Source organism: Elephas maximus, chromosome 4 (genome assembly GCF_024166365.1).
Source record: "Elephas maximus indicus isolate mEleMax1 chromosome 4, mEleMax1 primary haplotype, whole genome shotgun sequence".
Classification (NCBI taxonomy): domain Eukaryota; kingdom Metazoa; phylum Chordata; class Mammalia; order Proboscidea; family Elephantidae; genus Elephas; species Elephas maximus.
This window is the reverse complement of record NC_064822.1, coordinates 103,902,651-103,974,739: the sequence shown is the minus strand read 5'-3', so window position 1 is coordinate 103,974,739 and position 72,089 is coordinate 103,902,651. Positions and strand designations below refer to the sequence as shown.

The window sequence follows — 72,089 nt, the reverse complement described above, 5'->3', positions numbered from 1 at the left end:
ATGTGTGTCAACTTGGCTAGGCTGTGATTCCCAGTATTGTGTGATTGTCCATGATTTTGTCATCTGATGTTATTTTCCTATATGTTGTAAATCCTACCTCTATGATGTTAATGAGTTGGGATTAATGGCAGTTATGTTAATGAGGCAGGACTCAATCTACAAGATTAGGTTGTGTCTTAAATCAATCTTTTTGAGATGTAAAAGAAAGAAGTGAGCAGAGAGACATGGGGACCTCATACCAACAAGAAACTAGAGCTGGGAGAATAGTGTGTCCTTTGGACCCAGGAGCCCTGTGCTGAGAAACTCTTTGGGGAGGATTGATAACAAGGACCATCCCCCAGAGCTGATAGAGGGAGGGAGCCTTTCCCTGGAGCTGGCACCCTGAATTTAGACTTCTAGCCTTCTAGACTGTGAGATAATAAATTTCTCTTTATTAAGCTGTCCACTTGTGGTATTTCTGTTACAGTAGCACTAGATAACTAAGACAGTAGCCCACACAGAATCACCTTGGATCAAGGGACTCACTTCATAGCAAATGAAGTGTGGCAATGGGCCCATGCTCATGGAATTCACTGGTCTTACCATGTTCTCCATCATCCTGAAGCAGCTACCTTGATAGAATGGTGGAATGGCCTTCTAAAGACACAATTATGGCACCAGCTAGGAGGCAATACCTTGCAGGGTTGGGGAAATGTTCTCCAGGAGGCTGTATATGCTCTAAACCAGTGTCCAATATATGGTGCTCTTTCTCCCATAGCTAGGGTTCATAGGTCCAGGAATCAAGGGGTGGAAATGGGAGTGGCACCACTCACTATTACCCCTAGTGACACACTTGCAAATTTTTGCTTCCTGTCCCCATAACCTTATTCTCTGCAGGTCTAGAGGTCTTGGTTCCAAAGGGAGGAATGCTGCCACCTGGAGACACATCACTGATTCCATTGAACTGGAAGTTAAGAATGCCACCTGGCCACTTTGGGCTCCTTATGCCTCTGGATCATTGGGAAAGAAAGGAGTTACCACACTGGCTGGTGTTATTGATCCTGACTACCCAAGAGGAAACTGGATTGATATTACATAATGGAAGTAAAGAAAAATATGTCTGGAACGCAGGAGATCCCTTAGGGCATCTCTTAGTACTACCATGCCCTATGATTAAAGTGAATGGAAAACTAGAGCAACCTAATTTTGACATGACTACTAATGGCCCAGACCCTTCCAGAATGAAGTTTTGGGACACCCCACCTGTCGTGGATTGAATTGTGTCCACCCAAAATATGTGTCAACTTGGTTAGGCCAGGATTCCCAGTATTGTGTGGTTGTTCTCCATTTTGTGATTTTCCTACGGGTTATAAATCATAATTTCTGCCTGTGGTTAAGAGATTTAGGGTGGGACATAACACCCTTGCTCAGGTCACATCCCTGAACCAATGTAAAAGGAGTTTCCCTGGGGTGTGATCTGCACCACCTTTTATCTTATAAGAGATGAAAGGGAAGCAAGCAGAGAGTCTGGGACCTCATACCACCAAAAAAGAAGCACCAGGAGCAGAGACTGTCTTTTGTTCCCAGGGTTCCTGGATGGAAAAGCTCCTAGTCCAGGGGAAGATTAACAAGAAGGACCTTCCTCCAGAGCTGACAGAGAGAGATAGACTTCCCTGGAGGTGATGGCCTGAATTTGGACTTGTAGCCTACTAGACTGTGAGGGAATAAATTTCTCTCTGTTAAAGCCATTCACTTGTGGTACTTCTGTTATAGCAGCAGTAGATGACTAAGACACCACCAGGCAAAGAACCATGACTAGTTGAGGTGCTTGCTGAGGGCAAAGGGAATATGGAATGGGCAGTGGAAGAAGGTAGCTCTAAATACCAGTTACGGCCATATGACCAGTTGCAGAAATGAGGACTGTAATTGTTCTGAGTATTTTTGTCTTGTATGTGTGCATCAAATGTTTTGTTTTCTTCACTTATAAAATATAAGATGTAAAAGGGGCTTGTGCATATTCGGTTGTATGTGTGTTCCTTGTGTCATGTTAGGTGCAAGTATGTGTTTATAATTGTCTTTATTCAGAGATTATGTATGGTTTAAGGAGAAGCATGCAGTTGTCAAGTTGACAAGGGGTGGACTGTGATGGTTAAGGTTGTGTTTCAACTTGGCTGAGCCTTGACTCTCAGTGGTTTGGCAGTAATGATGCTGCTTGGCAGTTATGATGTGATCACTTCCATGATAAGATTTGATAGAATGTGATCACCTTCATGATGAGGTCTGCTGTGAGTAGCCAATCAGTTGAAAGGGAGTTATCCTGGGGTGTGGACTACCTCAAATATAAGTGGACTTTCTGGCAAGGCTCATGGGCTTTTGCTCACGCTGGATTCTAGCTGGCTCCTGTTCATATGACCCCCAGTTCTTGGGACTTGAGCTGGCAGCTTTCTTGCCATCTTGCCAGCTGATTTTGGGATTTGTCAGTCTTCGCAACCTGTGAGGCAGAGCCCTGCTGTCTAACTTGCCAGTCTTGAGTTTGCCAGCCCTTGCAGCTAAGTGAATCAGGAGAAATCTCCAGCCTGAGGAACGTTCCAGCCTCTACACCTGAATGAGTCATTTCCTTAATATAAATCTCTCTCTCCATATATATTTATAGCTTTAGTGGTTTTTCTTCTCTAGAGAACCCAGGTTAAGACAGATGGCTATGATCAGAGAAACAGAAAACAAGTTTTCATGAAGATATGGAAAAATTGGAACCCTCATCCATGGCTGGTCGAATTGTAAAATAGTGCAGCCACTGTGGAATACAGATTGTTCCTCAAGAAATTAAACACAAAATTCCCAGAAGACCTAGCAATTCTACTACTAAAATAGAAAGCAATGATGCAAACAGATACTGTCTTGGTTATCTAGTGTTGCTATAACAGAAATACCACAAATGGATGGCTTCAACAAACAGAAGTTCATTCTCTCACAGTCTAGTAGGCTAGAAGCCCAAATTCAGGGTGTCAGCTCCAGGGGAAGGCTTTCTCTGTTGCCTCTGGAGGAAGGTCCTTGTAATCAATCTTCCCCTGGACTAGGACCTTCTCCGCACAGGAAAACTGGGCCCAAGGGACAAGATCTGCTCCCAGTGCTCCTTTCTTGGTGGTATGAGGTCCCTATGTCTCTCTGCTTGCTTCTTTTATACCTCAAAAGAGATTGGCTTAAGACACTATCTAATCCTGTAGATCTCATCAGCATAACTGCCACTAATCCATCTCATTACATCATAGTGATAGGATTTACAACACATAGGGGCATCACATCAGATGACAAAATGGCAGATAATTACACAACACCTGGAATCATGACCTAGCTAAGTTGACATACATTTTTGGGATACACAATTCAATCCATGCCAGATTATTTTATATCAATGATTACTGCAGCACCATTTGCTATAGCTAAAATGTGGAAACAGCCTAAATGTCCATCAACAGATGAATGAATAAAAAAATGTGGTATACATACACATGGACTGAGTCATAAAAGGAAATGAAGTCCTGATACATGGTACAACATGGATAAGCCTTAAAAACATTAAAAGCAAAAATAACATGAGAGATTGACTTGATTTGCAAACTTTCACTAAAAAAAAAACTAAAGAAGTAAAGCACGATAAAAATTAAAACAAAACAAAACAAACCAAACCCATTGCCGCTGAGCCAATTCTGACTCAGAGCAACCTTATAGTTCAGAGTAGAACTGCCCCATAGCGTTTTGAAGGAGCAGCTAGTGGGTTTGAAACTGCTGGCTCTTTGATTAGCAGCCATAGCACTTACCGACTGTGCCACCAGGGCTCCAACTTGAAAACATTATGCTAAGTGAAACAGGTCAGTCACAAAAGAATAGATATTGTATGATCCCACGTATATGAAATATCTGGGATTGGAAAATACACAGCAACCAAAGTTTATTAATGGTAACCAGGGGTCGGGGTAGGGGAGGAAAGAGGGATTCACTGCTGAGGGGACACTGAGTTTCTGTTAAGGGCGATGGGAAAAATTTGGAAACATAGTGGTGATGGTTGAACAAAATGACGAAAGTAATTGTTATTAAATTGTATATGTAACAAATATTGAAATGACTAAGGTTTCATTATATATATTCGTACAAAAAAAAAAAAAGAATGGATGCTGGCACCCATTGAGAGTGAGCTGAATGCGGTGGGCAATGAGCCATGAACAGGACCTAGAGAATGCCAACATTTAAAGCAGTGATAGCAAAGACCAGTTGTAATCATGCCAGTCAAATACAGCTGGGAGATTTGGAAAGATAAATGCTGAAAAGATGTACAAGGTTTGGCACTTGGGAGATCAATGGTGGTAGAACAGTTTTAGAACTGAGGGTCAGGTTGGTGGCCTGTTAGGTGCATTAGCTTTTAATTGTGGAAAAAAACCTCCAAATCACAATGTATTGATTTCTTGCTCATGAATTTGGAGTTGTCATGACTTGTCCCTATCTCTGTAGCCAGAGATAGTGCTAGAAATGAGGGCCAGGTTCTAATTATGACAGCAGCTGAATTATAAACGGGGCTGAATTCACAGCTCAGAAGATACCCTATGTTAAATTCAGGGACCTGATAGGAAAGGAGTGGGGCAGTGAGAGTGGGATGGGGACATCTGGATGGATGTGCCTGAGAACCCTGAGTCCCTCGAGCCATCCTAGACCCTACAGAAGTGGCCCACAAACTCTGGCTGGGGGATAGCAGCCGTCTCTTGTTTGGAGACCATGCAGAAGCTTCACCTGAGGCAGATGCCTTGTAAGATGTTACTTGCCCTTTGCCACCTCTTCCCATGGCTTCTAGACCAATAGCTGGAGTCAAGTCTCAGCATGGGTTGACTTGGGAAGCACTGCCTTGCTATCTCATAGTCACTCATAGTGACCCTATAGGACAGAGTAGAACTGCCCCACAGAGTTTGCAAGCAGTGCCTTGCGGATTCGAAATGCTGACCCTTTAGTTAGGGTCACTATGAGTCGGAATCGACTTGATGGCATTGGGTTTTTTGTGGGCCCTGATATGGAAAGAAGAGAGTTATTTACTAAAACAGCTCTAGGACATGGCTAATATGTATCAAGAAGAACTTGGAGAACATGCCTGTGAATTGATTTTTTATTTTAGTTTTCTTATTTATTGAGGTATAAAACACACAAATAAATGAGTAAAGGGCCCTGATATTAAAAGTACAGGGTGGAGAGGCGGGGCCAAGATGGCTGACTAGGTAGAAGCTACCTCGGATCCCTCTAGCAACAAAGACTTGGAAAAACAAGTGAATCGATCACATACATGACAATCTATGAACCCTGACCATCAAACACAGATCTAAAGAGTTGACCTGAGTGACAGAGACTGAGAATGAACAACCACGGGGAAGCAGCGACTGTTTTTGGAGCCTGGAGCCAGGGTCCCAGTCAGAAAACCTTGGCGCAAGGCTTTGGACTGGGGGCAGGGGAGCTGAGTAGGGCATCCTGTGATGGCGCAAACACGGGGCGCAGCCCTAGCCCCCTAAACTGACCTCGGGGGAAGCCCAACCAGTGCATGCAGGCAGCACAGCTACGCAGCTGACAGGAGAAGTCACCAGGAGGCAGCGACTGGTTTTGGAGCTGGGAGTTCAGCGTCCCAGCCGGGGAACCTTGGCGCTGGCCTTTGGACTGGGAGCAGAGGAACTAACCGTGGCTTCTGAGACAGCACAAGCACAGGACACAGGCCTGACCCTCTGGGGCAATCTCTACCCAGCCAGCGCACACAGTCGACGCGCCCCTCTGGAATCTCAGATAAAAGTCATACCAAGCAAGATAAGTAACTTTGTCTATATTCCAGGGTGCTACTTTCTCCTATTTATCTGAACCCTCCCGTCCCCTTCCCAGGCGGCTTCATTAACATTGGAATTTCCTGAGCCAGAGAGTAAACCGCTCTGCGGTTTTTCTTTCTTTCTTTTTTTTTTTTTTTGTCTTTTCCTAACCCATTCTCCTGGCCTGAGAGAAGCAGCTACAAAAAACGCAGGGACCAAAAACCCTTCCCTAATTGGACTAAAAACACAGAACCAGCACCAGCCAAGCATATGTGATCCACAGCCTTGGGCTTTCATCCCTACAGGGAACAAGGTGGCCATTATAATGCAAAGGCATTTCTGATAGGGATCTGACTGTAATTGATTTAGCGGATTACTGGAAAGACAAGTTTCCCAGGTCTGATACCCCTGTGTATTCAACAGAGCTCTCACCGACCCACAACAGGGAACTGAGGGCTGAAGCTCCCCCCAGACCACCTAGCCTCCTGCCTTAGGGGTCTAAGGAGGGTGACACCTACCAATCTGTAGAGGTACTTGCATTGGAGGCCTAAGGTACAGCTGCAGAACCCACCCACCGAAGTGCTTTAGGAATAGAGACACACCTACCTCACTGGCACTTGGGGGAAGCCTGTCAGCATCCTGCCCCCCCCTAGAGTGTGAACTCCTGCTGCTACTAGAATCTGGTGCACACAACTATCACCACTACTTCTCTAGGTGGATAGGTGACAGTCTGCACCACACACTTGGTAACCCAAAATCAGATTCTACTCAAGAATAGTGAACGGACTCTTAGGCTTATATATCCGGTAACAGCCCAAACCAGCTGGTAATAGGACATAAGTGAGTCAAGGGCAACAACAATCAAGACAGGGCAATCTATTAGCCCATCTAAGTATACTGAAAGAAAACAAAACAAGATAAGACTCAGTGAGCAAATATAGAATAAATCACTACAATATCTTAGTGATGGCTCGGAGACAGCAGTTGATATCAAACCACATAAAGAAGCAGACTATGATTGCTTCTACAACTCCCCAAACTAAAGAATCAAAATCCTTCCCAAATGACGATACAATCCTGGAATTGCCAGATGCAGAATATACAAAACTAATTTACAGAATGCTTCAAGACATCAGGGATGACCTCAGAAATGAAATAAGGCAATCTACAGAAAAAGCCAAGGAACACACTGATAAAGCAGTTGAAGAACTCAAAAAGATTATTCAAGAACATAGTGGAAAAATTAATAAGTTGCAAGGATCCATAGAGAGACAGCATTCAAAAATGCAAAAGATTAACAATAAAATTACAGAATTAGACAACTAAATAGGAAGTTAGAGGAGCAGACTCGAGCAATTGGAATGCAGAGTGGGAGATCTGGAGGACCAGGGAATCGACACCAATATAGCTGAAAAAAATCAGATAAAAGAATAAAAAAAAAATGAAGAAACCCTAAGAATCATGTAGGACTCTACCAAGAAGAATAACTTGCATGTGATTGGAGTCCCAGAACAGGGAGGAATAACAGAAAACACAGAGAGAATAGTTGAAGATCTGTTGGCAGAAAACTTCCCTGACATCATGAAAGACGAAAGAATATCTATCCAAGATGCTCATTGAACCCCATTTAAGATTGATCCAAAAAGAAAAACACCAAGACATATTATCATCAAACTTGCCAAAACCAAAGACAAACAGAAAATTTTAAAAGCAGTCATGAATAAAAGAAAGGTCTCCTACAAAGGAGAATCAATAAGAATAAGTTCAGACTACTCAGCAGAAGAAACCATGTAGTCAAGAAGGCAATGGGATGACATATACAGAGCACTGAAGGAGAATAACTGCCAGCCAAGGATCATATATCCAGCAAAACTCTCTTTAAAATATGAAGGCAAAATTAAAATATTTACAGATAAACACAAGCTTAGAGAATTTGCAAAAGCCAAACCAAAGCTACAAGAAATACTAAAGGAAATTGGCCAGAAAACTAATAACATCAGATACCAGCACAACACAAGGTCACAGAACAGAACATCCCTTATCAACTCAAATAGGGAAATCACAAAAACAAATTAAGATTAATTTTAAAAAGAAAAAAAATGCTCAAAACAGGGAATCATTGAAGTCAATATGTAAAAGATCACAATAATAAAAAAGAGGGACTAAGTACAGGTGGCATAGAACTGCCATATGGAGAGAGACACAAGGCGATATAGGGCAATACAAATTAGGTTTTTACTTAGAAAAATAGGGGTAAATATTAAGGTAACGAGAAAGAGGTATAACAACTCCATAACTCCAAATAAAAACCAAGAAAAACATAACGACTCAGCAAACATAAAGTCAAATACTATGAAAATGAGGAACACACAATTTCCAAAGAAAAACATCTCAGCACAAAAAAGTAAGTGGAAAAATGAAATTGTCAACAACACACATAAAAAGGCATCAAAATGACAGCACTAAACACATATCTATAATTACACTGAATGTAAATGGACTAAATGCACCAATAAAGAGACAGACAGTCTCAGACTGGATAAAGAAACATGATCCGTCTATATGCTGCCTACAAGAGACACACCTTAGACTTAGAGACACAAACTAAAACTCAAAGGATGGAAAAAATATATCAAGCAAACAATAAGCAAAAAAGAGCAGGAGCAGCCATATTAATTTCTGACAAAATAGACTTTAAAGTTAAATCCACCACAAAGGATAAAGAAGGACACTACATAATGATTAAAGGGACAATTGACCAGGAAGATATAACCATATTAAATATTTATGCACCCAATGACAGGGCTGCAAGATACACAAAACAAACTTTAACAGAACTGAAAAGTGAGATAGACACCTCCACAATTATAGTAGGAGATTTCAACACACCACTTTCGGAGAAGGACAGGACATCCAGTAAGAAGCTCAATAGAGACAAGGAAGACCTAATTGCTATAATCAACCAACTTGACCTCATTGACTTATACAGAACACTCCACCCAACTGCTGCAAAGTATACTTTTTTTTCTAGCGCACATGGAACATTCTCCAGAATAGACCACATATTAGGTCATAAAACAAACCTTTGCAGAACCCAAAACATCGAAATATTACAAAGCATCTTCTCAGACCACAAGGCAATAAAAGTGGAAATCAATAACAGAAAAATTAGGGAAAAGAAATCAAATACTTGGAAACTGAACAATACCCTCCTGAAAAAAGACTGGGTTATAGAAGACATCAAGGAGGGAATAAAGAAATTCATAGAATGCAACGAGAATGAAAACACTTCCTATTAAAACCTCTGGGACACAGCAAAAGCAGTGCTCAGAGGTCAATTTATATCAATAAATGCACACATACAAAAAGAAGAAAGAGCCAAAATCAGAGAACTGTCCCTACAACTTCAACGAATAGAAAGCGAGCAACAAAAGAATCCATCAGGCACCAGAAGAAAACAAATAGTAAAAATTAGAGCTGAACTAAATGAATTAGAGAACAGAAAAACAATTGAAAGAATTAACAAAGCCAAAAGCTCGTTCTTTGAAAAAATTAACAAAATTGATAAACCATTGGCCAGACTGACTAAAGAAATACAAGAAAGGAAACAAATAACCCGAATAAGAAACTAGATGGGCCACATCACAACAGACCCAAATGAAATTAAAAGAATCATATCAGATTATTACAAAAAATTGTACTCTTACAAATTTGCAAGCCTTGAAGAAATGGATGAATTCCTAGAAAAACACTACCTACCTAAACTAACACAATCAGAAGTAGAACAACTAAATAGACCCATAACAAAAAAAGAGATTGAAAAGGTAATCAAAAAACTCCTAACAAAAAAAAGCCCTGGCCCGGACGGCTTTACTGCAGAGTTCTACCAAACTTTCAGAGAACAGTTAACACTACTACTACTAAAGGTATTTCAAAGCATAGAAAATGACGGAATACTACCTAACTCATTCTATGAAGCCACCATATCCCTGATACCAAAACCAGGTAAAGACATCACAAAAAAAGAAAATTATAGACCTATATCCCTCCTGAACATCGATGGAAAAATCCTCAACAAAATTCTAACCAATAGAATTCAACAACATATCAAAAAAATAATCCACCACGACCAAGTGGGATTTATACCAGGTATGCAAGCCTGGTTTAATATTAGAAAAACCATTAATGTAATCCACCATATAAATAAAACAGAAGACAAAAACCACATGATCTTATCAATTGATGCAGAAAAGGCATTTGACAAAGTCCAACACTCATTTATGATAAAAACTCTCACCAAAATAGGAATTGAAGGAAAATTCCTCAACATAATAAAGGGCATCTATACAAAGCCAACAGCCAACATCACCCTAAATGGAGAGAGCCTGAAAGCATTTCCCTTGAGAACGGGGACCAGACAAGGATGCCCTTTATCACCGCTCTTATTCAGCATTGTGCTAGAGGTCCTAGCCAGAGAAATTAGACTAGACAAAGAAATAAAGGGCACCCGGATTGGCAAGGAGGAAGTAAAATTATCTCTATTTGCAGATGACATGATCTTATACACAGAAACCCTAAGGAATCCTCCAGAAAACTACTGAAACTAATAGAAGAGTTTGGCAGAGTCTCAGGTTATAAGATAAACATCCAAAAATCACTTGGATTCCTCTACATCAACAAAAAGAACATCGAAGAGGAAATCACCAAATCCATACCATTCACAGTAGCCCCCAAGAAGATAAAATACTTAGGAATAAATCTTACCAAAGATGTAAAAGACCTATACAAAGAAAACTACAAAGTACTAGTGCAAGAAACTAAAAAGGACCTACTTAAGTGGAAAAACATACCTTGCTCATGAATAGGAAGACTTAACACAGTAAAAATGTCTATTCTACCCAAAGCCATCTATACATACAATGCATTTCCGATCCAAATTCCAATGAGATTTTTTAACGTGATGGAGAAACAAATCACCAACTTATATGGAAGGGAAAGAAGCCTCAGATAAGTAAAGCATCACTGAAAAAGAGGAAGAAAGTGGGAGGCCTCACTCTACCTGATTTTAGAACCTATTATACAGTCACAGTAGTCAAAACAGCCTGGTACTGGTACAACAACAGACACATAGACCAATGGAACAGAATTGAGAACCCAGATATAAATCCATCCACATATGAGCAGCTGATATTTGACCAAGGCCCAGTGTCAGTTAATTGGGGAAAAGATAGTCTTTTTAACAAATGGCGCTGGCATAACGGGACATCCATTTGCAAAAAAATGAAACAGGACCCATACCTCACACCATGCACAAAAACTAACTCCAAGTGGATCAAAGACCTAAACATAAAGACTAAAATGATAAAGATCATGGAAGAAAAAATAGGGACAACGTTAGGAGCCCTAATACAAGGCATAAATAGAATACAAAATATTATCAAAAATGATGAAGAGAAACCAGACAACTGGGAGCTCCTAAAAATCAAACACCTATGCTCATCTAAAGACTTCACCAAAAGAGTAAAAAGACCACCTACAGACTGGGAAAGAATTTTCAGCTATGACCTCTCCGACCAGCACCTGATCTCTAAAATCTATATGATTCTGTTAAAACTCAACCACAAAAAGACAAACAACCCAATCAAGAAGTGGGCAAGGGATATGAACACACACTTCACTAAAGAAGATATTCAGGCAGCTAACAGATACATGAGAAAATGCTCTCGATCATTAGCCATTAGAGAAATGCAAATTAAAACTACGATGAGATTGCATCTCACTCCAACAAGGCTGGCATTAATCCAAAAAACACAAAATAATAAATGTTGGAGAGGCTGCGGAGAGATTGGAACTCTTATACACTGCTGGTGGGAATGTAAAATGGTACAACCACTTTGGAAATCTATCTGGCGTTTTCTTAAAAAGTTAGAAATAGAAGTACCATACAACCCAGAAATCCCACTCCTCGGAATATACCCTAGAGAAATAAGAGCCTTCACACGAACAGATATATGCACACCCATGTTTATTGCAGCTCTGTTTACAATAGCAAAAAGCTGGACGCAACCAAGGTGTCCATCAACAGAAGAATGGTTAAATAAATTATGGTATATTCACAGAATGGAATACTATGCATTGATAAAGAACAGTGACGAATCTGTGAAACATTTCATAACATGGAGGAACCTGAAAGGCATTATGCTGAGTGAAATTAGTCAGAGGCAAAAGGACAAATATTGTATAAGACCACTATTATAAGATCTTGAGAAATAGTATAAACTGAGAAGAACACATACTTTTGTGGTTACGAGGTGGGGAGGGAGGGAGGGTGGCAGAGGGTTATTTACTGATTAGTTAGTAGATAAGAACTACTTTAGGTGAAGGGAAGGTCAATACTCAATACACAGAAGGTCAGCTCAACTGGATTGGACCAAAAGCAAAGAAGTTTCTGGGATAAACTGAATGCTTTAGAGGTCAGCAGAACAAGGGCGGGGGTTTGGGGACTATGGCTTAAGGGGACTTCTAAGTCAATTGGCAAAATAATTCTATTATGAAAACATTCTGCATCCCACTTTGAACTGTGGCATCTGGGGTCTTAAATGCTAACAAGCGGCCATCTAAGATGCATCCATTGATCTCAACCCACCTGGATCAAAGGAGAATGAAGAACACCAAGGTCAAACGATCACTATGAGCCCAAGAGACAGAAAGGGCCACATGAACCAGAGACTTACATCATCCTGAGACCAGAAGAACTAGATGGTGCCCGGCCACAACCGATGACTGCCCTGACAGGGAGCACAACAGAGAACCCCTCAGGAAGCAGGAGAATAGCGGGATGCAGACCCCAAATTCTCATGAAAAGACCAGACTTAATGATCTGACTGAGACTAGAGGAACCCTGGCGGTCATGGTCCCCAAACCTTCTGTTGGCCCAGGACAGGAACCATTCCCGAAAAGAACTCATCGGACATGGAAAGGACTGGACAGTGGGTTGGAGAGAGATGCTGATGAAGAGTTAGCTACTTGTATCAGGTGGACACTTGAGACTGTGTTGGAATCTCTTGTCTGGAGGGGAGATAGGAAGGTAGAGAGGGTTAGAAACTGGCAAAATTGTCACGAAAGTATAGACTGGAAGGGCTGACTCATTAAGGGGAGAGTAAGTGGGAGTATGGAGTAAGGGTATATAAGCTTATATGTGACAGACTGACTTGATTTTTAAATGTTCACTTAAAGCTCAATAAAAATTATTAAAAAAAAAAGTTTTATTCCTTCCTTCCTGAACTGGAAAAAAAAAAAAAAGTACAGGGTGATAAATTTTTATATATGTACACTGTGTAACTACCAGAAGGGACAAGATAGAGAACGTTTCATCAGCTTAGAAAGTTCTCTCACACCATTCAATCCATTCCGCATAGGTAATCCCTATACTGATTTAGCTCATCAATTATTGTTGTTTTTAGTTGCTTTTGAGTTAACTCATAGTGACTCTGTGTAACAGAAAGAAACGTTGCCTGATCCTGTGCTATCCTCACAATCGGTGGTATGTTGGTGCAAACGGTTTGTTCTTGGCTACTAATCAGAAGATTGGTGGTTTTAATCTACCCAGCGGCACTGGAGGAGGAAGTCCTGTCCTAGCCATCCACTTCCCTAAATACAACCACTGAAAACCCTGTGCAGAGCAGTTCTACTTTGAAGCACACTGGGTCATCATGAGTTGGAATCAAATTGACAGCAGTTGGTCATCAATGATTACTTTCCCTATTTTCAATCAATGAAATCAGATAATATATCATCTCTGTGATCCTGGCTTTTGTCATATAATGTCTATGAGATTAATCTGTGCTTTATCCATAATTTTTTTTAATTGCTGTGCAATATTCCTTTCTATGAATATATTAGAATTCACATATCCATTCTCCAGATGGTGGAAATTTGGGCTATTTACAGTTTTTGGTTGTAATAAAAAACTCGTGAAAATTTTAGTAATGTTTTTCATGGGTAAATAATTTCTCTTTGGTATACACATAGGAGTGGGAGTTTTTGGCCTTAGAGTAGACATGTAATTTATCTTTAGTAGATACCGCCAGTTTATACTCCCACCAGCAATGTATGTAAGTCCGATAGCTCCACTTCCTCATCGAGTTGAATATTTTCAATGTATTTAATCTTATCATTTAGAATGATTCAACCTACATAAAGTTCAATGACAGGCTAAACCTAATACTGCCCTTCCTTTAGCTTTGTTTGGTGTTTTATTAGATCACGGTGCCAAGAGTTGCAGCATCAGGGACAAGCCTGAAGATGAAATCCAGTATAGAGAGGATGGCATAGCAGATGATCCGCCCTGGAGACGGACATCATGCTTGATAAAGTCAGTAACAAAGAGGAAGACCCTCAATGAGATGGATAGACACAGTGGCTGCAACATTTGCGAGGATGACCCAGGGCCAGGCAGTGTTTCTTTGTGTTGTTTATAGGGTCGTTATGAGTCGGAACTGACTCAAGGGCACCTAACAATAACAACAAGAGATGGCAAGAGCCTAAATCATTGATGATTTTATTGTTCTACTGAAACAACTCTGGACCCATCTCTCTTGAGACCTCTTGTTAAGTCTCTCATCAATGATAAATATTCTTATGGTTTATGTTACTGTTAATTACATATTCTGTTACTTGAGGGTGAAAGCATGCTTAATGAAACATCTATGTCATTTTGTTCTTTTTGATTGTTTTGTTCATATGGGTTCTAAGTACCTACTGTTGAGTTTAATTCTGAGGATTTTATATTGATCTTGCTATAGTGAATCGACTCTTCCCTTCATGATACATATTTTTGTTTAATGGTTTTTGTTGGGGTATAGTAAAACTACTGATTATATGAATGCTTTTAAATTTTGCCTTAGCAAACTCTCTTGGAATACTAATAATTTTTCATTTCTAACATAGTTTTCTTAGATTTTACAGGTACATAATCATATCACATCCAAATACTGGTAGATCACTCCCTCCCAATTTTAAATCTCATATCTTATTCTCACCTATATGCACTGGTGAGAAATTACAGAATCTTGTTAGATAATGTGGATGGTAGGTAGTAAGCATTCTTTTCTTGTTGTTTACTTTAAGTATAAGTCCTCCAATGTGACATTTTATCATGAAGCATGTGGTTGAATATTGTTTAAAGTTAAATACATATATATATATGCATGTTTATATTTATCAAACAGGCAATCATTTGAATCTTTCTTTATTAAACATTTCAAGTAGAAATGGTTTGAATCTTATTTTATGCCTTTTGAGGGTCTATCAGGGTGAACATATGATTGTTCTCATTTAACCTACTGGTTTGAGGAATCAAATCAATAGTACGGTTTATTTGGTCATGAGCTATTATTCTTTCAACACACTTTTGGATTCAATGGATCAATATTTTACTAGAATTATTGCCTGTATATTCTTTTGAGGATGATTGGGTTTGAATAAGAGTTATTTTAGCTTTGTAAATGCATTGACAAATTTCCATATTATTCTGTTCTCTAGAAAAATACATATCATAGGACTGTTTTGAATGTTAAAGTTTGGAACATGTCGACTAAAAGATTCATCGGTGCCTGTGGGTCTTTTGAAGATAATTCTTTGATAATATTTTTGTTTTACATATCTAATGGCTCATTTTCCTTGAAAATCAAACACAATCCTGCTATGCAAAATTGTTGCCATAAACTCTTAGCATTTCCTTGCAATTTTTCTCCTTGCTATCAATGGTGCCTTTAGTAATTTGTTTTCTTTTTTTCTTGAGCAAATTCTATAGAGTCATGTCAAATTTTATATGTCTTTTTAAATAACTGGAGCCTGGATTTACTTCTTGATTTGGCTTTTTTGTTTTCTAATTCATTAATTTGTGCTTCTATTTAAATAATTCATTTATCCTTCTTTTCTTATATTACATTTTGTTATCTAATTCTTGGATTTGAGTACTCAGAAACTTAAACATTTTCTTGTTTACTAATGAATACATATAAGGATAGGACTTTTATCCTGACTATTGCATTGGCAATATTTTGTATTTTAGTATGTCGTCTTCCCATTTTATATAATATTCTACATGTAATTTTGCCTATTTTGTTGACATAGAATTTTTTTGACCACAGTTTTACTTTTTAAAGTTATAAGTAGATGGGATTTTTATAAAGTTAACTTAAACCTGTTGCTGTAGAGTTGATTCTGACTCTACACCTACAGCAACCTCTAGGACAGAGTAGAATGTCCCCATAGGGTTTTCTAAGCGGTAGTCTTTATGGGAGGAGATTGTCAGGTCTTTTCTCCTGTGGAGCAGCCAGTGGAGTTTGAACCGGTGACCTTTTGGTTAGCAGCTGAGCACTTTAACCATTGTACCTTATCTATAATAAATTCCTCCCTTGTTTTTCAGTTCTTTCTTTTAGAGTTAGATACTCAGAGTTTCCTCAGAGTTAGATACTGAACTTCATGAAATGATCATCATATTTCTTACTCTAATTATTTTGTTGTCATATTGCTCTTCTTTGTGGAAGATTGTCTTCATGTTCTCTTCTAATCAGCAGAGCACAGACTCTTCAAAGAGAGGGCCAAAATCAAGAGCTCCTACCTTGGAATAACAAGACTCATGTTCAGGCAAGCTCTGGGATCTTAACATTCACCTTATCTCATCCTATGTAGTGAGAGAAGGTAGAGACAAAATAGAAAATGCAAAAAATACAATCTTTTCAATTTTGTGGAGTAATTTTCTTTGTTCACTATCCCAAAATTATAGAAATTTCCCCAATGTCTTTTTCACAGCTGCCTTCACCTCCTTGTTTTTTAGGCTGTAGATAAGTGGATTCATCAGGGGTGTGATCACACTGTACTGCAAGGATAAAAGCAAATCCATGGAGGAACCAGATGGAGGCATGAGATAGCAAAGAAAACCTGAACCAAAGAACAGGACCACCGCAATAAGGTGAGAGGAGCAGGTGGAGAAGGCCTTGCTTCTGCCTGTGGTGGAGCTGATGCTCAAGATGGTGGAGATAATACGTGCATAGGATAAGAAGATCGGGACGAAGGTTCCAAGCCCATGCAGTAAGCTGGCGCTGAGTAGGATATTGATATTGGTGGAGATATCAGAGCAAGACAAGGGGAAGAGAGCGGGTAGCTCACAGGTGAAGTGGTGTATAGTCTGGGCTTCACAGAAGTCCATATTTATAGCCAAGAGCAAAATCACAACTGCATTGAGAGAAGCCAGGCCCCATGAAGCCAACACCAGTTTCACACAGCGCTGGTTGCTCATCACCTGGCCATAAAGCAGCGGGTGACAGATGGCAGCATAGCGGTCATAAGCCATCACTGAGAGCAGACAGGCTTCAGTTCCTGAAGTGAAAAACACAAAGAAGACTTGAGCCAGGCAGCCCTCTACTGAGATGGTTTTCTTCTCAGACAGGAGGTCCTCCAGTAGCTTGGGTAGAGTGACAGAAGAGAAACAAAGGTCCAGGAATGACAGATTACTTAAGAAGAAGTACATGGGTGTGTGGAGGTGGGAATCTACCCTAATCATCAGCAGCATCAACAAGTTCCCCATCATGGTCAGAAGATAAATCACCAGGAAGAGTACAAACAGCAGAGCCTCAGTGTGAGGGTCAGCGGACAGTCCAATGAGAATAAACTCCGTGATGGTGCTATGGTTCCTCGAGGCCATTTATAGAGGCTATTTCCCTGGAGTAAAATAGGAAGAGGAGTGAGATCTCCACTGATTGTTTTCTTTCCTTCAGGGCATCACCCCGTTTTCTTATATATCCCTCCCTGCTCTGCCTGGACTCTGTGCTTAAACATCTCAGGACTGCTCCACTATATCTCAGTAGAGTTTTTATCCTTCTTTGTTAATTACTCATCTTAGCTCACAGTATTTACATAATTGGGATAATACTGTTCTTATTCTACAAGGATTTATTGAATAAATAATATCACTGGCTCACATGTACATTCATGGGAATTTAGTTTTTACAACATTCTTCCTATAGTTTAGAAATTCTTCTGGTCTTCATGTCTTAAAACCATTGTAGCACATATATGCCTCGATTGCTTCAAACCTTTTCATCTTCTCATTTTCTAATCATTATTTTCCTGTTCAAAATACTTCTTAGACATCACAATAAATTTTAATAGGAATTTTGATAGACATAGCACCTTTTCAATCACTATCCCAACTGGTCCTCCAGCAAGCCTGGGAAATATTTTAGGCAGGGATTCTTGTCCCCATTTTACTTGTGTAAACCTTGATATTCAGAGAGGCTTTGTAATGCCACGTTGACAATAAGTAGAAGAACCAGATAATGAATTCCATTTTTTTTTTGTTTTCTAATTCTTGTTATCTAAACTTGGTCCACGGGAATAAAGAGCCGCTTTTTATTACTTTGACTTTCAGGGTTTTTCCTCATCTGCCCTTAACCTACCTCTCAGCCACTTTAGCTGCTTCTGATACCAGACAGGTCTATTTGTTTCTGTGCCTTTGCTCTCATTGTTCTTCACTTCTAATCTTCTTTGTTCCATTGGTCCAAACTCTCATGGGTTTTACAGTCCGATCTCAAATCCAGCTATTTCCTCATCAAGAGAAGCTTAAATTCTGATGCAATTAATAAACCTAAGCATAAGCTCTTCTTGGACCGAAGTCTAGGTTACCTGTGAACCTGAAAAACAGGCAAGTGTTCACCTTTGTGTGCCTGTAGGACTTCAACTTAAATTCAGTGATGGTGAAGAATAACTGACTGAAGAATTTACTTTTGAGGATTCTGTAAAGATAAAATTTTAAATACTGTTGAAAGCAAACATATTACCTAGAATCTACAAAATAAAGTGAAATGAAACATTGGATCCATTCTCTTCAATGATTTGGATATTTTCAAGTGTTTGTGGATATGATTTTCCTGCAAACTGTATGCATTCTTCTACGTTCACTCGCTAGGGGTAGCTGACCACAGCATCTTAGTGGCTTTTGGTCTCTCCATAAGGACAGAGGAGCATTTCTGGACAATGTTTTTCTCTGGTTCTCTAAATCCAAATTTTGAGTGGATGATGGCAGAAGCTCTTTGTAAGATGGGAGTATCACAAATAAGGGAACTCATTGTCCTTCTCTATCCTAAATAGCAGTTCAAATTAATGCCACAGATTTCTTTATGACTAAGGAAAATGAATTTTAACTCAGTTCTGGATCAATTAACCAGGAAAATAAGTTTAAGTCCTCTTTCACTACTTAGAAGGGAAGACATTGCCTTTGTTCATAGTGATGTGTGAGATACTGTCTAATTTACATATGGTTGAGGACCATAGAAGACTAAAGTGAAAGAGGAGGTAGTTGATGAAGGTAATGGATAAAAGATATGAAGAGAACATTTCAGAAGTAATCTAGACTAGTCTTAGTCACATGCTTGCTTCAAGATTTTCTGGAATAAATAAATAAGTGAATGGTGTGTGTGGAAGGTCAGCCTAGAGAAGGTGGCTTGAGGGATCCTGGGGGCTGAGTGGAAACATTCAGACCCTAGGTGCACAGGGAAGGAATCTGAACTGGACAGAAGGATAGCCATGCTGGAAGCAGTAGAGGACCTAAGGTCAACTTCATCCACATCACATTATTCTCAGAGCTGTCCTCCCTGTGCACCCTCAAACTATTCACACTATCTCAGCAGTGACTAGACTTGAGGGTGGTTGAGCAAGAGAAAATCTTCACTGCAGTTCCCCGAACTGGGGTTCTGTGCAAGTAGGGATAGAAATAGCTAAAGTCCGAAGTCCGGTGTCTGTCTCTGGTCTCTTCATTTCATTCCAGGTCTTAGCTTTCTGCAATTGTTTGGGATCGAGAAGCATGGGAGGATTTTTGGCTGGACTGTAAGATGTTCCTATACCCAGCGCTATGCAGGGAGGGATTAGAAGCCTTTTTGAAAAGCTGTTTAAGGCAGCTGGGACAAGAGAGCTGGGGGAACAGAATACAACAGGGTCTTATCTGTGGGGGAAGAGATGGAGGACAAAGGAGCAGGAATTTTCCATCTCCAGCTCAAGGATGAGGAAGGGTGGAGAAGGAGCCTCATCTCTAGCACGAATTGAATGGATGAAGTGGCAGAGGGTACTGGTGGGGGAGGAATAGGTGTGGATGGGACAGCACAATAATGTCACTGAATTGTACATGTGAAGAATATGTCAATGGCAAATGTTTTGTTACATACATATTTACCAAAATAAAAAAAGAGAGAGAGAGGGAGAACAAAAATACTGGACTAGATGATCAGTCTCTGGGTCAACATTCTGGTCTGAGATAGGGTTATTAGGCAGGGGCAATACACACACACATATACACACACATAGAAATTTCTCAGAAGAAAATTTGGGGACTATCAGAGATAATGAAGATATTACCATGCTTTTTGCTTTTCTTCGAGGAGTCAGAACCCACATGTTCTAGTTTTTCCATGATGGGTGGATACATCTTAAGTAAAATTTCCTCATAAGATAACTTTTGTCACAGAAGTCTGACTCTCGTCATAGCAGATGGCTTTTTCTTCTTTCTGTCAATGATTGCTAGGAATTAGAATAGTTCAAGCTCTAGAAGCACTTGAAATGCCACAGAATCAGGGTTATTCTCGCCAATACCTTAAACTAGAGTGGTAGTATTCTGCAATGGAATGAAAAGAAAGGGACAATTTCTCTAAAGAAGCTCATATTTTGAACAACTGACAGACAGTTCATTGAAAATTTCTTATACGACTCAGGTCCAGTACCTGCTATTTTTTCATTTATTTCCTTTGTGAATCTGAATACTATCCTAAGAACATCTTATACAAAGAGTGTTGTAAAGGAACCAATCAGAAGACTATCTGTGCTTAGTCTGCCATGGGCTGGTACCCAGGGGGGAGCTGGGCCAATGCCCTGTATTCCCTCAAGTCTCAGCCTGAAGCCAAACTCTGGACTCACTAATTACACAGTTGCCAGTTAACATGAATGGTAATCATTAAGGGCACCAGGGAGTATACAAAGTTTTTGAGTTAAAGTAATTAGTTAAAACCTTGATGAGAACTCTTATTGGGCTGATGGGGCCTGAAAAGGGGAGAAAAAGAAAGAGATTAAAAAAAGAACATTTTCTTCCTGGCTTTGTGGGGCTGAAAATGCTTTTTAGGAATTCTCAAGGGAGCTGAGCTGTGCCTTATTACTGAGGTCCAGGTCATTTTCCTCTGTATGTGTGATTTTGTCTAATATTCACAAAAAATTGTCCAAAATAATGATCAAATGAGACCAGATGCCCCCACTATGGAAAGTAATTGGGAACTTGATTTTCTATATTCCAAACATAAAATGAATTATTACAGAGTTTTCTGACCTAAAGTCTGTATTTTTTATTCCTGATCTGATATGAGTGCTTTTCATCAACAGTTTTATGGAATTTACACATAGACAGCAAACACAGAGTACACAGGTCCACTGGCACAAACTGCACCTCAGAAGAGGTGAATTTCTTATGTTAAGAGATATAGACTAGTAAGGGATTTCTTACCCCTCTCTTCCCTGTCAAATATGGATGTACTAGACAGTCTTCCTTCTCAGGGCCAGTGCACTTTTTTTTCCCTCTTTGAGGATTTGTTCCCCTAGTGTTTGCATGGCTCATGCCTTTACTTTATTCAGGTGTTTATTCTACTCAGATATCACCTTGTTGGCCAGGCCATCCTCGATCACCCTATTTTAAATTTTAACCTCCATCTACTATTTTCCTTCCTTGCTTTATTCTTTACCACAGCACACATTACCATATACATATATTTTTATGTTTTTACCTGATTTCTCCATTAGAATAGAAGCATGTAAACTCTTTGAGGGCAGGAATTTTTCTGTTTTCATTTTAACATATCCTTAGCTTGGTACACACAAAGAAATCAATACATACTTATCCAATAAAGGAATGAGTGAAAGTGAGATTTATATAACTTCTCTTGAACATGAACTACTCTTTTCATCTATTCCTGAGAGAAAGAAATTCATTTCATGGCTGTGTTAGGATGTCTTAGTCTGTAGTGGATTGAATGGTGGTCCCCAAAAGATATGTCCTTTATTCCACAAGTATGTCTTAATCCCTGGAACCTCTGAATGTCACCTGATTTGGAAAAAGGGTCTTTGCAAATGTAATTAAGTTAAGGATCTTGAAGTAAGAAAATCATCAGCCCTAAATCCAATGACAAGTGTCCTTATAAGAGACAGAAGAGAAGACACAGATACAGAGAGACACACAGCGAAGAAAGCCATGTGGCAATGCAGCAGAGATTGGAGTGATGTGGCCATATACCAAGGAAACCAAAGAATACCAATAGCCACCAGTTACTGAAAGAAGCAAGGAAGGATTCTACCTTAGAGCCTCCACAAGGAGTATGGCCCTGTCGACACATTGATTTTTAACTTCTGGCCTTCAGATCTGTGAGATAATACATATCTATTGTTTTAAGCCACTAAGGTTGTGGTAAATTGTTACAGCAGCCAAAGAAAACTAATAGATCTAAATCCCCAAAGCAGCTTGAAAGTTATTTTTAAAAAAATTTATTCCTAATTAACTTGCTATCAGATTCATCCTAAACCTTCACCATTCTTCTCAATAATCCTGTTCCATTCTCATTGCAGTTAATACCTGTTCCCTATTTATTGCTCATATTTCCTTGAAAACACTTCTTTTTCCTTCATTCCTCACCCTGACAAGTCCATGACCTAGGTTCAGACAATGATAAAACCCAAGTCCACTGTTCATAGTGATTAGTCTAGGAGAGGACATTTGACTTAAGCAGTCTAATCTGAAGACCTTCCTGAAACAGTTTTTCTATGTGAAGCTGTTTATTCTCTGTCTTTGGAGAGCCTGGTGGCACAGTGGTTAAGAGCTATGGCTCCTAACCAAAGGGTTGGCAGTTTGAATTCAACAGGTGCTCCTTGGAAACCTATCCTACAGGGTCGCTATGAGTTGGAATCGACTCGACCGCACAGGTATTCTCTATCTTTAATGTCTCCCACTCCACTGACTTTGCTCTCTTCCCACAAACATGATCAAGTCTTTTTCTTATTAAAAAAAATTAATTCTTCTACCTTGACCACTTCTTGTTACATTCCACCTCCATTCTCTTCAATGCTAAACTCCTTGCGTGTGTGGTCTGAGTTAATTGCCTTATTTAATATCTTCCCATTTACTCAAAACCCCAGAGTCTGGCTTCTACCCCACCACTACTGCCACTGATATTGCTTTTACAAACTTATGGAAGAAAGAATATCTCTGAGCATGAGGAACCAGTCACTGGGTACAGACTTCCCAGGTTTAAATTGGCCAAAAGCAATTCTCAAGATGTGTCATTGAAGAACCAGCTTATATAAATGTGCATTTGTCTAAAATTTCTACTACCAAATTTAGATTTCACACAAAGAGGGATGGTTTCAATTCCTCTGCTGACTTAATCAATTTTCAATGATGTTTTTATAATTTTCTACTTTTAAGCATTTTCAGGATTAAAAAATTCACCTCCTTTAAAGCCACGCCTCCTTTAAGATCACACAAATAGACAATTGTAAGCTGGAAATGTGAAGGCAAAGACATCTAGAGAACATTTCCTTGCAGCTGCCAAACAAACAAAAAAATCCAAACCCAGTGCCATTGAGTCGATTCTGACTCATAGCAACCCTGTAGCAACCCTATAGGACAGACTAGAACTGCCCCATAGAGTTTTCAAGGACTGTCTGGTGGGTTTGAACTGCCGACCCTTTGGTTAGCAGCTGTAGCACTTCACCACCATGCCACCGTTACAGCATCATTAACTTTTTCTTTATCTCAACACAATGAGTGTAAAAAAGCAACAGACAACAGAAGGGAGATTGAAGTGTACCCTAGGGTCCTCTCTCTCTAATCCAAAGGCAAATAAGATGAGCATGTTGTAGTCAGGGTCTCTGGTTGCAAGGGACAACTCTAGCTCAAGTAATGGAAAGTTTATGACAACAATACACGTGAATGGGACCTAAGGAAAATCTAACACCAATCCCAGGAAGAGCAGAAGGTGTTGCAAGCCAGGACACAAAAACAGCAGAGCCTGTAATAGAGCTAGACCACATCATCTTCATTCTAGGCACTCCCCCATGACAGTGACTCACTGTATGAGAGTTTCCAAGTAGAGCATTATTTCAGGGCTTCCAGTTTAAACTCTAAAGAGGGGCAATATGACTGGCCAGTTATTGTTAGCTGCTGTTGAGTGGGTATAACAGAAAGAAATAGTGCCTGGTCCTGCACTATCCTCATAATATTTGGCATGTTTCAGTCCATTGTTGCAAACATTATGTCAGTCCATTTCATGGAGGATTCATTCATTTTCTCTGACCCTCCACTTATTCAATCATGATGTCCTTTTCTAGTGATTGGTCTTTCCTGATGAGGAGTCCAAAGTAAGCAAGGTGAAATCTTGCCATCCTTGCTTCTAAGGAGCATTCTGGCTGTACTTTCTCTAAAATGGATTTGTTCATTCTTCTGTCAGTCCATGGTATATTCAATAGTCTTCAGCAACACTACAATTTAAATTATCCTTTGGTATTTCTTTTACACTGTCCAGTTTTCACATGCGTGTGAAGCAATTGAAAAGACCATGGCTTTGGTCAGGCATACCTTAGTCATTAAAGTGATATAAAAACAAACAAACAGAAAGCTGTTAATGTCAATTCTGATTCATAGTGACCCTATAGGACTGAGTAGAACTGCCCCATAGGGTTTCCAAGGCTATAATCTTTATGGAAGCAGACTGCCACATCTTTCTCCCATGGAACGACTGGTGGGCTCACACTAACAACCTTTTGGTTAGCAGCTGAATGCTTTAACCACTGTGCCACGAGGGCTACTTAAGTGACATAAAATGGGCATATTCCCTTGTGTCTGTCAGTTTGTCATACTGTGGTGGCTTGTGTGTTTTTGTGATGCTGGAAGCTATGCCACCAGTATTTCAAATACCAGCAGGGTCACCCATGGTGGACAGGTTTCAGCTGAGCTTCCAGACTAAGACAGACTAGGAAGAAGGACCTGGTGGTCTACTTCTGGAAAGCATTAGCCAGTGAAAACCTTCTGAAGCAGTGGAACATTTTCTGCTATACTGCTGGAATATGAGCCTCTCAGGTTGTAAGGCACCCAAAATATGACTGGGGAAGAGTTGCCTCCTCAAAGTAAAGTTGACCTTAATTAAGTGAATGGAGTAAAACTTTTGGGACCCTCATCTGCTGATGTGGCACGAAACAGCTGTAAACATCCATTAATAGTAGGAACATGGAACGTATGAAGTATGAATCTAGGAAAATTGGAAATTGTCAAAAATGAAATGGAATGCATAAACATTGATATCCTAGGCGTTAATGACCTGAAATGGGCTGGTATTGGCCATTTTGAATTGGGCAATCATATGGTCTACTATGCTGGGAATGCAAATTGAAGAAGAGTGGCATTGTGCTTATTGTCAAAAAGAATATTCCAAGATTCTATTCTGAAGCACAAAACTGTTAGTGATTAGGGTAATATCCATATACTTACAAGGATGACCAGTTAAAATGACTAGTATTCAAATTTACACACCAACCACTAATGCCAAAGATGAAGAAATTGAAGATTTTTTTTAGCTTCTGCAGTCTGAAATTTATCAAACGTTCAATCAAGATACATTGATAATTACTGGCAAATGGAATGCAAAAGTTGGAAACAAAGAAGAAGGAACAGTAGCTGGAAACTATGGCATTGGTGATGGAAATGATGCTGGAGATTGAATGGTAGAATTTTGCAAGACCAATGATTTCTTCATTGCAAATTTCTTTTTTCAACAATATAAATGGCGACCATACACGTGGGCCTAGCTGGATGGAGTACACAGGGATCAAATTGACTAAATCGGTGGAAAGAGATGTTGGAAAAGCTCAATATCACAATCAGAGCAAGCTCAGGGGCTGACTGTGGAACAGACCATCAATTGCTCTTAAGCAAGTTCAAGTTAATGATAGGAAAATTAAAATAAGTCCACGAGAGCCTAAGTACCACCTTGAGTGTATGCTACCTGAGTTTCAAGAATAGATTTGACTACTGAACACTAATGACTGAAGACAAGATGAGTTGTGGAATGACATCAAGGAGATCATCCATGAAGAAAGGAAGAGGTCATTGGAACGACACTAAAGAAAGAAAATACCAAAATGGATGGCAGAAGAGACTCAAACTTGGTTTTGAATATCGAGTAGCTAAAGTGAAAGGAAGAAATGATGAAGTAAAACAGCTGAACAGAAGATTTCAAAAGTCAGCTTGAGAAGACAAAGTAAAGTATATAATGACAGTGCAAAGACCTGGAGTTAGAAAACCAAAAGTGAAGAAGATGGTTGGCACTTATTAAGCTGAAAGAACCGAAAGAAAAAATTCAAGCCTCGAATTGCAATATTGAAGGATTCCATAGGGAAAATACTTAACAACGTGGGAAACATCAAAAGAGATGGAAGGACTAGACAGTCACTGTGCCAAGAAGAATTGGCTGACCTTCAACCATTTCAGGAGGTAGTGTATGACCAAGAACTGACGGTACCAAAGGAAGAAGTCCAAGACGCATTGGCAACAAACAAGGCTCCAGGAATTGACGAAATACTAATTGAGATATTTCAACAAAGGGAAACAATGCTGGAAGTGCTCACTCGTTTATGCCAAGAAATTTGAAAGACAGCTACCTGGCCAACTGACTGAAAGAGATTCATATTTGTACCCATTCAACAGACAGGTTATCCAACAGAATGTGGAAATTAGTGAACAACGTTGTTAACATCACACACAAGTTAAATTTTGCTGAAGATCATTCATAATTGGTTTCAGCAGTACATCAACAGGGAACTGCCAGAAATTCAAGCCAGATTCAAAAGAAGATGTGAAATAAGGGATATCCTTGCTGATGTCAGATGGCTCTTGGCTGAAAGCAGAGAATGCCAGAAAGATGTTTAAAAAAAAAAGTTTTTTTTTTTACCTATGTTTTATTGACTATGCAAAGACATTCAGCTGTGTGGATTGAAACAAATTATGGATAACATAGCGAAGAATGGAAATTCCAGAACACTTAATTGTGCTCATGGGGGAAACTATACGTAGACCAAGAAGCCGTTGTTCAAACAGAACAAGGGGGTACTGCATGTTTTAAAATCAGGAAAGGTGTTCTTTCCTTTCACCATATTTATTCGATCTGTATACTAAGCAAAGAATTTGAGAAGCCGGGCTGTATGAAGAAGAAAGGGGCATCAGGTTTGGAGGAAGACACATTACCAACCTGCAATATGCAGGTAATACAACCTTGCTTGCCGAAAGTGAAGAGGACTTGAAGCACTACCTGATGAAGCACTTACCATAGAGGGTCATCGAAAGAGAGGAAGACCCTCAACAAGAGGAATTGATGCAGTGGCTGTAACAATGGGTTCAAACATAGGAACGATTGTGGGATGGTGCAGGACTGGGCAGTGTTCTGTTCTGGTGTACACAGAGTAGCTATGAGTCAGAACTGACTCTACCGCACCTAACAACAACAACAACTTCACGCACATGCTTGAGGGCTATGTAAGACCAACTCAACTTTTCTTTCTTCAGTAAAATCTGTTAATAAACCACGTTCTCATAGAAATTTATGTTTTGTTTGATTCTCTTCCCCAGGATCAGAAATTCCAAAATTGTTAAAGAAAAAACGAAAAACAAAACAAAACTGCAGGACAATGGATATTAAATTTCATAAAGGATCTCTCTTTTTATAAATGACATAATTATTGAAGAACAGACCATGAAAATAACAATCCCATGAGAATTTCTTTAAGAGTAGTAAATATGAATCTTGATCTTCATCATGAACATATTATAGTTTACACTTGCTGTGTTTAGCTACTGTTAAGTTGGCTCTGACTCATGGTGATCCCATGCATAAGAGAAGAAAACAATGCCTGGACGTGTGCCATCTTCGTGATTATTGGTATGTTTGAGACCATTGTTGTAGCCATTGTGTCAATCCATCTCATTTAGGGTTTTTCTTTCCTTCGCTGGCCCTCCACTTTGCCAGACTGATGTCCTTTTCCAGCAATCGATCCCACCTGATGATGTGTCCAAAGTAAGCAAGTTGAAGTCTCTGACAGTATTCTGTGACCTGTAGGGTTTTCACTGGCTAATTTCCAGAAGTAGCTTGCCAGGCTTTTTCCCTAGTCTATGTTAGTCTGGAAGCTCTGCTGAGATACTGGTGGCATAGCTTCTAGCATCACAGCAACCTGCAAACCACCACAGTATGAGAAACTGACAGATGGGCAGTGTATAATTTATATAATAAGCTGTCCCTGGGTGGTGAGATAAAAAATGACGCACATCAATCACATTTCTGACCTGTCAGGTTAATGTATTTGACTGCTAACCAAATGATTTGAAGTTTGAGTCTACACAGAAGTGCCTTGGAAGAAAGGCCTGGTGACTTACTTCTAAAAAAAAAATCATCCATTGAAAACCCTATGGAGCATAATTCTACTCCAACACATATGGGATTGCCATGAATCGGAATTGACAAAATGGCAACTGGTTTTACTGGTAAACATAGAAACCTCCAGGAAAAAGTTCAGACTCCATATTGAGTAATTTTGGGGGTAGAATGAGACAAATAGTCAACTGTATTTTCACTTTGTTGTTGTTGTTAGGTGCCGTCGAGTCTCTTCTGACTCATAGCGACCCCATGCACAACAGAATGAAACACTGCCGGGTCCTGCGCCATCCTTACAATCGTTATGCTTGAGTTCATTGTTGCAGCCACTGTGTCAATCCATCTTGTTGAGGGTCTTCCTCTTTTCCGCTGACCCTGTACTCTGCCAAGCATGATGTCCTTCTCCAGGGACTCATCCCTCCTGACAACATGTCCAAAGTATGTAAGATGCAGTCTCGCCACCCTTGCCTCTAAGGAGCATTCTGGCTGCACTTCTTCCAAGACGGATTTGTTCGTTCTTTTGGCAGTCCTTGGTATATTCAATATTCTTCGCCAACACCACAATCCAAAGGCGTCCACTCTTCTTCGGTCTTCCTTATTCATTGTCCAGCTTTCACATGCATATGATGCGATTGAAAATACCATGGCTTGGGTCAGGCGCACCTTAGTCTTCAGGGTGACATCTTTGCTCTTCCACACTTTGAAGAGGTCCTTTGCAGCAGATTTGCCCAATGCAATGCGTCTTTTGATTTCTTGACTGCTGCTTCCATGGCTGTTGATTGTGGATCCAAGTAAAATGAAACCCTTGACAACTTCAATCTTTTCTCCATTTATCATGATGTTGCTCATTGGGCCAGTTGTGAGGATTTTTGTTTTCTTTATGTTGAGGTGTAATCCGTACTGAAAGGCTGTGGTCTTTGATCTTCAGTGTTTTCACTTAAGAATACAGAACTGTGAAAAATTCCTGTGTCAAAAGAGTGCTCCAAATGGAACCATAGTTTGTGAAAACACACAACTTTCACAAATTTTTAAAAGGAAGTAAAAGATTTGAATAATTGTAGTTCCTTCCAAAAACGGTGAAAGCGAAGAGGACTTGAAGGATTTGCTGGTGAAGATCAAAGACTGTAGCCTTCAGTATGGATTACACCTCAACATAAAGAAAACAAAATTTCTCACAAATGGACCAATAAACAACATCCTGATAAATGGAGAAAAGATTGAAGTTGTCAAGGATTTCATTTTACTTGAAACCACAGTCAACACCCATGGAAGCAGCAATCAAGAAATGAAATGTCGTGTTGCATTGGGCAAATCTGTGGCAGAAGACCTCTTTAAAGTGTTCAAAAGCAAAGATACCACATTAAGAACTAAGGCGTGCCTGATCCAAGCCATGGTATTATCTATTATCTCATATTCACGCAAAAGCGGGACACTGAATAAGGAAGACTGAAGAAGAATTGATGCACTTGAATAATGGTTTTGTCAAAGAATACTGAATATACCATGGACTGTTAGAAAAAGAAGCAAATCTGTCTTGGAAGAAGTACAGCCAGAATATTCCTTAGAAGCAAGAATGGCATGACTTCCTCTCAAGTACTTTGGACATGTTATCAGAGGGGGCCAGTCCCTAGAGAAGGACATCATGCTTGGTAAAGTACAGCGTCAGGGAAAAAGAGGAAGACCCTCAATGAGAGGGATTGACAAAGCGGCTGCGACAATGAACTTGAACATAGCAATAATTCTGAGGATGGTACAGGACTGGGCAGTGTTTGGTTCTGTTGCACATAGGGTCACTGTGAGTTGGAATCAACCTGACAGCACCTAACAACAACAACAATAACATGGGTGGTGGAAGTCATTTGTTATTGGCTACGAACCCAAAGTTTGGTAGTTTGAACCCACCCAGTGGCTCTGTGGAAGAAAGGCCTGGCAATTTGCTTCCATTAAGATTATAGCCAAGCAGCCGCAGACTCCAGAGTGAGCAAAAAGCCAGAACGTTTGCTTATATTCCGATGCAGGCCACACCCCCAAGGAAAATCTCTTTCAACTAATTGGCTACTCACAGCAGATTTCATCATGGGAGTGATCACGTATAAACACTGAGAATCATGGCCCAGCCAAGTTGACACACAATATTAACCATTACACACAGATTACAGACTGAATAAGTCTGGTGAGAGGATACAACCCTGGCACTCACCTTTCCTGACTTTAAACCATGAAATACCCTCTTGATCTGGTCGTACAGCTGCCTCTTTGTCTATGTATAGTTGCCTCATGAGCACGAGTAAGCGTCCTGGTATTCCCATTCTTTGCAATGTTATCCATAATTTGTTATAATCCACACAGTCGAATGGTTGCATAGTCAATAAAATACAGGTAAACATAAAAAAAAAAAAAAAAGATTAAAGCCAAGAAAACCTTATGGAGCAGTTCTTCTCTGTAACACTTGTGGTTGCCATGAGTTGAACAGCTTGACAGGATAAAATTTTTGGTTTACACTTTCTTTCCATGAGTTTCTTGCAAACATCCCATCACTGTTTGCTTTGTTGAGAAACCTGATGGCAACTTGTTTTTCTTTACTTTGTAGCTTGATCTTTTGCCAAGGGACCCAGGTAATTATTTTCTTTACCTTTAAAATCCAATATTTTTACTAGGATATGATTCAGAATTGACTATTCCAAGTCAAGTTTCCTAGAAAAATATCCCAGATAGTTAAATATGTAGATTCAGGTATCCTTTGATTTCTGGAAATTTTTTGCATTATAATCATATTTTTCTCTTATGGTTTTGTTGTATGTACTTTAGGAGTCCTGGTGGCACAGTGGTTAAGTGCTCAGCTGCTAACCAAAAGGTCAGTGGTTTGAACTCACAGGGTGCTCTGTGGGAGAAAGACATGGCAGTCTGCTTCTGTAAAGATCACAGCCTTGGAAATCCTATGGGGCAGTTCTATCTACTCTGTCCTACAGGGTGGCTATGAGTCAGAATCGACTTGATGGCAACTTTACTGTGATTATTTTTTTACATGTGCTTTGGTCTTTTTTGCCTATTGTCTACCTCTATTTCTCTCTGATCTTTCTTCATTACTTCATGTCATTTTTTTTGACTGCGTTCATGTCTCTCCTCAATAGTCCTTATTGCATTTTCAGTTGAATATATCCTATATCCAGCACTTTGTAATTTAGCCTTCATTTCAGATGTTCAGAAATAATTTTGTCTTTTTTTATTTTCATTTTTCTCTGAGCTTGGTCAACCCTTGTCTCAAATCTTTTATTATTATTACTTTTAGTTTCTATTCCTAGTGTTCATTTTTTTTTTTTAAATTTTATTGTGCTTTCAGTGAAAGTTTACGAACCAAGTCAGTCTCTCTTCCTAGTTGCTCTCCCTCTAATGAGACAGCACATTCCTTCCCTCCACTCTCTATTTTCATGTCCATTTGGCCTGCTTCTGATCGCCTCTGCCTTCTTATCACTTCTCCAGACAGGAGCTGCCCACATAGTCTCATGTGTCTACTTGGTCCAAGAAGCTCACTCTTCACCAGTATCATTTTCTATCCCATTGTCCAGTCCAATCCTTGTCTGAAGAGTTGGGTTTGGGAATGGTTCCTGTCTTGGGCTAAGAGAAGGTCTGGGTACCATGACCTCTGGGGTCCTTCTAGTCTCAGTCAGACCATTAAGTCTGGTCTTTTTACAAGAATTTGGGGTCTGCATCCCACTGCTCTCCTGCTTCCTCATGGATTTTTTACTGCAAATCACAGATTCGAGCCACCTGGTGCAAAGCCAATACTGAGACAGGAGGAGGGAAGCAGCAAGAAGGCTTTACTGAACACCGGTATCCAAGAGACAGAGGGGGTTAAATTTCTCCCAAATTCTGTCTAACTTTGAAGGGCTAATGGGAGGGTTTTATAGGGGGAAGGTCAGAGTTACCTAATGTTTTTAAGCATGTAGCCCATAGATGGCCTTATACGTCACCAAACATGAAACTCTTTATTAAACTAAAGATATGCATGTCAGACATCTGGACTCTTATCTGTATGTTTGTTTTACCTCACTGCCGTCGAGTCAATTCCCCGTATGTTTGTAACAGACTGAAAAAAAAGTTATACAAGAATCTCTCGGCTAGTGGAACTGCTCTGCCAAGTCCACTCTGACTGAGATAAGGACCGAAAAAGAAAGTTGCAGATCAAAAGTGCCAGGCAGCCTTCCTAGCTGCTGTCTTGCAGCCTGAAGGCCATTTCTCGAGAGAACAAAGAAGAGAAGAGAGACCAAGGCCACAGGAGCAAAGGGAGCACTACACTCCTTTGGAAGAGACCAGTGTAGCCAGTGCAATAAAAAAATGTTTAAAGATTACTTAGAGCATCATTATGGTGTTAGTTATGTCAAGCTCTTAATCACCCATTTTGAATAGGAGAAAACATGTTGCAAGGTATTAGGGTCAACGGGGTAGTTTCAATTCTGAGATGCCAGTAGGTCTAACTGGAGGGAATTTCAGAACTGAAATTAAGTGCTTTAAAATTAAATTAAACTTATTTAAATTACTTCTACTCTCGTGATAACATGTGACTTCTGTTAAAGTTTATCATTTGCAAAACAAAGCTCAGTCATGCTTGTTATGTTGAGAGCGGAACAAGCTGCTCAGCCATGTCTTGAACAGAACCTGTGCCATTTTTCAAAGACTAGAGATTAATCACAGCTTATACAGCTACACTAAAACAAACTGGAAAATACATTCCCTCTACTTTAATGTTAAAACACTGAAGAAAATGTATTATCTCTACTTCAGATTCTCTGTTGTGTTCCCTGTCAGGGCAGTCATCGATTGTAGCTGGGTGCCATCTAGTTGTTCTGGTCTTAGGCTGCTGTAGTCTCTGGTTTATGTGGCCTTTTCTGTCTCTTGGACTCATAATTACCTTGTGTCTTTGGTGTTATTCATTCTCCTTTGCTCCAGGTGGGTTGAGACCAATTGATGCATCTTAGAGATAGCAGCTTGCTAGTGCTTAAGACCCCAAATGCCACTCTCCAAAGTGGGATGCAGAATGTTTTCTTAATAGCTTTTATTATGCCAATTGACTTAGATGTCCCCTGAAACCATGGTCTCCAAACCCCCACCCCTGCTACACTGGCCTTTGAAGCATTCATTTTATTCAAGAAACTTCTTTGCTTTTGCTTTAGTCCAGTTGGGCTGACCTCTCCTGTATTGTCATATGACAATCTTGAAAAGGCAAAATTGTAGGCACAGAAAGCAGATTAGTGGTTGTCAGGTGTTGGGGGTCAGGAGAGGGGTATACTACAAAGAGGCAAGGGAGAAATTTTGGGCAATTCAGTTGTTCTTTACCTTATGGTGGTAGTGGTTATAAGATGGTATGTATTTATCAAAACTCAGAGAACTGTAAACTAAAAAGTGAATTTTACTTTATGTTAATAAAAAATGTAAAAAAAGTACTGTGTGAACAATTTATGCAAAGTTGAAAACACACAAAACAGTACTATATATATATATTCTTTAAGTACATAATAAAAAATGGACTAGAGGAACACAAACTAAGTTCAGGAAGGTAGTTACCACTGGAGAGAAGGAGTATACAAAGGGGTCTTCAACCCTATCTGTGAAATTTTCTTTCTTAAATTAAAAAAAATGATTTGAGGCAAATATAGCAAACAAACACAAGAATAGGGAAGTGAAAACCTCTTTGAGCAAATCGTAAAGACTATTGAAGAAAATCAACTTGGTAGAGCTGCTGACCTTCTTTATGCCCTCCTGTGTCAGCAATAGGGCCACTCATGCATGCAAAGGGTGACCAGTACTATTCGAATGAGTGTGTATAGTCAGGCGAGAGCAAAAATCATTCACCTCAGTAAATCATATCTGCTGTAATTTGTTTCAGCTCTGCTCCTTCTATCTTTGGTGATTTGCCTTTCACTAGCAGAAGGGTTTTGTAAGAATAAAAACAAAGGAATAGTTTTCAAGGAAGTGTTTTGCAGTTTTGATTATAAAAACCCCAAACTTCAGTATCATCAAGAATGAGAGAAAAATGGAAAAGATACAAAAAAAGTTTGTATTGCTTATTAGACATTATGGTAGAAAGAATAGTGACACCCAAAGATGTCCATGTCTTAATCCCCATGATTTGTGAATATATCTTACATAGAAAAAGGGACTTTGCAGTTGGGATTAAGTTAAGGATTTTGAGATGGGGAGATTATCCTGGAGTATCAAGGGGAACCCAGTGTAATCACAAGAGTCCTCATAAGAAAGAGGCAAGAGGGTCAAAGTCAGAAAAGGAGATGTAATGATGGAAGCAGAGGTTGGAATCATGAGCTTTGAAGATGGAGGAAGGGGCCAGGAGCCAAGTAATGTAGGCTGCCTCTAGAAGCTGGAGAAGGCAAGTAAATGGATTTTCCTTGGAGCCTCTGGAAAGAATTAGCCCTGCTGATACCTTGACTTTAGCCCAGCAAGACTTATTTTGAACTTCTGGCCCACAAAACTGTAAGATAATAAATTCGTGCTGTTTTAAGACACTAATTTTGTTATAGCATCAATAGGAAACTAACAGATGTAAAGTTTTTTTTTCTTAATATATTAAGAACACGAATTCATAAGAAAACCACATATATAGTATATGTATATGCACATTTTTCATGATTATGGGGTTTACTAGGGAAGTAATGGGTTACAATTCAGGTTTAGGAACACTCAAGATGTACTTCTTCCATCAGGACAGCCTCTTCTCAGCCATGTCCACAGACACGCCTCTCTCTGGTCTTTGGCCTCTGCTCTGCTCTGGCAAGTGTTACAAAGGTGTGCTGATAAGTACCCTTAGGCGCCCCATGGCTGCCAGTAAGCCTTAGCCTGAAGGCTCTCAGCTCTAGCTCTGTGGGTCAGCAAACCTAGCTCCACTAAGTTCCCAGAGGCAACCTACTCTACCAGCAAGCCTCCTGCCTGAAGGCCCTTAGCTTTCGCACTCTGTGGGCTGGGCAGTCTCCTGCTAGTCTCCTGGTTCTGCTGCCGCTGTTTCTGTGCTGTTGATTCTCACCATCTTCAATGTTATAGCTCTCTCTCTCTTTTGGTCTTCTGGTTCCAGTAGTTTTTCAGTGCGGGGATACCAGGTCCAAAGATGTGCTCTACTCCTGGCTCTTCTTTCTTGATGGTGGTGAGATTCTCTCCTTTCACCTTTGGAATGGCTCATTTTAAGCCCAGCAGGATGGCAAAACTGACCAATGCTTTCATTAGGTTTCCGTGTACCTTAGTTCTACTCAATCATTGTGTGTGAGTCAAAAAGATTATGCCTCGAAGGGCAATATTAAGCAATTCATTGCACCATTATTAATAAAAGAATTGATTAAAAGGATGAGTCTTTAGCAAGATTGCAATGTTTTCCTCTGATTCTAATAAACATTCACTTTGGCTGTTTATTTTCCCAGAGGGTGGCACAGGAGTCTTTTATCACCCAGGCATTGACAAGAGGTGATGTATAGGGACTCACTCAATGGAATGAGGTAACAAATACAGTTTCTTCCTTTTCAAAAATTTTGTTGTGATTTAGGTGAAAGTTTACAGCTCAAGTTAATTTCTCACTCAATAATTTTTACACATATTGTTTTGTGACATTGGTTGCAATCCCCATAATGTGACATCATGCTCCCCCTTCTTGCCCCAGGTTCTCTGTGTCCATTTTTCCAGTTCCTGTCACTTCCTGCATTTTTATCTTGCTTTTGGGCAGGAATTGCCATTTTAAGATCATAGTATATTAATAAATGAATCAACTGAAAAAGTTATTTATGAAAACTGTAATGATAAAAAATAGGAAAATAGCCAATTAAATCCACCAGACTTCTTATTGTACTTACCAGTTCACCAGGATTTTTTCAAAATGGTAACACTTAATGCAGATGAGTATGGAGTTAAATAGACTTGTTCATTCATAGATGCCCTATCTGAATTTAGAAACTGGGACAGATACAACAGTTAGATAATTAGTTAATAACATTTTTTCTTTTATTTTTGAGAAGTTCTAAAGACACTAAGACTCAAAAAGAGAGACAGAGAGAAAATAAAGCTACAGTCACAACACTAGTTTTAACACTATATATTCACCTATGTATAACCAAATTTGTTTAAAATAACACTAAAATTAAGATGTATAATAATCAATGCATTAGAAACATTATCTTACAGTATTCTAAAAAATTTTTTTTTTCCTTATTCTTGTTAAGATTGTTTTTAAGAGGCTAGAGTTTTACAATAGAAGGAAACAACAAAACCAGAAGTTGGTTATTTGAAAGGTTCAACAAAACCAAAAAACCATTGGCCAAAAAGAAAAACAGGAGGGGATGCATATAACCCAAATAAGAAAGGAAATGGGGGACATTATAACACACTCAACTAAAATGAAAAGGATCATAACAGAGTACTATGAAAAACTGTACTCCAAAAAATTTGAAAACCTAGAGGAAATGGACAAATTTCTAGAGGCATACCACCTACCTAAATTAATGCAAACTGAGGTAAAAAATCTGAACAGACCCATAACAAGAGAAGAGATTGAAAAGGTAATATAGTCCCAACAACAACAACAACAAATCTCTAGACCAGATGGCTTCACTGGAGAATTCTACCAAACATTCAGAGAAGAGCTTGCACCAGTACTACTCAAATTATTTCAGAACATAGAAAAGGAAGGGATACTTTCAAATTCATTCTATGAAGCCAGAATAACCCTGATACCAAAGCCAGGCAAAGACACTACAATAAAAGATTACAGACCACTATCTGTCATGAATATAAATGCAAAAATTCTCAACAAATTTCTATCCAATAGAATTCAGCATCATATCAAAAAAAATAACACATCCGACTAGGTGGGATTCATACCAGATATGCAAGGATGGTTCAACATTAGAAAATCAATCAACATAATCCATCACATAAAACAAACAAACAAATCACATGATCACCTCAATCAATATTAGACATATCAGAGATTCAACACCCACTTCTGATAAAAACTCTCAATAAAATAGAGAAGGGAAATTCCTCAATATAATAAAGGGCATTCTGTATAAAACCAACAGCCAACACCTTTCTTAATGGAGAGAGGCTGCAAACATTACCCTTGAGAACAGGAATAAGACAAGGATGTCCTTTATCATCACTCATATTTAACATCGTGCTGGAAGCCCTAGCTAGAAATGAGGTGTTCAGTTGGTAAGGAAGAAGTAAAACTGTCCCTATTGGTGGATGTTATGGAACTATACATAGAGAACCAGACTCCCCAAGAAAACTTCTGGAACTAATAGATTCAGCAGAGTCACGGGATACAAGGTAAACATACAAAAATCAGTTGGATTCCTACACACCAATGAAGAGAACTATGAAAAGGAAATCAAGAAAGCAACACCATTTACAACAACCCTTAAAAAAAAAAAAACTTAGAATAAATGTAAACAGGAATGTAAAAGACCTATACAAAGAAAACTAGAAACATTACTGCAAGAAACGAAAAGAGACCTACATAAATGGAAAAATTTACCATGCTCATGGATAAGTAGATTCAACATTGTGAAAATGTCCAATCTTCCTAAAGCAATCTACAAATACAATGCAATCCCAATCTAAATACCAACAGCATTCTTTAACGAAATGGAAAAACTACTCATTCACTTTACATGGAAAGGTAAGAGGTCCTGGATAATTAAAGCACTATTGAAGAAGAAGAATAAAGTAGGAGGACTCACACTACCTGATCTCAGAACCTGCTATACAGCTACTGTAGTCAAAACGGCCTGGTACCGGTACAACAACAGACACATTGACCAATGGAACAGAACTGAGAACCCAGATGTAAATCCATCCACCTATGGTATGAATCTAGGAAAACTGAAAATTGTCAGAAATGAAATGGAACACAGAAACATCAATATCCTAGGCATTAGTGAGCTGAAATGGACTGGTATTGGCCATTTTGAATTGGACAATCATATAGTCTACTATGCTGAGAATGACAACTTGAAGAGGAATAGTGTGGCATTCATTCTCAAAAAGAACGTTTCAAGATCTATCCTGAAGTACAACGCTGTCAGTGATAGGATAATATCCATACACCTACAAGAAAGACCAGTAAATACGACTATTATTCAAATTTACGCACCAACCACTAGGGCCAAAGGTGAAGGAATAGAAGATTTTTATCAGCTACTGCACTCTGAAACTGATCAAACATGCAATCAAGACACATTGATAATTACTGGCGATTGGAATGCAAAAGTTGGAAACAAAGAAGAAGGATCAGTAGTTGGAAAATATGGCCTTGGTGATAGAAACAATGCCGGAGATCGATTGGTAGAATTTTGCAAGACCAACGACTTCTTCATTGCAAATACCTTCTTTCACCAACATAAATGGCGACTATACACATGGACCTCGCCAGATGGAACACACAGAAATCAAGTTGACTACATCTGTGGAAAGAGATGATGGAAAAGCTGGATATCATCAGACAGAACAAGGCCAGGGGCCGACTGTGGAACAGACCATCAATTGCTCATATGCAAGTTCAAGCTGAAACTGAAGAAAATCAGAGCAAGTCCATGGGAGCCAAAATATGACCTTGAGTACATCCCACCTGAATTTAGAGACCATCTGAAGAATAGATTTGAGGCATTGAACACTAGTGACCGAAGACCAGACGAGTTGTGGAATGACATCAAGAACATCATCCATGAAGAAAGCAAGAGGTCATTGAAAAGACAGAATAGAAAGAAAAGACCAAAATGGATGTCAGAGGAGACTCTGAAACTTGCTCTTGAACATCGAGCAGCTAAAGCAAAAGGAAGAATTGATGAAGTAAAAGAACTGAACAGAAGACTTCAAAGGGCACCTTGAGAAGACAAAATAAAGTATTGTAATGACATGTGCAAAGAGCTGGAGATAGAAAACCAAAAGGGAAGAACATGCTTGGCATTTCTCAAGCTGAAAGAACTGAAGAAAAATTCAAAGCCTCGAGTTGCAATAGTGAAGGATTCTATGGGGAAAATATTAAACGACGCAGGGAGCATCAAAAGGTGATGGAAGGAATACACAGAGTCATTATACCAAAAAGAATTAGTTGACGTTCAACCATTTCGAGAGGTGTCATATGATCAAGAACCGATGGTACTGAAGGAAGAAGTCCAAGCTGCTCTGAAGGCATTTGTGAAAAACAAGGCTCCAGGAATTGAAGGAATATCAATTGAGATGTTTCAACAAAGAGATGCAGCACTGGAGGTGCTCACTTGTCTATGCCCAAAGTCCATTAAATGGGGGAAAAGACTTTTTTTTTTTTTTAACAAATGGTGCTGGCAAACTAGTTGCCCATCTGCAGAAAAAAAGAGACAGGACCCATACCTCACACCATGCACAAGCACTAATTCAAAATAAATCAGTGACCTAAATTTAAAACCCAAAACTATAAAGATCATAGAAGAAAAAATAAGGTCAAGACTAGAGTTCTTAATACACGGCATAAATAGGATACAAACCATAATTAACAATACACAGAACTAACAATACACAATACCAGAAGATAAGCTAGATAACTGGTATTTTCTAAAAATTAGGCACTTAAGCTCATCAAAAGACTTCACCAAAAGCATAAAAAGAGAACTTACAGACAGGGAAAATATTTGGCTATGACAGATCTAACAAAGGTCTAATTTTTAAAATCTATAGGAAAATCTAACACCTCTACAACAAAAAGACAAATAATCCAATTAAAAAATAGGCAATGGATATGAACAGACACTTCATCAAAGAAGACATTCAGGTGACTAACAGACACACGAGGAAATGCTTGAGATCGCTCACATAGCTGCAGGGGCTGGTGAGCCCAAGATTGACAGTTCAGACAGCAGGGCTCTGGCTCACAGGCTGAGAAGACTGACGCATTCCAAGACTGGCTGGTAAACCTCAAGTCCAAAGAACTAGAGGACAGATGAACAGGAGCCAGCTGCAGAGCACAGAGCGAGCAAAAGTCCATAAGCCTTGCCAGGAAGTCCACCTACATAGGATGCAGGACACACCCCTAAACAAACTCCCTTTCAACTGATTGGCTACTCACAGCAGATCCCATCATGGAGGTGATCACATTATATCAGATTTCATCATGGAGGTGATTACATCATTATACAACTGCCAAACTACATCATAACTGCCAAACCATTGAGAATCATGGCCCAGCCAAGCTGACACACAACCTTAATTATTACAGGGTAGAAACATGCCCATTAGCAAGGGTTGTGATAATTGTAGGCAAAACACTTCTAAATGACTTCTAAAAGACTTAATTCTCTGAAATAATTTTGTCTGTTAACAGCAAAGAAGGCACTCAACAAGACAGACTGGATAAGAAATGGGTAAGTCCCCAAAGATGCATCATTGCTTTCAGTGCCCACTTCCTCTGGAATCACCTGGGGTAGCCAAACACTTCGGAATTTTCACAAAGATGTGCCAGGCAAGATTTGTGCAGACTCTGGACCACAACTGCTGGATGTTCTGCCCATTGGTATTATGAACATAATATCTGTAGCAAAGAATGGGACTCTCCAACAAGAAATATCAATGGGTAGGTGCACTTGTCAGAAGGTTGTTCATTTGTTAAATAATGCTTTGTTACATATTTTACAGAACAGTATTACTGTGTGTCAAAGAACACCAGGACAAATTTTAAAGCCTGGTGGGTTTTTTAGGTGCACTTGTCAGAAGGTTGTTCATTTGTTAAATAATGCTTTGTTACATATTTTACAGAACAGTATTACTGTGTGTCAAAGAACACCAGGACAAATTTTAAAGCCTGGTGACGGGGCTCATATCAAGGTTTCTGAGTGGAAGACAACACTTAAGCCTCTCCAGAAATGGTCTTATCAGATTCTTCTGACTACCACTATGTCAGTGAGGTGCAGATATCTGTGCTGGATCTATAAATTCCAACTTAAGACCGTGTTGTCTTTATCCTTTTGAGGTCTTCTTATTAACTTCTGTTTTTCTCTTAGACAGAGTAATTAATGACCCACATCCCACTTGAGTTCAAGATAAGTGGAAACGGCTTCTAGGAAGCTCCTGGTGATGTCCTGAGGTTATTTGGACAACTGGCAACTGTCCATAAATTAAACCCCATGCTCCAATAACCTTCCAGAACTGCTTCAAGGGAGTTCCATTCTGTGACAGGAGGTGACACTCAAGAAAATCTCCAGAAGATGGCATCAGTCTGGCTGCTTGCTTCTAATTAGATTTCAATTTGTCTTATGTTGATGCAATGGATTGAATTGTGTCCCTCAAAATATGTGTTGTAGTCCTAACCCCTATACCTATGGATGTAATCCTGTTTGAGCATAGGTTTTTTTTGTTATGTTAATGAGACTGTACCAATGTAGGGTGTGTCCTAAACCTAATCACTTCTGAGTTATAAAAAGAGGAGATCAGACACAGGAGCAAGCACATACTGGGGAATAAGGATTCCATGTAAAGATCACAAGGAACCAAGGAACGTTGGGGCTACAGAAGTTGGAAGAGACAAGGATATTCAGCCAGAGCTGACAGGGAACCACCCCCATAACCAGTACCCTAAATTCAGACTTCTAGCCTCCTAAACTTTGAAAAAAACAAATTTTTGTTCTTTAAAGGCACCCACTTGTGGTATATCTGTTACAGCAGCATTAGGAAACTATCGTTAGTGAAGACCTACGCTTGCTTGTCCTAAGGCATAAAAAAAAAAAATAGGATGTTCAAATTTGTTCATCTCTGATTTGGATCCAGAAATGAAGACAGACCACCAAGGAATAATACTTTAACAAGTTGAAAGATATAATTGTCTACCTAGAGTTGTGTAAACATCATGAGTATTTTTTATGGCTGAAGGATAATAAAGATATTCACAAATAAATACAAACTGAAAAAGCTTACAATCTAGGGGTATACTCTAAAAGCACATTTAAATATTGTACTTGAAGAAGAATGAAAATAATCTCAAAAGAATGTATGAGTTGCAAGAAGAATTGGTAACACATACAATGAGTAAATATAGGTAAAACCAAACTAGTGTTAATTAATAATATTAGTGATTGTATTATGGGGTTTAAAAAAAAGTGATTATTTGACAACAATATTGTTTGGGATGTGAAAGAAACCCAAGATAGATGCATGCTATTATCAATATTTTAGTTTTTATGTTAAGTGGTGGGGTCATGGAGTATTTACAATGGTATTAAAACCAAACGAACAAATATGCAAACAAAAAATAAAATACATACAAGCAAGGACCAATGACAGTGCATTATGAATAAAGGATTACGGTTAATTTAATTCTATGACTAGAGATCTTACAAGGAAAAAGGAAGGAAGGAAGCAAAGAAAGAAGGAAGGAAAAAAGAGAAAAGGAAGGAGGGAAGAAAAAAGACAGGCAGAAACTGACAAATATTTTGGGAACAATTGAATTATGCATAAAATAGGTCAATATTAGAAACATTTAATAGTAAAACCAAACCAAGCCAAACTCGTTGCCACTGAGTTGATGCCAACTCATAGCGACCCTATAGGACAGAGTAGAACTGCCCCATAGAATTTCCAAGTAGTGCCTGGTGGATTTGAACTGACGATCTTTTGGTTAGCACCTGTAGTTCTTAACCTATGCAACCAGGGTTTCCTATTTAACAGTAAAGGAATTATAGAGTTTCCAAGGAGCACCTGGTGGATTTGAACTGCTGATCTTGTGGTTAGCACCCATAGTTTATAAACACTACACCACCAGGGTTTTCTACTTAAGAGTAAGGAAGTTATCAAATACACAATGACTTAATGAAATGCTTAATGAAATATGATAGAATTTGAAGATTATGTTTTGCAACATGGAAGAATGCTAGATATGATATTGTAGATAAATATGATTGTAATTATGTATAAGAATGCATATTAAATGTTTTTCCTGAAAGAAAAAAAATTTGATGAAAAAGGAATTAAATCTTAGCAGTAAGTTTCATTGAAAGGTGGAATCATAATTTTTATTTTTTCTAAGTTAAAGAAGTTTTAGAGATCAGGCAAATATGTGTGCAACTTAGTATTGTACAAAGTCAATGTTTGTAAAATTTGAAGTAGTGAAAAAGGAAGCACTATGACATGTAAAATGCTTTGTAATCCACGACTTATTTTCATTCTTATGGTGAGAAACGAGAAAAAAAAAACCAAGCATTTGATAACTTGCTTCATAAATCCTCAGTGCAAAAATGTATGTAAACAAGAAAATAGCAAAAATAAGACAAGAATCCTCAAAATGGGCAACTTTAGTGAATCACATTCAGAATTGTGTATATGATAAACACATCTTTAAAAATAATGACACTGTAACCAAATCTGAAATTAAATAATTACCTGGCCATTGCCCCATTCCTGTACAAATTAAGTATGAGCCAAAACAAGTAAGTAGCTCTTGGCTCTTTCATGAGCATTTTAAAGGAAAGAGGGTCTTTCAAGAGCTTTTGTCACATCTGACATGAGCCAAGAAAATGTTTCCTAATGTCTATTATTCAACTATTTTGATGCAGTTCGATCCCTTTTCCCATTCATCCTCTGCCTATTCTTTGCTGTCTGAGACGCTGTAAAACCTTTTGCAACATCCTTTTCAGAGCTGCCTTTACTTCCTTGTTCTTCAGGCTATAGACTAGAGGATTCACTAGGGGAGTGACCACACTCTACTGCAGAGAAAAAACCAATTCCAAAGAAGAGCTTAAATTTGGCATGAGATAGCAAAGAGAAGCTGATCCATAGAAGAAGCTCACTGCAGTGAGGTGGGATGAGCAGGTGGAGAAGGCCTTGCTTCTGCCTGTGGTGGAACTGATGCTCAGGATGGTGGAGATAATGCGTGCATAAGAGAAGAAGATCAAGAGTAGGGTTCCAAGGGCATGCAGGATGGCAGAGCAGGTCAGGACTACAAAGTTGGTGGAGACATCAGAGCAGGACAGAGGGAATAGAGAAGGCAGCTCACAGCTGAAGTGAGGCATGACACGAGCCTCACAGAAGTCCAAATTCAAAGCCAGGAGGATATTGATGAGAGCATCCAGAAAGCCCAGTCCCCATGAGGCCCATGCCAGACCCCCACACATCTGTTTACTCATGATCTGTCTGTAGATCAGAGGGTGGCAGATGGCTGCATAACAGTCATAGGCCATCACTGAGAGCAGACAGGCTTCGGTCCCTCCAGTGGCAAATACAAAGAAGACCTGAGCCAGACAGCCCTCTACTGACACTGATATCCTTTGCGACAGGAGGTTCCCCAGGATTTGGGGCACAGTGACTGAAGATAAACAAAGATCTATGAAAGAGAGGTGACTTAGGAAGAAGTACATGGGTGAGTAGAGATAAGAATCAACTCTGATCACCAGCAGCATCATCAGGTTCCCCATCATGGTCATGAGGTAAATCCCCAGGAAGAGCACAAAGAGTAGAACTTGGATGTGGTGGTCAGCAGACAGTCCAAGGAGGATGAACTCAGTGATGATGCTATTGTTCACTAAGGCCATTACAGGAGCTGTTCTCTGGAATAAACACTGAAAGAAGGGTGGAGTATTCGCCTGCCTAACCTCATGCCGCCTCAGGGTTTTGATCTAATTCTGTGTTTACATATCTCCCTCTTTAGCCACTCACCTTTTTTATGGATTTCTAATTTACTCTGCTTCCCTCCCCAGAATACCTTCCCTCACCCAATTGCTGGCTACTCAACTCCTGAACCATGAGGCTCTTTCTTCTTGTGGCTGCTCTAGCACAAATGACTCTGGAGAAAATCTTAAAAATTTTCAGACAAGTCCATGACTAATTGGTTCCACCTCCTTGAACTGGACATTGCTTCTATCTTGCAAGTCTTCTGGTCAACTTTGTATCCCATATGCTTCTTGGAGACGCATTTCTAATCATCTCTGTTCTCCTCAATCACCTATATTACCTTAGCTTCCTGAACACATCAGAATGGGAGGTACATGATGGGTTCTAATCAATATTTGTTAAATGTAGGAAGAATAAAAGGGTGAAATAAACAGGACATAAAATTTGTTCTTATTTAGGAATATGCCAATCTTGAATTCGGAAATTAACAAAGCTTGGAGGAGACTGGGAAGAGGTAGAGAAAAGTGAGGAAATATGGGGTCAGGGCTCATTTTGTAGTAGCTGTGAAACGGCTGCCAGAAGACTTTTCTTCTGCTGCACTAACCAGAACCTAAAGATAATTTTCCTCTGTGAGCACCTCACACCTACTAGTTCATTTCTGTCCACACCTGGACGGTTGCTTAAAACTCTAACACTTATTCATCTGTCTGCTTTATAATTTATCTACTTATTCGTTAATTTGCTGTCTATCTTTCATTTATCCACTCCTTTATCCATCCCACCTGTCAATTCAGTAACCTATCCATCTATGTCTCCCTTTGTCCATTTATCCATTAGTTTAATTTTTTCATTTATCTAAATTTTCAAATATTTATGGATTTACTTTGTGTAAAGCCTCATAGTTAATAGTAGATTGCACAAAAAACCTTGCTTAACTTTTGTTGAACTGTTTTATGAATGTACTTACTTGTCCTGTTTTGCAAATTGGATCCAGGGCTGAATTCCCTTAATAGTTAATTAAAAAAAATTTTTTCAGCTTAAAACCTGACCCATAACAATACACTCAGACTCTCCTCCTTCATGAGCCCTCTTGTCTTGCATGGCAACTCCTTAGAGTACTCTCGGCTTGCCCACTTGAATTCTGAATTTACCTTGAATGGCCCATCTTTCATCTGATACCACAGAATATGACATTGGTCTTGACAACCCAAGTCAACCATAACAAATAGTATCAATACTGGGCAAGCCGATGTCTCAGTCTCTGCTCTTCATGGATTTCCCTGCTTTTCATATTTAATATTTAAATATGTTTCCATATTCCAAAACTTTATTAGAATCCAGTTTCAGGTTACTGCTCAGTTCTGTCTGGTGAGTAATTTATAGCCCAGGGTAATGGCCTGAATAAATTCACATTCTGCAGTGAACATGAATGACTAGATGGAAAGTCAATTTTTCCTATCTTTAAGTTTATAAAATCTTGCGGAAATAAACAAATTATCTGTATTCATCAGTAGTAAAGTAAAATAGTGAATTGAATCCATTGGCTTTAATGGAAAATTTATTAGCATTTGGAATTTACTCTCTGAATTTGGTTAGCTTTTTGCTGCAATTTTTACAGGTTTACTCTCAGTGTAGACCTGGCTACAATCCCATTTTTTTTCCTAGCACTTGGCCTGAGAAAACTCCAGCATATCCAAAGGATTTTGGTGAAGGTGTGAGTTACACATTCAGTATCTGAAAACTTCTATCCCATGCTGAGGATTCACAAAACCCACCAGTAAGGCAGGCAGGAGCTTAAATTGTAGAATTTCATAATCTGCTCATTCTAGCCCCCAACAGAGATCCTCTGACTGTAACCAAGTGAAGACAGACCTTCATTTCATACTTGTGGAGGAAAGTAAATACAAATTTCAAAATTCTGTTCACTTACGTTGCCTGAGGGAAGACAGCAAATGCACTTCACATCGAAGTCAAATGTCCTTTTTGAAATTCAGAAAAAGGGAAAGAGAAGGGAAGTTTGGGAGCTTATTTAGAGAATAGCAGAGGATAAAGTGTGTAAACCACGGTGATCCTCCTAATAGGGTGTGTGATTCACCAATTTGCCTAGAGAGCTGTGTTTGTGCACTTCTCAAGGAGGTCATTTCTTGGTATTTTCTATGTGCTATTTTTATGTCAGACTTAAAGAGAAATGGACCAAGCGATTGTATTTTTTCTGGGTTATTTTAAGAATAATCCCAAGTAATTATCACCATCTATTCCTTTTTTTTTTTTATTTTATAAGTTATGGCTGAAATTTGCACCTCTTCGAATTCATTCCACTTAAATTAATGTGTGCCTAAACCTAAAATTCAAACAATTCTGAGAAAAAAGCACTCCTTTAGACCAATGATCTTATATCATTTCCAAGGAGAGAGATTACTGAGGACACTTCAAGGAGAAATATCTCACAATTTATTCCATGTTTTTTAGTCAAATAGAAAATGTTGTTTAGTTGAATAAATGACTAGATAGATAGATTAATAAAGATAGGATGACAGACCGGTGTAACACTGGAGGTCATACAGCATTTAGATAACTGGATAGGGAATAGAAGATACCCAGAAGAGCATAAAGGCCCTGGGTATCCCAGGGCACCTGAAATAGAGAGAAGGGCCACAATGCTTGAGGTCAGTGTGCTTGGAAGTCAAGTTTCACCTACCTCAATATTTTCCTCAGAACCCTCCCCAAATCTTGCTCTTCTCCCACCTCGTTTTACCACTAATATTTTTGGTGACCAGAGTCCATGGGGTGGTTAATAATCACAGAAAAATAAATTACCTCTAGCACATGCATTTTGCGTTTAGAAGGGGAGGAGAATCCTAGGTCACAAAAATCTCACTCTCACCTCTGATGTGCTTTTCCCCACTTTTACTCAGACTTGATACCGCTTAGCTGTTGGTCTCAGCTTCCCAGGTCAGTGGTATTTTATAACCAATGAACTCAACACTAAGATAGCTAAGTGCAGCTGAGGACAAGGGTCTCGCAGGTGGAAAAAATTCATGAAGCTTTCAGGGTTTGAAACTCAGTCTCCAGCACACAAATAAAAAAGGTAACTAGAGAAGTTAAAAAAAAAAAAAAAGGAGTTGCCAGAGAGAGCCGGACATAGACATCTAGATGAAATCAAAACCTGAAAGCCATCAGGTGGGAAAAAGGGGAAATTGTTAGAGAAATCATGGGCTTTTTTTCCTGGCACAAAAGTCATCTTTTGACTGGTCTTACCGTGGTATAAAATGTCCTTTTTGGCCAGGTGATCACCATGCATAGGAAAGCCAATATTTCTGTAACCTAACTACAGGTAGCACAGACATTAATTTTTCCTATTTATAGCCATAGTGAGGGAAGAAAAATAGACCATTCTAGATGAAAAGTTTAAGGACACATGTGGTCTGGAATCTTTCTTGGTCCTGCCACTCTGGCTCACTAAATACAGTAAGAAAGCACTCAGATTCTGAAAGGACACACATGAGAGACTTCTGTCATCCCTGACCCAATTACTGAGGCTTCTCTTCATTTAGCTGCCTTTGTGACTGCACATACTGGGCAAAGAACATGAATGAAGCAGATATAATCTAGCAGAAGGGAAGCCAGATTGGCTGACGGAGCTGGTGGAACTCAGCAAGGCAAGAAAGCTGTATTCCGCAAGGTCACAGTCTGATGTCAAACTTCGAACTTATTAAGTAGAAGAGTTGGAAAGCCCTAGTCGTACAAGCCCTGAGAGATTCTCACAGACATAGGCTATAGAACTTAAAACTGAAGCTCTTACTGTAAACTCTGGAGCCTGGTGGGCTTTGAAAGTAAACAGGCTGAGAACTGTATTTTCACAGTATGTGTGCAAACCTCACTAACTATCTGGATTATGAATTAATTTTATCATGTGGAATTGATATTTCCATGTTTCAGTATGGGGTGCCTGCTTTGGATTTAGCAAATGCTGTCTCAGGAATATTTTACTATGCAGTGATGGTTGGATTTTTGGAACCAGTGTTTGTAAGAATAATCTTGGCTACACTAAAAATGCGATTTTTGAAGAATTTTTGGTGTAGTGGTTAAGAGCTACAGCTGCTAACCATAAACGTCAGCAGTTTGAATCCACCAGGCGCTCTTTGGAAACTGTGTGGGGCAGCTCTACTCGGTCGTATAGGGTTGCTATTAGGTTGAGGTCAGTGTGCTTGGAAGTCAAGTTTCACCTACCTCAATATTTTCCTCAGAACCCTCTTGATGGCAATGTTTTTTTTTTTTTTTTTTTTTCTGGTGCTTCTGGGTAAAACTTGCATCTTTAAGGAAGAAGATATGATAAATCAGAAAGGCACCTTTTTTTGTTTGTGCAACCTTATGCTTACTAATAGTGGTTACACAGTTGGTATGGCTTTTCTATCACCATTCTCATGCATCATCTTCTAATTCTCACTAAAGGATCTGTTCCAATATGCCTGACATGAATGAAGCACCAGGATTTTGGAAAATAATATCCCCATCAAATGGGATTGTGTGCTTTATTAGAGAGCTCAAAGACCCAGCTAACTCATGAGAACAACTCAGTAGCTGCCTGACCATTTCTGAACCTGTTCACTACTGAGAGGTTTTGGTCATTAGAAACATAGTCCTATAGATATACAAGCTGTACATTTCTCATTAGCTAGCCGAGGAGGGGTGATGATCTTATGAATAAGTATTGAAGCTGTGTTTCTGAAAGAACATTTATTCTCAGTTTAAAACGCATCCATAAAAAAGTTGTCAAGTTGCCATAAATTGAAAACATAGAATACATTTTCATGGGAATTTAGGTGTGAAAGGGTTTGTAAAGACATGAGGTGATGCTGGAAATAAATTTCATACATAGCAACAACGTTGTAATATTGCATAAGTTATAGCTTAACAGGTGAATTACAAGTTTTCTAACCCAGGTCTTCAATAATTGTGCCACTGAAAAAGGAAATTGTATGTATAAGAGAGAAAGGATCTCATGGAGATTCAAGTATAAGAGGATGTGCTACTTAGGAAGTGCCATTTTGCATGGTTCATGTTCATTTTTTTTTAGAAATTCCACTCTTCCCATTTTCATTTTAGAAGTTTTGAACTTACTTTTAAGTAATTTCAGTTCTTGAGTTAAAAAACCCAGGCCTTCTGATAGAAACCTCAGCAAGATGAGAAGCGGAAAATAGTTCTTAACTTCCAGCGGCAGAAAAGCTTACAAGGACACTTGTGAGGGTGCCCTTATAAGTCTCCAGAACGTGAGAGATTGCTGCTCTTTTTAAATTTCTGAAAGCCTATAATTTCAATTGGTCGTCTTATTTAAAGGTTTGTTGCCTTAGCAATGAGACTGAGAGTGACATTATGCTTTTGAAAGGGATATGAAGTTTTGATACTCATTTCTTAAGCCAGAACAAGAAAAATGGAACTTCTTTCTTCTCCTACAAGCGGTAGTTAAAAACAAAAGCTATGAACCCTTGGATTTGCTACATAGAGTGTTTTGGTCCTGTCTCACTTAAACTGAATAGAATCAAGAGCTTATTAGTGTTTATAACCTTTGACCCAGTTATCCAGATTTTGGGAACAGTTCTAAACATAGAAAACTTAATGCTCAAAATTGCTTAATGAAGTATTGTTCATTACAGTGAAATTTTGCCCTAGGTACAATTTGGAACGACATGAGAAATAAAGAAAGAAATGGTATTATGGTAAAAGGCTGAAAACATAGCTAATAATAAAGGGGTCATTATATTGAATTTGTCTTGTGTGCTTAATGAAACTGGATAGTAATTGACAATTAGATTTTTGAAATTACAAGTAATGGGAAAATGATATAATTCTAAGGTGAATGGTAGTATATTAATAATATGCATCGACCTACATGCAATTTTCAAGAAAGTATACAAAATACTTTCTGTAGAACAGATTTGGAGGGTGAAAATACAACTATATCTGGGAGTAATAATATTTTATTATTTAAATATTTACTTAGGCATGGAAAATGCTAGTGTTATGATTCACTAATCTTTTATCATTTAAGAGTGAAAAAGAAAGTGCAATGAAATTTAAAATACTGTAACATATCCATCACATATTTTTATTCTTACTGTAAATGAATGGGAGTAATATAGCTAACACACAGGAATACAAATTTTATAGGCAGTATATGTAAAGTAAAAAATACACACAACTACTAGAAAATAAGAAAAGGAAGACAAGAATCTCCAAAAAGATTTAGTGGATCACAAATACACACTAACAATATGATAAAACTTGTGAAAATATGCCAGTAAACTGTAAAGGAAAACTGACCAACCCCCCCCTAAAGAAGCAAAACAGAAAAATAGATTGAAAATGAAACAAAATGTTGGAAGGGGCTGACACATGTTTATCTTATATGAAATTCTAAAATTTGACCAATACAGATTTTAAGAAAATGTTTTACAACAAGAATCGATTATTGGCAAAATGGGTTTTAGACAAGTATCTCTCAGGAGAAAAGTCAAAGGATTTTGGCAGAAGATAGTTTGAGTTTGAGGACACTGGGTGGGCACGGAGACTGCCAGAGATGGGAGACATGTAGGAAGAGAAGGAAGAAGAGGAAAATGAAGGTCCCAGAGTTCTTCCAAGATGTCCATAATTTGAAAGACAGTGCCATGGGCCTTGTACAGGATAATATTTCTCTATCTTGGGCCATTATAAAGCTCAGGGCAAAAGCCTGTCCTTCACAACCAGGCCCAAACATGGGTGCACTGAATTCCTTTCATCCATACTTATTCTTCACTTGACAATTTTCAATTGCATCACTCTCAAGAGTGACTAAGGAGCCCTGGTGGCACAGTTAAGTCCTTGGCTGATAACTGAAAGGCTGGTGATTTGAACCCACTAGCCACTTGGAGGGAGAAAGATCTGTCAGTCTACTCCCAAAAAGATTTACAGCCATTAGATATCTTGCTGCAGTTCTATTCTACTTCTTTGTACTCTATCTTCTGTGCTATCTGAGATATCGTAAGCATCTTAGCATCATTCTTCTCAGCGCTGCTTTCACCTCCTTGTTTCTCAGGCTGTAGATGAGAGGATTCAGTAGGGGAGTGATTACACTGTACTGAATGGAGAGGATCAACTCCAGTGGAGAGCCTGATGTTGGCATGAGATATCGGAGAACAGCTGAGCCATAGAATAAGCTTACTGCAGTGAGGTGGGAGGAGCAGGTGGAGAAGGCTTTGCTTCTGCTAGAGGTGGAGCTAATGCTCAGAGTGGTGGCGACAATACGGGCATAGGAGAAGAAGATCAGGAGGCAGGTTCCAATGGCATGGAAAAGGGCAGAGCAGAGCAACATTGCAGCATTGGTGGACGTGTCAGAGCAGGAGAGAGGGAAGAGAGAGGGCAGCTCACAGGAGTAGTGGGGGATGGTTTGGAGCTCACAGAAGTCCAAATTCAAAGCCAGGAGGGTGTTGATGAGTGCATCCAGAAAGGCCACGACCCAAGAGCCCCACACCAACCTCACACACACCTGTTTACTCATCATCTGTCCATAGAGCAGAGGATGGCAAATGGCAGCATAGCGATCATAGGCCATCACGGAGAGCAGGCAGGCCTCAATCCCTGTTGTGGCAAACACAAAGAAGACCTGAGCCAGACAGCTGTCTACTGAGATGGCTTTCCTTTGAGACAGGAGGTTCTCTAGCATCTTGGGCACTGTGACTGACGAATAGAAGAGGTCTTGGGAGGAGAGATGACTCAGGAAGAGGTACATGGGTGTGTGGAGTTTAGAATCTGTATGGATCACAAGTATCATCATCAGGATCCCCATTAGGGTCAGGAGGTAAATCATCAGGAACAGCACAAAGAGCAGAGCCTGGATCTTGGGATCAGCAGACAGCCCAAGGAGGAGAAACTCAGTGATGGTGCTGTGGTTCCCTAAGGCCATTTTCAGCCACTGTTCTTTAAACAAAAACAGGAAGAGGATTGAAATCTGTTCTTTCCACACTAGCTGTTAGAGGGCATCCTGTTGTTCTCTTTTACTATATATCCCTTTCTGCTTAGTCCCATCTTCATTTTCATACCTCAATCGTTCCATGCAGTACTTCCCTCCCTGGATTTCTACTGCAGCATTTCTGAACTCTGGATCAGTCCCACTAGGCTCTTTCCTGAGAAGGCCAATACACGATGGCATCATTAACTATAGAGGTCTGCTGGAGAACTAACACCATTGCCATCAAGTTGATTCCAATTCATAGCAACCCTATAGGGCAGAGTTTCCAAGACGGTAATCTTTATGGAAGCAAACTGACACATCTTTCTCCCTTGGAGAGGTTGGTGAGTTCAAACGGCTGACCTTTCTCAGAAGCAAAGCCACTGCACTACCAGGGCTCCACTGAAGAACTGCCCCATGACTAAACTCTGCCATCTCCCTCAGTGAGGCCTTTATGTTTCACAACACTCCTCATCATCTTCTAGGAATGCTAGCAGACATCCTGGAGAGCCTGATGCCAATTTTTCTCACTTCTATCACCCATTCAAAACCCTCTGATGTTTCATTATCTGATTAATATTAATATGTTGTATTTATTTAGCAGCTTATCTTGTACAGTGACTTTCACATATTTTCCACTAGGTAAAATTTGAAAGACATATCTGTATGAGTTAGTGCATGAATGCCTGTGGGTGTGTGGGCGTGCACATGTATATGTGTGTGTTTGAGGGAGGGAAGTGTGAGACTACCAAACTCATTTCATAGGTGAGACCTTTTAGCCTGCTGATTATATAGCTTGTGATTCCCACACTGATGGCTCTTTGAATAGCAAGGATTTGACTCTGCCTCATTTGATGCATAACAAGAACTTTTTCTGCCCTACCGAAATGCTTAGAGAAAAGCCATACTCCTCAGTTTGTACTGTAAGGCATTAACCATCTTCCCACAGTCCTCTAGACTCCCCACTGCTGAAGCCAGGTATCTGTTTGCTCCTGATCCATCACCCCATGAACCTTTCTGTTTCTCCATCTTTGTTCAGGCTGATGTATTGCATGTTCCTATTCACTGATTTACAACTTATTTATTTTCAGATTTCCTCTATTTATTACTTTCTTTGATCACTTCCTTCTATGTTCTCACATAAAGAACTGGGAAAAGCATAATTAATCACATTTTTTTTTTCACACATTGAAAATGAAGTTAAATAAATTAACTCAAAATTATAATCTATCTCTTTCTAGAGTGGAAATTTGGTTCTAACATTGTTTCCCCTTTCTCTAAAATATTTCAAACCATGTTTGCTTCCCTTTTGTGTTCATCAGCATGTGTAAGTTTGGCCATCATTTCTATTATTATCTTGCTTTGACATTTAGTGATATGTGTGTGTGGTGCGTTTTGTGTCTCTCCCATGGGAATGCAGTTTCATGGAGGGCAGGACTTGTGCTAGTATTTTCTATCTCCACAAAATGCACACACACACTCCCTCACAGTGTGTAATGTATAATAGACCCGCGATCAATGATTGTTAAAAGAAAAAAGACAAAAATTAAACAAAACTCGACAGACTATGTAATAAAAACTTTTGAGGATTATCTCCATGCTTGGAAGTCCAAACTCAAGTTGCAGTCAAGTCCAAAGCATTAAGGGGGCCTGAGTGTGGAGTGAAAGAAAGGAGGTGGAGTGCTTTCTTTTTTTTTCTGCTGTAATAGGCTGACAGATGGCTAAGATCCTACTTAAATCACTGACACCTTCAGATCTCTGCTTCAGAGGTGCATTCCACACTTTACTTACATGTATAACATCTATCCATCCATCTATCCATCCATCCATACAGATATACATAAAGTCAGTCAAGGGACATTATTGAGTCTTTGCTCTCTGTAACACTGTGCTGGACATGCAGTTGAAGACAGTCTTGCATTATACTTTTGTTGAACTGTTGTATGGATGCACCCACTTTAGTGACTATACTCTGTCATTGAGGTGTAAGCACTCTTCCTTGCCTTTTTCCTCAACACCAACTGGAACTCTGACCAATGGTTACACATATAGACTTAGCCCTTCTCTGAGTCCTCATGCCTGCTTTGCTACCTATTAGAGTAACTCTGATTTGTCCCTTTCCTGGGAACTCTAGCTCTGGAATCACTAGGAAAATCTAATCTTGGTGTCTTTCATAGGACTTGCAATAAAAAGGTATAATCCTGCTCAGAGGGTAAATTTCCCAGCCCCTGAACTTCTTCTCCATCCTACCCACCTCTGCTGTTATTTCTTTGAAATACTCATAAAACTTCCAAGCTTTGAGCCCTTATTTAGAACATATGCCTGAATTACCTCTGAGTTCTGTGCAGTATGTAATCTGCAGTCCAGTGGGTTGGCCCAAATCGATTAAGATTTAGCAACAAAGAACTACCACCTGGAGAAGTCAGTTTTATCTCTGAGTTTGTAAACTATTTTTGAAAACAAACAACTTTTTTTGAACCTATAGTAACATTTGAATTATGGTGTTGGCAAAGAATATTGAATATGCCATGGACTGCTAGAAGAACAAACAAATCTGTCTCGGAAGAAATACAGCCAGAAAACTCCTTAGAAGTAAGAATGGTGAGACTGCGTCTCACATACTTTGGACATGTTATCAGGCGAGACCAATTCCTGGGGAAGGACATTATACTTGGTAAAGTAGAGGGTCAGTGAAAAAGAGGAAGACCCTCGATGAGACGGATTGACACAGTGGCTGCAACAACGGGCTGAAACATAGCAACAATTGTGAGGATGGTGCAGGACCAGGCAGCGTTTTGTTCTATAGTACATCAGGTCACTATGAGAGGGAACCAACTCAATGGCACCTAACAACAACAACATACTAACAAAGTAATATAGTGAACAAAAGGCATTTTCTCCAAGAATATGGCTGCTTTTAAGAATTTGAGATTTAATGTCTAAATTAGAGGAATTCATCTAGTTCTTCCATGTCTACTCTGTAATATAGACCTGCCCATTAGGATCCAGGTCTTAGCCTGTGAATATTCCAACATCTTTTCAGGGGATATTATAGAAGCTGCTTGATTATGGATCTAAAACCTGAAAGTCTTTATCCTGGGAAGAAAACCCCACAAACTCTCAGAGCCAGGTGGCAGCCACTTCATGTGAGTTTATCACTCTTCTCACCCTAGGCCTCACACACAGACTTTCTGGCTAATGATATCTTATTTCAAGGGAGGACAATATCTTTATGCTAATCTTTATAGAAATGTTGAAGTGAAAATTCCAAAATCTGTTCACTTACCTCTGAGAAGGAACACAGGGGCTTTAACTGAGCCCAAAGTCTGACCGAGTGATTCCAGGTGTAGAGACAGGTATGAGATTCGGCAGTAAAACTAGAGTAGAAAGAGGAGTTCAGGGAATTCCTCCAAAGTTGTTTATTTTACCAATTTGCCTGGAACAGTACACAGAACAAAAACAGAAACTCATTTTAGCATTTACTATGCTTTTTTCAATGACTGTCTTAAGAGAACTGGAGTATACAGTTGAATGCAAGCATTATAAAAAATGATTAGTATCTTCCTTTCTACTGGAAACCCCGGCGGTGTAGTGGTTAAGAGCTATGGCTGCTAACAAAAGGGTTGGCAGTTTGAATCCACCAGGCGCTCCTTGGGAACTCTATGGGGCAGTTCTACTCTGCCCTATAGGGTCACTTCACTATGAGTCAGAATCAACTCCACAGCAACGGGTTTTATCTTAACAGAATTGGAGCATACGGTTGAATGCAAGCATTATCAAAAATTATGACTATCTTCCTTTCTACTGAAATGTCAACTTTTTTTTTTTTTTTTTTTTTTACCAGAATGAGTATGTGTCTAAAGTAAAATCAAATACTCTGGGAGGGGTGCACATTGAGGTAGTTATCAATATCAACTCTTCAGGTCTAATGAGACCATGAGTGCTTTCCAAGGTGACAAGTATTTAAGGACCAATGATCAGAACGTGAGACTTATTTCAACAGGTGTCTCGTACTTGTCCCAGTGTAGTTACTCAGAAAATATGTTGAGTTCTTAAATAAATGAATGTATAGATAAATGAGATTAGGAGGAAACCTGAAGCATTTCAGTACTTATAAGACAAAAAAAAAAAAAAAAAAAACTTATAAGACAGGCGAGTATAAATATTCAGCCGGTATAAAACCTCTCTGGGCATGCGGTGTCATCTGTAATGGGAAGAAGGACTTGGAAATTTGATAAAGTGTAGTTAACAAAATGTAGTAACCATAGAATTTTCCTGAGACACTACTCTAGCTCTTATGGTCTACCAAGTTTCTTTACATTAATTATTTCAGCAGAGATCAGATTGTGAATGGATACTAGCAGAAAAATGAATTCTCTGTTGCATGTAGGATTGAGGACGTAGAAGAAGAGGGATACTTTAGGCCACCAATAATTAACTCATATTTTCTGCTAAAATTACATAGTCTCCTTTCTTAATGATCAGCCTTACTCACAGGGTACACAGTGACTTCTCCAGTTTGCTGATAGAGAACTTGAATACAAAAGCCCTCTGAAACACAATAAGAAATACAGAAACGGTTTAGGGAATCTCGAGGTGCAAAGATTTGGTCTCCATTATGTGGAAAGGAAGGTATGAAAGTGAAAAGAGTTGTCTCAGAGGTTCAGGAAGAGAAGGTCTGACAATGAGATGTTAACGAAACAGGAAAGTGACTGAAAAGGATTTGGGAAACACTTTCAGAAAAATCATAGAAAATATTACCCGGGTTTTAGATTTTTCTGGTGCAGAAGACATTTTGTAGCTCTGGCCTTTATCCAGGTAGAAGAGTTTATCTGGGGTCCTAAGAGTCAACACTTCTTTTTGCTCTAGCAAAAAGAGCAACTTTTGTTTTTTCCAGTTGGAAGTCACAATGAGGGTAAGAAGACAGAATGTCCTGGACTCTAGATTGCCCTGAAGTCTTGGTCAACTGTGTTTCCATTATCGGCAACTGTGAAAAGACTCTCAAATCCTCAACAAGTGGAGTTTGGTGAGAGATTTCTCTGATGGTCTCAGGCCTAGTGACATGGAATCTCCTAATTTGGTTTACTGTGAGCCTAAATATTGTACCCAGCCTATCAGTGAAGAGACTGACTCTCAGCTCTAACCTCTCAAAAAGGCAGGTATAGTTTAGGTAGTTAGCACATGGGCTGCTGAGTTGACAGCTTGTGAGAAAGATGGACCGGTGCTCTTTATTCCCTGGAGTTGGAACCTGAAGCCAAAATTACCTTCGTTAACTAGGAAAGCTGAGCTTTGTAACAACCACAGGAGATTAACTCAGATACTGGCTTCACAACTTGAGTTTGAAACTCTTAACAAAAATTCTTGTATGACAACTCTTGGGTGTCTGGTGTACTTTAAAAGAAGGTAAATAGTTTACAGGAGAAATGGTGTAATGAGACATAGTTCACTGGAAAACTTAACTTCCTATATCGCATGACTCTTTTTTATGAACACAAAATTGTCTGGATATTTTCATGACCAAATGAGTTAAAAAAAAACAAAAACAAACCAAAGCAGTTACTCATTTGGTGATCTGGTTTGATTTATTTTTATCTGGTAAGTCTGTGAACCCTCTTCCTATATAACAATATTGCAAAGAGTGGTATAAGGATGAGCTGCAACAACAGGCCTTGGATTAAGTATTACTTGTGTCTTCTCAGGAGCCCTGGTGGCACAGTGGTTAAGTGTTTGGCTGCTAACCAAAAGGACAGCAGTTCAAATCCACCAGCTGCTCCTTCGAAACCATATGGGACAGTTCTACTTTCTCCTATAGGGTTGCTGTGAGTCGGAATTGACTCAATGGCAATGATTTTTTTGTTTGTTTGTTTTGTGTGTGTGTCTTCTCAACTCAGGTAGCCTCATCTGTGGGCATGAATTCTTGGGCCAAAATAAGCATCCACTTTGGCAGTATGAGACTCTTAAAGGCTTTTGTAAAACAGCATATTCAACACTGTTGTGATATAATTGTCAAAGTATATTTCATACGATAACACACACGTTCACCAGAATACACAAAAGACAAAGAGTTAGTGACTTCCATTACTCGATAGTATATAGAAATCTAATTAAAAATTCAGAAAATGTTTATATACAACTCATAATGTTCTAGCTGTATTAAGGAATTTACAGGAGAATAAAGAAGAATGGGGAGTCACTGGGTGGTATAAATGGTTAACACACTTGGCTGCTAACTAAAAGGTTGGAGGTTAGAGTCCACCTAGAAGTGGAAGAAAGGTCTGATGATCTACTTCAGAAAAATCAGTCATTTGAAAACACTATGGAGCACAGTTCTACTCTGACACACCAGGGGTGGCTATAAGTTGGAATCAACTTGATGGCAACTGGTTTACTGGTTAAAGAAGTAGAAGACACTCTTCTTGTCTTTGAAAAACATAATCAAGTCAAGGAACTGAGTCACTTTTACATAATGTCATAAGTATATTGCCAGTCATTTTAATGAAAACTCTATGAGATCAAGGATTTTGTGTGTTTTCCTGTCACTTTGCCAGCGATAAGAATAGTGTTTGGCATACTGAAGTACTCAAAATGTTTATTGTACTGAATATTACCATTTTATGTTTAAATGTATTTCATAAGAACAATTGAAGTATCTAGCTTTGGTTTAAGAGTAAAATTCCATTTCTGCAGATTTTTACTTTGTTTTGGAGACATTATACTTTGTACCCGTATGAGTCTCGAATTAGATTGAATCATATGAAATTGTCACATTTTATTGTTTTCCTATAAAAAGGCAATTGTACATAGTTCAAGCAAGTATTTTTTTTGTGTGTGTATGCTTTTATTGTACTTTAGATGAAGGTTTACAGAACAAATCAGTCTCTCATGAAACAGTACTCACATTGTTCAATGACATTGGTTAGCAACCCCACGGCATGTCAACACTCTCCCTTCTCAACCCTGGGTTCCCTATTACCAGCTTTCCTGTTCCCTCCTGCCTTCCAGTCCCTGCCCCAGGGCTGGTTTGCCCCTTTAGTCTTGTTTTGTTCCGTGGGTTGGTTCAATCTTTGGCTGAAGTGTGCTTTACTTATCTGGGGCTTCTTCCCTTTCCATATAAAGTTAATGATAAGTTTTTCCATCTCTGTAAAGAATGTTATTGGTATTTGAATCGGTATTGCATTGTATTTGTAAATTGCTTTGGGTAGAATTGTCGTTTTCACAATGTTGAGACTACCTATCCATGAGCATGGTGTGTTTTTCCATTTATGCAGATCTCTTTTGGTTTCTTGGAGTAGTGTTTTGTAGTTTTCTTTGTATAGGTCTTTTACATCCCTGGTTAGATTTATTCCCAAGCATTTTATTTTTTTAGGGGCTATTGTAAACTGTATTGTTTTCCTAGTTTCCTTTTGATCATTCTCTTTATTGGTGTACAGGAATGCAAATGATTTTTGTATGTTTATCTTGTATCCTGCTAGTATGCTGAATCTTTCTATTACTTCCAGTAGTTTTCTTGTGGAGTCCTTTGGGTTCTCTATGTATAGTATCATGTCATCCACAAATAGGGGGAGTTTAGTTTCTTCATTATCATTTCAGATGCCCTTTATTTCTATTTCTTGCCTTATTGCTCTAGCTAGGGCTTCCAACACAATGTGAAATAGGAGTGGTGATAAGGGCATCCTTGTCTTGTTGCTGTTGTTAAGTGAAATGTTTTTGGCCTCTCTACATTGAGAATGATGTTGGCTGTTCTTTTGTATAGATGCCATTTATTTTGCTGAGGAATTTCCTTTCTATACCTATTTTATCAAGAGTTTTTATCAGGAATGGGTGTTGGGCTTTATTGAATGCCTTTTCTGAGTTGATTGAGATGATATAGGTTTTTTACATCTTTGGTAAGATTTATTCCTAAGTATTTTATCTTCTTGGGGGCTACTGTGAACGGTATGGATTTGGTGATTTCCTCTTCGATGTTCTTTTTGTTGATGTAGAAGAATCCAAGTGTTTTTTGTATGTTTATCTTATAACCTGAGACTCTGCCGAACTCTTCTATTAGTTTCAGTAGTTTTCTGGAGGATTCCTTAGGGTTTTCTGTATATAAGATCATGTCATCTGCAAATAGAGATACTTTTACTTCCTCCTTGCCAATCCGGATGCCCTTTATTTCTTTGTCTAGTCTAATTGCTCTGGCTAGGACTTCTAGCACAATGTTGAATAAGAGCGGTGATAAAGGGTATCCTTGTCTGGTTCCCGTTCTCCAGGGAAATGCTTTCAGGTTCTCTCCATTTAGAGTGATGTTGGTTTGTATAGATGCCCTTTATTATGTTGAAGAATTTTCCTTCAATTCCTATTTTGGTGAGAGTTTTTATCATGAATGGGTGTTGGACTTTGTCAAATGCCTTTTCTGCATCAATTGATAAGATCATGTGGTTTTTGCCTTTTGTTTTATTTATGTGGTGGATTACATTAATGGTTTTTCTAATATTAAACCAGGCTTGCATACCTGGTATAAATCCCACTTGGTCGTGGTGGATTATTTTTTTGATATGTTGTTGAATTCTATTGGCTAGAATTTTGTTGAGGATTTTTGCATCTATGTTCATGAGGGATATAGGTCTGTAATTTTCTTTTTTGTGGTGTCTTTACCTGGTTTTGGTATCAGGGATATGGTGGCTTCATAGAATGAGTCAGGTAGTAGTCCATCATTTTCTATGCTTTGAAATACCTTTAGTAGTAGTGGTGTTAACTCCTCTCTGAAAGTTTGGTTGAACTCTGAAGTAAAGCCTTCCGGGCCAGGGCTTTTATTTGTTGGGAGTTTTTTGATTACCTTTTCAATCTCTTTTTGTTATGGTCTATTTAGTTGTTCTACTTCTGATTGTGTTAGTTTAGGTAGGTAGTGTTTTTCCAGGAATTCATCCATTTCTTCTAGGTTTGCGAATTTGTTAGAGTACAATTTTTCGTAATAATCTGATAGGATTCTTTTAATTTCATTGGGTCTGTAGTGATGTGGCCCATCTCGTTTGTTATTCGGGTTATTTGTTTCCTTTCCTATATTTCTTTAGTCAGTCTGGCCAAAGGTTTATCAATTTTGTTAATTTTTTCAAAGAACCAGCTTTTGGCTTTGTTAATTCTTTCAGTTGTTTTCCTGTTCTCTAATTCATTTAGTTCACCTCTAATTTTTATTATTTGTTTTCTTCTGGTGCCTGATGGATTCTTTTGTTGCTCACTTTCTATTTGCTCAAGTTGTAGGGACAGTTCTCTGATTTTGGCTCTTTCTTCTTTATGTATGTGTACATTTATCAATATAAATTGACCTCTGAGCACTGCTTTTGCTGTGTCCCAGAGGTTTTGACAGGAAGTGTTTTCATTCTCATTGCATTCTATGAATTTCTTTATTCCCTCCTTAATGTCTTCTATAACCCAGTCTTTTTTCAGCAGGGTATTGTTCAGTTTCCAAGTATTTGATTTCTTTTCCCTAATTTTTCTGTTATTGATTTCTAGTTTTATTGCCTTGTGGTCTGAGAAGATGCTTTGTAATATTTCGATGTTTTGGATTCTGCAAAGGTTTGTTTTATGACCTAATATGTGGTCTATTCTAGAGAATGTTCTATGTGTGCTAGAAAAAAAAGATATACTTTGCAGCTGTTGGGTGGAGTGTTCTGTATAAGTCTCTGAGGTCAAGTTGGTCGATTGTAGCAATTAGGTCTTCCGTGTCTCTATTGAGCTTCTTACTGAAAGTCCTGTCCTTCTCCGAAAGTGGTGTGTTGAAGTCTCCTACTATAATTGTGGAGGTGTCTATCTCACTTTTCAGTTCTGTTAAAGTTTGTTTTATGTATCTTGCAGCCCTGTCATTGGGTGCATAAATATTTAATATGGCTATATTTTCCTGGTCTATTGCCCCTTTAACCATTATGTAGTGTCCTTCTTTATCCTTTGTGGTGGATTTAACTTTAAAGTCTATTTTGTCAGAAATTAATGTTGCTACTCCTGCTCTTTTTTGCTTGTTGTTTGCTTGGTATATTTTTTTCCATCCTTTGAGTTTTAGTTTGTGTCTCTAAGTCTAAGGTGTGTCTTTTGTAGGCAGCATATAGACAGATTGTGTTTCTTTATCCAGTCTGAGACTCTCTGTCTCTTTATTGGTGCATTTAGTCCATTTACATTCAGCGTAATTATAGATAAGTATGTGTTTAGTGCTGTCATTTTGATGCCTTTTTATGTGTGTTGTTGACAATTTCATTTTTCCACTTTTTTTTTGTGCTGAGACGTTTTTCTTTGTAAATTGTGTGTTCCTCAGTTTCATAGTAGTTGACTCTGTGTTTGCTGAGTTGTTATGTTTTTCTTGGTTTTTATTTTGAGTTATGGAGTTGTTATACCTCTTTGTGGTTACCTTAATATTTACCCCTATTTTTCTAAGTAAAAACCTAACTTGTATTGTCCTATATCACCTTGTTTCCCTCTGCATATGGCAGTTCTATGCCTCCTGTGTTTAGTCCCTCTTTTTGATTATTGTAATCTTTTGCATATTGACTTCGATGATTCCCTGTTTTGAGCATTTTTTTCTTTGTAAAATTAATCTTAATTTGTTTTTGTGATTTCCCTATTTGAGTTGATATCAGGATGTTCTATTCTGTGACCTTGTGTTGTGCTGGTATCTGATATTATTGGTTTTCTGACCAAACAATTTCCTTTAGTATTTCTTGTAGCTTTGGCTTGGCTTTTGCAAATTCTCTAAGCTTGTGTTTATCTGTAAATGTTTTAATTTCGCCTTCATATTTGAGAGAGTTTTGCTGGATATATGATCCTTGGCTGGCAGTTATTCTCCTTCAGTGCTCTGTATATGTCATCCCATTGCCTTCTTGACTGCATGGTTTCTGCTGAGTAGTCTGAACTTATTCTTATTGATTCTCCTTTATAGGAGACCTTTCTTTTATCCCTGGCTGCTTTTAAAATTTTCTGTTTGTCTTTGGTTTTGGCAAGTTTGATGATAATATGTCTTGGTGATTTTCTTTTTGGATCAATCTTATATGGGGTTCGATGAGCATCTTGGATAGATATCCTTTCATCTTTCGTGATGTCAGGGAATTTTTTTGCCAACAGATCTTCAACTATTCTCTCCGTATTTTCCGTTATCCCTCCCTGTTCTGGGATTCCAGTCACACGCAAATTATTCTTCTTGATAGTCCCACATGATTCTTAGGGTTTCTTCATTTTTTAAAATTCTTTTATCTGATTTTTTTCAGCTATATTTTATATTGGTGTCAATTCCCTTGTCCTCCAGATCCCCCACCCTGTCTTCCAATTGCTCGAGTCTGCTCCTCTGACTTCCTATTGAGTTGTCTAATTCTGTAATTTTACTGTTAATCTTTTGGATTTCTGAATGCTGTCTCTCTATGGATTCTTACAGCTTATTAATTTTTCCACTATGTTCCTGAATAATCTTTTTGAGTTCTTCAACTGCTTTACCAGTGTGTTCCGTGGCTTTTTCTGTAGATTGCCTTATTTCATTTCTGAGGTCATCCCTGATGTCTTAAAGCATTCTGTAAATTAGTTTTGTATATTCTGCATCTGGCAATTCCAGGATTGTATCTTCATTTGGGAAAGATTTTGATTCTTTAGTTTGGGGAGTTGTAGAAGCAATCATGGTCTGCTTCTTTATGTGGTTTGATATCGACTGCTGTCTCCAAGCCATCAGTAAGATATTGTAGTGATTTATTCTATATTTGCTCACTGAGTCTTATCTTGTTTTGTTTTGTTTCAATATATGCAGATGGGCTACTAGATTGATTGTTTTAGCCCTTGACTCACTTATGTCCTATTACCAGCTGGTTTGGGCTGTTACCAGATATATAAGCCTAAGAGTCTGTTCACTATTCTTGAGTAGAATCTGATTTTGGGTCATCAAGTGTGTGGTGCAGACTGTCACCTATCCACCTAGAGGAGTAGTGGTGATAGTTGTGTGCACCAGATTCTAGTAGCAGCAGGGGGTCACATTCCGGGGGGGGGGCAGGATGTCGACAGGCTTTCCCCAAGTGCCAGTGAGGTAGGTGTGTCTCTATTCCTAAAGCACTTCGGTGGGTGGGTTCTGCAGCTGTACCTTAGGCACCCAAAGCATGTACCTCTACAGATTGGTAGATGTCACTATCCTCAGACCCCTATGGCAGGAGGTTAGGTGGTTTGGGTGGAGCTTCAGTCCTCAGTTCCCTGTTGTGGGTCAGGTAGAGATATCAGACCTCGGAAACTTGTCTTTCCAGTAATCTGCTAAAACAATTACAGTCAGATCCCTATGAGAATTGCCTTTGCATTATAATAGCCACCTTGTTCCCTGTAGGGATGAAAGCCCAAGACTGTGGATCACATATGTTTGGCTGGAGCTGGTTCTGTATTTTTAGTCCAATTAGGGAAGGATTTTTGGTCCCTGCGTTTTTTGTAGCTGCTTCTCTCAGGCCAGGAGAATGGGCTAGGAAAAGACCAAAAAAAAAAAAAAAAAAAAAAGAAAGAAAAACTGCAGCACAGTTCACTCTCTGGCTCAGGAAATTCCAATGTTAATGAAGCCACCTGGGAAGGGGAGGGGAGGGTTCATATAAATAGGAGAGAGTAGCACCCCGGAATATAGACAAAGTTGCTTATCTTGTTTGGTGATGACTGTTTTAGCTGAGATTCCCAAGGGGTGTGTATCCTGTGTGCGTTGGCTGGGTTGAGATCTCCCCTGAGGGTCAGGTCCGCATCCTGTGCTTGTGCTGTCTCAGAAGCCGTGGTCAGTTCCTCCGCTCCCAGTCCAAAGCCCAGCATCAAGGTTCCCCGGCTGGGACGCTGCACTCCAGGATCCAAAACCAGTTGCTGTCTCCCGGTGACTTCTCCTCCTGTCAGCCGTGTCACTGTGCTGCCTGCATGCACTGGCTGGGCTTCCCCCGAGGTCACTTCTGGGGGCTAGGGCTGCATCCCGTGTTTGCGCCGTCTCAGGATGCCATGCTCAGCTCCCCTGAGCCCAATCCAAAGCCCGGCGCCAAGGTTTCCTGACTGGGACGCTGGCTCCAGGCTCCTAAAACAGTCGCTGCTTCCCCGTGGTTGTTCGTTCTCCGTCTCTGTCACTCAGGTCAACTCTTTAGATCTGTGTGTTTGATGGTCAGGGTTCATGTGATCGATTCACTTGTTTTTCCGAGTCTTTGTTGCAAGAGGGATCCGAGGTAGCTTCTACCTACTCAGCCATCTTGGTCCCGCCTCTCTGGAGTATAGTGTTTCGTAATACCGTGTTATGATCCTTTTTGTTTCAGTTGGGTCTGTTGTAATGTCCCCCATTTCATTTCTTATTTGGGTTGTGTCCGCTCCTGTTTTTCTTTTGTCAGTTTGGCCAGTGGTTTGTCGATTTTGTTGATCATTTCAAAGAATGAACTTTTAGTTTTGTTCATTCATTCTATTGCTTTTCTATTGTCTATTTCATTTATTTCTCCTCTGATCTTTATTATTTCCTTTCTTCTGGTGGGTGTGGGCTTCTTTTGCTGTTCTCTTTCTATTCGATCAAGCTGTGTAGCTAATGTTTTGATTTTGTCCCTTTCTTCTTTTTTGATGTGTGCATCTATTGCTATAAATTGAGCTCTGAGCACTGTGTTGCTGTGTCCCAAAGGTTTCGGTATGATGTGTTTTCATTCTTATTTGAGTCTAGGAATTTTTTGATTCCACCTCTGATTTCTTCTATCACCTAGTGGTTTTTAAGCAGGGTGTTATTCAGTTTCCATTTAATTCATTTGTTTTCCCTTACTCTTCCTGTTGTCAATTTCTGCTTTGATGGCATTGTGGTCAGAGAAGATACTTTGTATTATCTCAATGTTTTGGATTTTGTTGAGGATTGCTCAGTGGCCTAAGATGTGGTCTATTGTGGAGAAGGTTCCATGCTTGTTGGAAAAGAATGTGCACTTTGCAGCTGTTGGGTGGAGTGTTCTATATATGTCTATGAGGTCAAGTTGGCTGATTGTGCTCTTTGGCTCTTCTGTACCTTTGTTGATTTTCTTTCTAGACATTCTGTCCTTTACTGAGAGTAGTGTGTTGAAGTTTCCTACTATTATTGTGGAACTGTTAATTTTTCTTTTCAGTGCTGTTAGAGCTTGTTTTCTGTATTTGGGAACCCTGTCATTGGGTGTGTAGATGTTTACTATGGTTAAGTCTTCATGATGGGTTGTCCCTTTAATCATTATATAGTTCCTTTTTTGTCTTTTGCAGTGGATTTTGTTTTAAAGTCTATTTTATCTGAGATTAGTATTGCCACTCCTGCTCTTTTTTGGTAGTTATTTGCTTGACGTATTGTTTTCTGTCCTTTGATTTTTAATAATTTTATGTCTTTTTTTCTAAGTCGTGTCTCTTGTAGACAGCATATTGATGGATGCTTTTTTTTTTTTAAATGCATTCTGTCACTCTATGTCTGTTTATGGGTGCATTTTAGGCCATTTACATTCAGTGTAATTATTGATAGGTGTGAGTTTATTGCTGTCATTATGTAGTGCTTTTTTGTGTGCTCCTAACATTTTCTTTGTTCCTCTTACTCTCCTGTGCTGAGTTCCTCTTGTTTGCAGATTTCTTTTTCACTTCTTCCATTTTTGTGGATTTAGTTTTCATTGAGACTTTATGCTTTTCTTCTTTATCTTTGATGAGTGGGTTTGTTAACTTTCTTTGTGGTTACCTTGAAATTTACCCTTATGTTCCTAGGTTTGAACCAGTCTATTCTTACTTGGTATTGGCTTTCCTTCCTCTCCGTTAGAGAGTTCTGTACCTACACTGTTTATTCTCTCTTTTATTGCCCTGACGTTGTTGTCATTTACAGATTAACCTCTCTGGTTCCCTGTTGCAATTCTTTTGGTTTTTGATAGTCCTTGAGAGTTCATTTCCTACATTGATATCTGGCTGGTACAATCTTGTGTCCTAGATTCAGGCTGTGGTTTGATGTTGTTTGTTCTCAGACCGAAGGACTCCCTTTAATAATTCCTGTAGGTTTGGTTTGGCTTTTACATGTTCCTTTAATTTCTGTTTACCTGGAAATGTCCTAATTTCACCATCATATTCAAATGAAAGTTTTGTAGGATACATATATATATATTTAATACAATATATATAATATAATATTTCTATAAATATATATAAATATTATATATATTATTCATGGTTGACAATGTTTTTCTTTTAAGATTTTATCTATGTCATCCCATTACCTTCTTGCCTGCATGATTTCTGCTGAATAATCAAGCTTAGTCTGTTTTCCTCTGTATGTGACTTTTTGTTTTTCTCAAGCTGCTTGCAAGATTTTTTGTTTTTGGTTTTAGTGAGTGTGGTTATGATGTGTCTTGGTGTTTTTCTTTTGGGGTCTATCCTATAGGGTTCTTTGAGCTTCTTGGATGGTCAGCTTTTCATTATTCATGGTAATAGGGAAGTTTTCTGCTGGCAATTCTTTAATGATCCTCTCTGTGTTTTCCACTTTCTCTCCCTGTTCTGGAACTCTGATCACTCACAAATTTTGGCTTTTGATTGTGTCCCACATAATTCTCAGGGTTTCCTCATTTTTCTTCATTCTTTTTTCTGATTTTTCCTGAGAGCTGTAGCCAAGCATTTGTCTTCAATTTCACTGATCTTGTCTTCCGTCATTTTGAATCTGCTCCTCAGCCCTTCTATGACCCTGTCCATTTCTGAAACCTTGTTGTTTATCTTTTGGATTTCTAATTTTTTTGTATGATTTCTAGTTGTGAATTTATTTTGGCATTTTGTTCCTGCATTATTTTCCTGAATTATCCCATTTTTTGTCTGTATTTCCCAATAATTTTCTGCCTTTTCCACAAATTTGTCTCTTTTTTCTCATTTTTGTCTGCTTTTTGCTTCAACTCTTGGATAGCTGTGAATATTAGAGATTTAAATTCTTTGCCAGGTAGTTCTAGTGACTTTTCTTCTACTGGAAAGTCATCTCGTGTTTCATTTTGGACACCTACTGGAACTGTCCCATCCTGTTTTTTTTTTTTTTTTTAATATATTTTGCTATTGTCTGCTATCCTCAGGACATTCAGTAGTTATTTTCTTTGTTTCTTGATTGTAGATTTGTTTGTTTCATCTGGTTTTTTTGTTTTATTTGGTTATGTCTGAGCAGGGGGGCTGTGCATTCTTTGTTGTTTGCTCATCTGTAGTCAGGATACATGATACTTTTCACCTCCTTGTCCAGGGTGGGGCCCGTCACTCAGCTCTCGGGGAGCAGGGCCAGTCCAACTGAAGGGGAGGGGCTGGAATGGGTTGTTTGTGGCACATACTAGGACCAGGAATCAGTGCTGGCAGGTTCTGGTAGGCCATGCCTGTGCTGCTCAGAGGTGTGATGTTCAGCGGATGGTGCAGGTAGGCAGAAAAGAGAGAGGATTTTTTGATATATGGAGCTAATATGGGTATGGGAAAGAGAAGAGAGAAACAGGAGCCAAAAACAAATAAGGGAAACACACACACACACACACAGGGTGGACAGGGACTTTGCCTTTGGAGTGGAGGGATGAGAACCTGAGAAATGGAAAGAAGCAAAAAGAAAAAAAAAAAAATGAAAAAACGGGAAAAGAAAAAAAATAACTAGATAGAAATTTGGAAAAGAAGAAAAGAACCCCCCCCAGGGGTTCCCACCAGTGCAGCTACAAAGACTGGGGATGTCTCCCAGGTTGCACAGTATAGCCTGGCTAGTGGGGGTATAGGTGTCACACAGCCCCAGGTATTCAGGAGACAGGAAAAGAAGGTAAGCATAGACAGATGAGAACTGAAAAATGAAGAAAGACAGAAAGGGAAAAAGAGAATAGGAAAAAAAGAAAAAAGAAATGCCCCTAGGGATCCCACCTACTGAGCTGTGCAGTTTGGGGTGTGGCTCATAGGCAGCGCAGTGCAGCCCAGCTAGAAGGGGCTCCCAAGTGTGAAAGGAGAAAGAAAACAAACAAACAAAACAAAATAGAACAAAGCAAAACAAAACCACACAAGCAATAAACAAAACAAAACAAAACAAAACAACGCCCCCCCCCCCCCCAGGGATCCCACCCGTGTGGTGTTGCAGGCTGGGGGAGAGGGATTTGTTCCCCAGTTAAGTGGGGCTTCACAGCCTTTCAAGAAGCAGCAAAGGTGGCACACAGAACCAGGTGTTCAAGAGAAAGGAGGTGGAGGTGGTGGGAGGCAAGAAACCAAAGAGACAGAAAGGAACAACCCCAGCTCAGGGACCTGGCCAGCGTGGATGGGGCAAATCCAAGCAGCTTGGGGCAGAAGCAGTTGTCTCCCGGCGGAGAGACTGTGGCTGGCGGGAAGCAAAGGAGGCCTAAGCGGGAGGGGAAGGGTGGGTGTTATGAAAGCATACATCTCTTGTTATCGGGTGCTCTGTCTCCTGCTGGGAACTTCGTGAAACTGCTTTCCCGTACACCCCTTCCGCAGATCTGTGATGTGGGTGGGGCAATTCCAAGTGGCACTGACGCTGCAGTTCCATGCCGGTAGAGCCACTGGAGACAGCCAGGAAGCCCGGAGGTAGAGCAGCAGGAAGAGAATGGGGGTGGGGGGTGGGGGTGGGGGTGGAAAAGTGTGTATCATTGGTTACCAGGTGCTCTGTCTCTTGCTGGGAGCTCCGCGAAGCTGCTTTCTGTGCCCCCTGTCAGCTGTTCTTAGGCAGGAGTCCAAGATGGTGAATCCCTACAGCGTTAGCTGATAAGGAACCTCAGCACGCATCTCTCCTCGCTCTCAGTCCTCTGTCAGTTTCTTACTCCATTCGGTGTTTGGCTGAGTTCTTTGTCTCTTCATTTGACACTTCAGGTTCCGGGAATGACATTTGTCTCTGTTTTACTTAGTTTTTCATTTCTTTTCTGTGGAGGGATGGCGTGGTGCTTCTGTCTATGGTGCCATGTTGGCCAGAAGTCCTCGGTTCAAGCAAATATTAACTTGTTAAAATGTGACATGCATAAAGGTGTTCTTCAATATTTTTTTAAAAGCTCAAACAGTACTTTTACTGGTGACAGGTATGCACAGGTCAGTCTGAGACTGCTATCGGAAGGGCTGTCTGAGAAATTTTAGAGGCACGCGGTAAAACTCAACTGTTTTACTAATTCCCAGAGAGTAGAAATGACCTTTTAAAAGTTCTTTGCTATTTAGAGGAAGAGTTGGAAACAGTTCCTTCTGAGCTTGCTTGCTTTTTATTCATTCATTTATTTATATTGTGCTTTAGGTGAAAGTTTACAGAGAAAATTAGTTTCTCATTCAACAATTTATACACAAATTGTTTTGTGACATTGTTTGCAGTCCCCCTGATGTGTCAGCACTTTCTCCTTCTCCACTCTGGGTTCACCATTTCCACTCACTCCGTTTTTCTGCCCCTTCGTGCCTCTTTGTCTTTGCTTTTGAGTAGGTGTTGGCCATTCAGTCTCACTTACGTGACTGAGCTAATAAGCAGTTTCCTCACATGTGTTGTTGTTGTTAGGTGCCTTTGAGTCGGCTCTGACTCATAGCAACCCTATGTACCACAGAACAAAACAATGCCTGGTCCTGTGCCATCCTTACCAGTGTTGTTATGCTTGAGCCCATTGTTGCAGCCACTGTGTCAATCCATCTTGTTGAGGGTCTTCTTCTTTTCCGATGACCCTGTACTTTACCAAGCATGATAGCCTTCTCCATGGACTGGAGAAGGGCATTGTTCAAAGTATGTAAGACACAGTCTCACCATCCTTGCTTCTAACAAGCATTCTGGTTGTACTTCTTCTAAGACAGATTTGTTTGTTCTTTTGGCAGTCCATGGTATATTCAATATTCCTCGCCAACACCACAATTCAAAGGCATCAATTCTTCTTCAGTCTTCCTTATTCATTGTCCAGCTTTCACATGCATATGCTGCAATTGAAAATACCATAGCTTGGGTCAGGTGCACCTTAGTCTTCAAGGTGACATCTGTGCTTTTCAACACTTTAAAGAGGTCCTTTGCTGAAGATTTACCCAATGGAATGCGTCGTTTGATTTCTTGACTGCTGCTTCCATGGGTGTTGATTGTGGATCCAAGTAAAATGAAATCTTTGACAACTTCAATCTTTTCTCCATTTATCTTGATGTGGATTATTGGTCCAGTCGTGAGGATTTTTGTTTTCTTTATGTTGAGGCGTAATCCATACTGAAGGCTGTGGTCTTTGATCTTTATCAATAAGCACTTCAAGT

At 39.3% G+C, this 72,089-nt stretch overlaps 3 protein-coding genes across 3 annotated transcripts; all 3 read right to left on the bottom strand.

Annotated features, from left to right (window-relative positions):
• Positions 1–16,593: 16,593 nt before the first annotated feature.
• Positions 16,594–17,569, bottom strand: LOC126074718 (olfactory receptor 8S1-like). The gene has a single exon (XM_049881534.1). It carries the CDS (start codon positions 17,515–17,517, stop codon positions 16,594–16,596), a length of 924 nt encoding a protein of 307 aa, XP_049737491.1. The 5' UTR covers positions 17,518–17,569.
• Positions 17,570–44,031: 26,462 nt separating this feature from the next.
• LOC126074717 (olfactory receptor 8S1-like) lies at positions 44,032–44,859 on the bottom strand. Its single transcript, XM_049881533.1, has one exon. The coding sequence runs from the start codon at positions 44,857–44,859 to the stop codon at positions 44,032–44,034; it is 828 nt and encodes a 275-aa protein (XP_049737490.1).
• Positions 44,860–51,941: 7,082 nt separating this feature from the next.
• Positions 51,942–52,877, bottom strand: LOC126074716 (olfactory receptor 8S1-like). The gene has a single exon (XM_049881532.1). The coding sequence runs from the start codon at positions 52,875–52,877 to the stop codon at positions 51,942–51,944; it is 936 nt and encodes a 311-aa protein (XP_049737489.1).
• Positions 52,878–72,089: the final 19,212 nt, after the last annotated feature.

What these genes read in the sequence shown, in the direction of transcription:
- LOC126074716 (XM_049881532.1), bottom strand. Translation starts at nt 52,877, where the DNA reads ATGGCCTTAGGGAACCACAGCACCATCACTGAGTTTCTCCTCCTTGGG.
- LOC126074718 (XM_049881534.1), bottom strand. Translation starts at nt 17,517, where the DNA reads ATGGCCTCGAGGAACCATAGCACCATCACGGAGTTTATTCTCATTGGA.
- LOC126074717 (XM_049881533.1), bottom strand. Translation starts at nt 44,859, where the DNA reads ATGGCCTTAGTGAACAATAGCATCATCACTGAGTTCATCCTCCTTGGA.